General features: G+C 34.9%; 3 protein-coding genes and 1 pseudogene across 3 annotated transcripts; 2 read left to right on the top strand and 2 right to left on the bottom strand.

Annotated features, from left to right (window-relative positions):
• Positions 1-5891: 5891 nt before the first annotated feature.
• Positions 5892-7835, bottom strand: LOC118070742 (uncharacterized). Its single transcript, XM_035089528.1, has 6 exons — positions 7766-7835; positions 7240-7446; positions 6995-7162; positions 6577-6779; positions 6112-6271; positions 5892-6013 (listed from the first exon to the last, which is right to left on the bottom strand). The coding sequence occupies exons 1-6, from the start codon at positions 7833-7835 to the stop codon at positions 5892-5894; spliced, it is 930 nt and encodes a 309-aa protein (XP_034945419.1).
• A 15276-nt stretch (positions 7836-23111) lies between these two features.
• Positions 23112-24223, bottom strand: LOC118070741 (uncharacterized). Its single transcript, XM_035089527.1, has 4 exons — positions 24054-24223; positions 23883-24012; positions 23469-23640; positions 23112-23287 (listed from the first exon to the last, which is right to left on the bottom strand). Exons 1-4 carry the CDS (start codon positions 24221-24223, stop codon positions 23112-23114), a joined length of 648 nt encoding a protein of 215 aa, XP_034945418.1.
• Positions 24224-30442: 6219 nt separating this feature from the next.
• LOC118070740 (uncharacterized) lies at positions 30443-36406 on the top strand. The gene is made up of 3 exons (XM_035089526.1): positions 30443-31797; positions 32227-35660; positions 35706-36406. The coding sequence occupies exons 1-3, from the start codon at positions 30443-30445 to the stop codon at positions 36404-36406; spliced, it is 5490 nt and encodes a 1829-aa protein (XP_034945417.1).
• A 1195-nt stretch (positions 36407-37601) lies between these two features.
• Positions 37602-44612, top strand: LOC118070739 (uncharacterized; annotated as a pseudogene).
• The last annotated feature ends 24226 nt before the right edge of the window (positions 44613-68838 follow it).

The raw sequence follows: 68838 nt of genomic DNA, 5'->3' as shown, positions 1-68838 counted from the left end.
TACATAATTTGGTTATAACAAATGTCCGATACTCCGAGTTATTTTACCTGAAAATATAGTCATACCTTCATCCCATACATCCCTCCCCTTCTTATTCCCTTGGATTCCCATAACCAAGTTTCCCTCCGTACTCCCCCCCCCCATCCTTTTCCTTCTTGTTCTGGCGCGAACATCTTAATTTCCGCCAGAACATTTCAAACTGTACATAATACTAAAATAAAATAGAGAAAATAGAGAGGTATTAGCTGAAATGATTACCTTTTTAATTTAAGTTATCAAACCATTTTAGACCATTGGTCACTTTTTTCGTCTCATAAATTTGTAAAATAATAACCATAGAGTTTTTACATTCCGTGAGTGATTGCAGACAAGTAGTATTCATTGATTTTTAGAGAGTAAATTTTATTAATGATATGTGTGTATGTAATACACATTTACCTACGTTTGATGGAAGTTGCTCTTTTTCATTTAATTCTGATCATTTTGGTTTCTATAAGCTGTTATTCGTGGCATCGGTTCATTGCTGTGCGGATTCAAGTACCCTTGGTAAATTTTCTTCGCCATACTTCAAGAGTCAACTTACTTCTTGTAATTATATGAATAATTAATTTTTTCCCAATAAGCTAAACAAAATGCACAATATTTACGTCTAGCTGAAAATAAGTTCCAAATTCAAGCATAATACATACGCACGAATAAGTTTATTTGTGAAAGGTTAAAGATAATATAAATGTTATAATACAATATAACTACTCTAATAATAATACTACACATTTCTATACACAATTTGTCTCTATTTTTTAAATAAACAATTTTCATATAACAATAAATCATGACACATGACACTTTTTGAATTAGTGAAAATTGACTAAGAATTAGTGACTTTTCACTAATTTACTTTTAGAGAGCTTGAATAGGGTAAAAGACCCAATACTCGACCACTCCGTGTATTTTGTATAGGGAACCCTGTATATAGATATACAAAATACATGAAAGAGCGAGTACTAGTTCATGATCGAGTATTGGGTCTCTTACCTTATAAGATAACAATATGAAAAATTATAATGATGGTAAAATAAATATAATAATTCATTTTTTATTGATTTTTATAATCTGCAGGTATAATTTTGTAAACATTTATCATGATCGGAAAGGTTTACTAGATGCCTTTAACGATAAAATATACTCAGAGGGGAAATTGTTTATAAATATATTGAATTAAAATTTTTTTTAGAATTCGTCTCATGTAAATAGACATTCAATAGTCAATAAATCTTGCTTGTAAAACTAACCAATGTATAACTCGTATACCGCGAAAAATCCTCTTCGTAATTAAAAAAAATCATTCCTCCGTTTGGAACAAATACTTATCATCTTTTTAAATAAGGTATTTATTTATTATTATTAAATTAATTCTGATAGAAATAAATTTTTCTTTCAATATATAATTACCAATGAAGCTGAATAAAATTTGCATGTTTTTCCCATCTGCAGACTTAAATCAAGAAAACATTGCACGTAATTCATAGAAGATTCTATTAACAAGAAGAAAGTAACGAATGTTATCTACTAAAACAATTTGATAAAATCGATTCAAATCCTATTATATTCAATAGAAATTTGAAAAAAAAAGTATTGGACTTATTGGAAACTCTATAGGCTTTTACAGGAAAACATTCAGAACAAATCGGGCCTTATAGGTGACAAAAAAATGCATAAAAACAAAAATTTTTTGACAAGACAAATACCCGAATCGAAAAATGTCGATGGGTTGTACATCGATTACATTGCTTTTTAGAAATACAACCAATGTAAAAATAATTTAAATTAAATTTCATTTTCAATGTTTAAGATTACATTGCTTCAACATTGTATCCTTTGCATAATTCCCTTTTCTGTAGTAGCAATGTCAAAGCAATATAACCAATGTTAATACCAATGTAGTTCTAAATTTTTTTTTCTTTTTCTCAATGCATTATGATTACATTGCTTTTATCATTTTTACATTGCTTCTTTCTTTCCCTTGATAACATTGAATTGAATTGAGAATATGACTCACATTTTTTTATTAAATCATTGGCTACATTATTTAAAGGTTTTATGGAATTATTACCTGTCGATAGAGCAAAATACATAGCATTTACAAAAACAATTGATCAGAAAATTCCCTGCAAAAAAAGGAAATAGTTGTTAAATTACGATTTATTGATTCTTTTCGATTCATGAGCAATAGTATTGAGAAACTTGCATTATTTTTAGATAACAACGCAAAATCAATTATCCAACGTTTCTATCCCGAGCCAGATAAATTTCAATTAGTAACTCGTAAAGGTGTTTTCCCATATGAATATATTGACAGTTGGGAAAAACTTCGTCAACGATTCGGACATTTCCGATGACGTTTACCAACATGCACACCACGTTTGGGATCAATTTCAACTAAACACCCTCGGTGAATATTCAGATTTATATTTAAAAACAGACGTTCTTCTGTTAGCAGACATTTTTCAAAATTTTAGACAAAGTTGTCTCTACACTTATGAGCTTGATCCGTTACATTACGACACTGCACCTGGATTAACTTTTGATGCTATATTGAAATATACAGAAATTGAACTCGAACTCTTGGAAAATGTAGAAATGCTCAATTTCATAAAAAAGGGTATTAGAGGAGGAGTGGCACAGTGTTCAAATAGATATACAAAAGCAAACAATCCGTATATGTGTAATGATTATAACCCCAATGACTATGTATCATATCTCATGGATTTCGATGTAAATAATTCGTATGGCGCAGCAATGAGTAAGTATCTACCGACTGGATCATTTGAATGGGTGGAAGATGACATCAATATTTCTAATATCTATGAAATAATTAAAAATATCTCCAAGGATTCTTCAATTGGTTACATTGTCGAAGTTGATTTAGAGTATCCAAAAATATTGCCAAAATGTACACATTCAAAGTTCAAAATAAAGAAAAAAAGACAAGTATAAAGCAGACGGTGTCAAAACTGCAACAATAAAATCTATAACATTCGATGATTACAAAAAATGGTTACTTAATCATGAAAAATTATGTAAAACGGAATATCATATAGTCAACAAGAAACATGAAGTACATACAACTAGTAGACAAAAGTTAGCATTAAGTTGGGAAGATAATAAAAGAGTTCTCTTAGCACAATCAACTGATACACTTCTTTGGGGTTACGATTCATATTGGATAAGGTTAATAAATTTTTGTAGATATAAGATTTATGTAAAACTTATGAGAAAAAAAAATTTATTTAATAAAAAAAATATTACGAATTATTTACATTAGTTAGTATTTTTGGATTCATCTTTTACAAATAATATGACAAAATCATTGTCATCCTTAATGGTCTTATTAGTTTTAACTTCTTTTAACATTCGTTTATTAATTTTATCAAGATGTTTAATCGTTTCTCTTACCTTATTAATTTTTTGTTGTTCTTCATGAGTTAAAGGTATCCATTTAATATTAGCAGCATTACTGTACATTTTGTCAGCCATTGCTTCTTGCTCTTCAGCTAAAGACGTTTTGTCAGTCATTGCTTCTAATTCATTAGATAGAGACATTATAAATCTTTTGTATCTATCCAGCTATAGTGCGTTTTATCAAATCTTAACCACTTCACAAAAGCTTGATTACCACGCTTTTTCAGAACTTTTTCCACGAAATAAATATCAGGACATTGAATCTTAGTCAATTCTTCTTGATAAAAACCTCCTTCAATCGGTTGATCTCGATAGTCGATAAGCTTGTAGGTTAGTGGATTAGTGTTCAATACTTGGCTTACATTAAATATTTCAGATTTCCAATTAGGAGTGCATCCCTTCTCAAAGACATGTTTATATTTACTTATGCGTACTTTGTCCCCAACCTTAAATTTAGTCTTTTTCATTTTTTGTTGAACTTCAAGTTTATTATTATTGTAGATAGTATGACGTAATTGTTTCTCATTGGCTGAAGTAACATTAATCGGTTGTATTTTGATGGTTCTATGTTTGCTATTGTTATATGATGTCATCAATTTTGGTAAGATGTCTATCCACTGGTAATTACCTTGCAACGTATTTTGTTTCCACATTTTACTTTTTAACATGCGATTAGATCGTTCACATATAGATGCTTTAAGATTACTAAATGTGGAATACATTTTGATATTATATTGTTTCATAAGTGCTTCAAAATCTCTATTGTAGAATTCCTTTGCTCTATCAACATGCAAAAATTTTGGCACTCTTTTTTGTGATAGAATCGATTTCATTGCATAAGCCACATCTTTACCATTTTTAGATTTTGTGGGCACAGCCCAAGCGTATTTTGAAAAAATAACAATAACAGTCAATAAATATTGATGACCTTTATTGTAAGATTTATATGCTGTCATGTCAACTAGATCAGCTTGCTAAGTTTCATCAAGACCACGTATATCAACATGTCGTCATTGATAATTTCTCCTAACCGGTCTATGCAGCTCTTCAGTTATTATTTTTTTCTCCTTGTTCATGATGCTGATCAAGATATTTCCGAATATTTTCTTCCATTTGTTCAATAATTTCAGCTTATTTACGATTTGCCTTCTTCAATAAACGTAATGGATCTGACTCATGTAGTTCAATTGTTTCATTCAATTCTTCTTTCAGACGTTTACGATGTTCTTGTAATAATTCGATATGTTGCCCTACTTGAATATTAATGATTTTGATTTTTTCTCTATTTTCTTCAATGATTTTCCTTGAATTTGCTACAGTTCCGTGTAACAGACGTAATTCTATTTCAATAAAATTTTTCAAAATTATAATCTGTTTTTCAATTACTCCTAATGATGTTGCATCATTCAAATCTACTGGTTCAGCGAGATTACACAATCTCTTATGATCTATGTCAAACTGTTGATCCGCAGTTAATTTGAATCCTTTACCAGGAGGCCCACGGATATCACTTTTCACAATATCTTTTGCTAACTGTCGTCCAAAAACGTCAACACTCATTTTTAAACGTCTCACTTCAAAAGTCCTTCAAAGAATGAGTAGCTGTGTAGAATACATTAGATTAATAAATAATTTTAGCTTCGCGTAATTCCTCTAAAATTGATAGAATTTCATTAGTATGACTGAAATTTCCAGCAGTTTGAGATGCAATAAGTGAATTAAGTCGATCTACAAGTTCATTGGGATCATTCCAATAAATGTAATCGGTAGGATGATTTTGTTTATGTTTAATCATATACTGTGGTAAACTTTCCCCACTTTTTGGTATATATTTACTGATTATGTCGGTGAATTTTTTTAAATTCTTATCTACTCTGATACTTTTGTCGGGAATATAATGCTTCCGATAGCCGTTTATCATACTGATAATTCTGCCATACATGTTTCCATCTTCTTTTGTTATTTTTGATTGATCAGGTAAATTCATAAATAATAATGCCAATAGAAGTAGTGTTGAATTTTTTATCACCAATATGGATAAAATTATTGTCGAACCTGACTTCAGAATCACCCGTCATCAATTGATTACCTTTTAACTCTCGTATGCCATACTTTGTTTCTTATTCTTTGGACAAGAGCTTAGAATCGAACATCTTCAAATACCTTACTACAGGTATGTCTTTAATAGGAGTTACATTCTTATCCTCGAGATTTTAATCTTTATTTTTGTTTATTGTATTATATTAGATGAGTAAGTCATTGCAGATATTTTTTTACTACAAGTAATTGAATGATCTAAATTGAGAGAATGGAAGAGAATTTTTTTTGCTGTAATAACAATACTTCAGCAGAAAATCATAAATACTAAAAATTTTTTGTACTCATTGATCAACTTTTTAATGTTAATAATACTTTTTTGGAATGGAGATTTAAAAAAACCATTTCTTCGTTTCTTCTCGAGTGAATCTCTGATTTCCCAATCGAAACCACTCTTTTCCTTCTCGATCGAAATTATTTTCACGGAATCCAGCCCATTCACTTGATATTTTATCTAACATAACATAAATTAGAGTGGAATTGAAATCATTTTCACTAAAAGAATAATGAAAATGCATTTTTTTAAATCAACTAAATTCTATTACTAATTACCTTTCATAGTTCTGATCATTTTCAACTGAGAATCACAAAATTTATTTTTCCTCCCAGCCCATGTATGGTTTTTGGCGAATTCATTGGTAAAAACTTCGGAGAAAATTTGCCTTACATTTTCTTCAGGGGTATTACCACAAACTCTATCAATATAAATAAGCTGAAAAACAAAAAATAATTGTACGCTTCAAAAATATAGATATATCAAAATGATAAAATGGAATAATAAATATAATCAATTGATTATGAATATAATTAAAATACAAAATATTTATATTTATAGCAGATGCTAGTAAAACGAGACGATGTTCTCTTTTAAAAATGATATTGTAGAAAAAAAACATTGTTTTCAAATATAATAACGTATAATTTCATTTGATTGCTAAAAATAGTTTGAATTGAAATATAAGTTAAAATTTATATAATGTTGCAAGACTTTCTTTAAAGTATTTCATGCATACTTACAAATTCATTCATAATAGTAGTATTTTCTAAATGCTTTTCAAAGTTATCAACTGCTTCTCGGCTACTGAGTGGTAATATTTTTTGTATATTTTTCGTGGTACCTATTAGTTTAGGTAAAGGACCTATTTTATCTACTCTTTGAGCTAAGTCGTCAATTTTTAAATCCAATCTGACAACAATTCTTTGAATTGAAAAAAGTTGATCTGAGTAAGGAAAATTAGGAATAAAATTGCTAATTATAGAGCGTAGAGAAATATTTTCAATTAAATTGAAAATCAAACTTAAAAATCAATTTTCTTGTCTTTTAGAATAAAGTTTCATTGAAACGACTTCGTCGTTTTATAATAAAGTTTCAAAATAATAACTTTATCGTTTATCATAGAATCGAACAAAATAAAATATTGTCTAGTAATTTTACCTTTTAATTCTTGTAAATTTAGCAATCCTTGTTGATAGCTGTTAAGGTCGAGAGATTGGGCTATTTGCACATTTTCTTCATTGAATGAGTCACGAGTTCCTTCAGTAGTAGTTCTTTCAATTGTTGGTGATTCTTCATAAATGATTGGTAACTCATTAATGTTAAGTTCTACACGCAAAATCAAAATGTAACCAACAATAATACGAATAAATTATTGAATTTATGGTATTTCTGTAACTATTTACCAGTATTATCTTCTTGCGGAGAAGTATTTGTCGCCAATGATGGAGGTAAATCTAATGAAGAGAACCGTCCATTATTATTTTCATCATCAGAAGTATCTTGATATCGCGTATTACGGAACTTTGTTCTTCTTCCTCTTCCAGATTGACCGTCGTCCTCTGAAGTATAATTCAAATTTTCAGCAAGATGTCTTGCTTTTTCATATGTTCCTGTGAATAATATTTTTCAATCGAGTTCTGTTAGTGCTTATAAGAAATGATTTAACAAATTAGTTGTGATTATTTTAATAGTAACATTAATTGGTATTATAATGAAAAAAATTGGAAAAGTTAGAAAAAAAATCTCTATTCAAGTGTGGTAAATTTTCTTAATATAAGCAATATATATTTTAAAAATATATACAGCAAAATGTAATTTCAGAAATTTCTTCTTCATCCCAGTGGTCTTTTGGGTCCACATTTCTTTGTATCAAGGTCGAAATATTTTTTGTGCGTTTAGATGGCCACCAGCACCTCTCATTGTCATCACCGATTATCCATTTCACAGGAATTTCCGAAGAAGTGCCGTCTTTGGAAAATTTTACAACAGCAAATTCCATAATAGTAAAATTATCCAAAAAATAAAAAGCTGGGAAAATAGTAAAAGAGTAAATACAGTAGTCAAATAATTACTTGAAACATAGATGAAGATTTTCATATCAACTTTATCTACAAATTATTCATTACAAATTAATGTATCGTAGTATACATTTTTGTAGACAATGAGGTTATGAAGAATACTTGAAACCTAGTCTTGCAAGTATGATATTCATAAATATATAAAGAATGTATTTTAGTGATTCACGTTACTTCTATCATAAAAAAATATCAGTGCTCTGCAGTGGTCTGGGTGCGACCCGAAAGGTCCACACGACCAACTTCCCAGTGGAAAAAATAAAAAAACAATTTGAATAGAACCCGTTTCCATTTTTTATAACAAATGGCATTGTAATAAACGAAATGAGTCTGTTTATATTCATTCGATATGGTTAGTTACTTTATTTCAGTGAAAGAAAAAATTGTGCGTTAGAAGAATTCGAATGTACCTCATAGATCCTTTTTTTCATTATTTACAACGAATTTCATTGTTATACACGAAAAAAGTATGTTCATTTATGGCATACGGTTGGTAACATTTTTTTAGTAAACGAAAAAATTATCCGTTAAAAGTACTCATATATATAGAAAGGGTCCCTATTTTTATTGTTTATAACAATTTAAAACTTATTATTTAAATATTACTATGATCAATAATCACTCGTTAGTAACAATGTTCAATTGTTATGAACACAATTCCATATTATTGACAATTATTATTGACTATTATAGCGTCTTTAATGCTGTTTTCTCAATCCTGACACGCATTTAAAATTCTTTCATTGCTGATATTGTTTTTTAAATTTTTTTTTCCGATGAAATATTGTCATCATATATCCATACAAGTATTCCAATCATTTAATATTCATATTTCTGCAATGATCGTGAAATTTTGTCTAGAAAATGGTATAATTTATAAATTGCAAAATTCAAGTAATTTCCTTTTTTTCCAGTTTTTTGATTCTGCATAAAAAATGACTGGACCGATTTTGCTGAAAATCTAATCAGTTCTAAGTTACGTAATTATGCATCGAATGCAATTGGTCCCACATCGATATCATTTTTTGTTCTCGAGATAATCGAGGCGAAAAATAATTCCGAACGCACGTACGAACATACGCACATACGTACATACACACACACAGACGTCCACGTAAAAACTATCGTATTCAACTCTGGGGACCTTAAAACGTGGAGATATGTCAAAATTAGCGATTCGCAAAATCCCACTGGGAAGTAAAAAAAAAAATCAAATATCAGTCAAAATCTTTTACTTACATATATTTCATCACAAGCAGAAACTAAAAAGAATTACTTTAAAGATGCTGATTTCACAAATATGTTTTTGACCGGTACTGGTATATATAAAAGTGTTGGTACAGTAGTGGAGAATCGGCAAGGTGAAGTATTGCTGACGCATGCGCTTCAGCAACACACATGACTATTGCACATGCGCGGAGCGTAAAAAATTATAGCACACGCGCCAGTACAAATACATATAGCGTATTCAGTTTAATTTGTTCGTGTTAGCATGAAAAGTTTCCCTTTTTCTTCGTAGATTAGTTTACTGAACTAATCTACGGTTTTAGTGAACTACCGCAAGATGTAGGAACGTTGATGAAAACTCCACGGAATGCTATTAATGAAATTAAGTATAGTAATAGCAGTGCATACATGCATTTCGGAGTTGCAAATGGCTTAGAACGTTCAATTTAAAAATATTTTGTTTCTTCTCCAAGTACCATTGGTCTTTAACTTATTGACTTTTATACTCAACCATTTTTAGTGGGCATTTTTCATGGTAATTCGAAGCCTATTGATGCTAATGTTTACCTTACTCCTTTCGTTCTTGACATGTTATGTATAATGAAAGAAGGCTTGATCATTAACAATAAAAAAATGAACATTCGAATAACGGAAATCATTTGTGACGCTCCGGCTAAAGCTTTTATAACATGTACTAAGTATCCAACTAGATATTTTAGCTGCTCAAATTGTATTCAAGAAGGAGAATGAAACGGACGTGTTTTTTCCCGGAAATGACAAGTACTTTGAGAACTGATGAATCTTTTGATAACATGGAGCAAGAAGAGCATCACTCAGGGATATCTGTATTAAAACACTTAAAAATTGGGATGGTTTCAAAAGTTGCTTTGGACTATATGCACTTGGTATGTTTAGGTGTTGTAAAACGTCTTCTACAACTTTGGACTAAAAGTGCTCGAGATGTACGTTTAACAACCGATCAAAAAAATATTATTTCCAAAGCATTACGTGACACACGTACTTGTATACCACTAGAATTTGCAAGACAACCCAGAAGTTTTGATGTACTAGAGAAGTGGAAAGCTACTGAATTTCGACAGTTCTTATTATATACAGGCCCTGTAATATTCAAAAATATTCTTCTATCGAACTATTATGTACATTTTCTTACTTTAAGTGCAGCAATAAGAATTCTGTGTGATTCTTATTTGTGTCTTAAAGAAAATGCTTATGCTAATTCGTTGTGAAAGTGGTTCGTTGAGAAATTCAAAGATTTGTATGGTATTGAATATTTAACGCACAACATTCATATTCTTTTACGTTTATCGAATGAGGTACAATCTTTCGATTGCTTAGATAAATTAAGTTGTTTTAAATTTGAGAACTATATGAGTCAGATCAAAGGAAAAATTAAAAGTGCACCGAAACCATGAGAACAAGTCGTAAATCGAGAGTTTGAACATCACTCTCTTTCAATTAGATATGAATGTCGGTAAGTATATCCAATAGTTAATTATGCTAATAATACTTTTAAAATAAAATCACTTGGATATAATAGATTCACATTGATGAAAGAAAATAACGGAAATGTAGGGTAGAAATGATAATTTCATATTCAGTTAGAGTAATGATAATATGCAGCTAATACATAACATAATATAAACAAATATTATATCTCATTAGAATAACAAAAATATATAACTTATATGCAATATATGAATCACACTGATACATCTAATTAAAGTAACATTGATACATAACGCGGATATAACAAAAAGATAAACAATAATATGTAACATAGAAGTAAATTTTTATGTCTCTATTACATAAAACAAATGTAAACAAATTGATGTAACTCGCGACTTCTGTGTATTGTAGCATTTACGTGATGTGTTCACTGGGATATTTATCATTATTCCAGCACATTGAACATACATTTCGAAAATGAGAATGAGTCATGTCAGTATTTACATGATCATCGTAAATGTGTGTTAGATTCATGTCATCTTGCCTGAAAAGTACAAGGAAGTTTGTATTGTCACGTCTCAAATGTTTTGGGATTCGTGCATAAGTTTGACAAAGGTAGAAGCAGTCAATATCTCTATGTCGTCCCATACAAAAATAGGTTCACATATTATCTTGTTTCTCGCATGCTACGTCATCGAAAATCGTAATTGAATTGGGTTTTGCTTCATCCGGTTTTACCACTTTCTCATGCTCATTAAAAGCATAAAATTTAATACCTTCAATTGGTTCAATTATTTTTTTTAAAAACTGATATTTAGGTTGGTTGAATGATTTTGAATACAAATAAATATTTTTAAATCGTAAGCCATTTGGATGTACAATAAGTGCTAAGAGAGTATTTGTCTTTCCACAATTTGATGGGCCACAAATAACACCACGGACACTATTTGGTAAAAGTTGTCCATGACGTTTGATATTTGTGTCTCGCAATAGGTCAAAGTTAATTACAGGCAACTTAATGTCTTGTTGATTGAACTTGATGTAGAATGATATTCTAGCTATAAATTTACATCTTTTATAGGTGTCGAGTTAGTCGTTCTTGAACAATGATAGTGCAAAGACGTATCAAAAAACGAGGTGCTGGTATTGTTAACACACTTATTAACAAATAGCCATTTGAACTTCATATACCAGGATATCATTATTGTAATCCGGGAACTAAATTGAAGAAAAGATTAGCACGTGGAGATCCAGGAATTAATCCATTGGACACTGCTTGTAAAGAACACGATATTGCATATTGGCAAAATCGAGATATCATTGAAGCTAGAAACGCAGCTGATGGAATATTTGCTAAAAAGTCTTTGAAACGTGTTTTCGCGAGAGACGCAGATATTGCTGAACGAATCGCTGCTTTAGGAATTTCCAACGTCATAAAAGTTAAATCAAAATTGGGAATGGGTTTGAAAAAGAAAAACAAAAAGGACAAGGAAGTTAAACATTTGCGAAAAGTTGTTAATTCAGCAATGCTTATGTTAAACTCTACTTCAGATTCTATGATATCTGCATTAGCTGCTGCACTAAAGACTGTTCGCGATGCCGGTAGAAAGAAAAAAATCAAAGTTCCACGTATTATCCTAATACCGCAAAAAGTGAGAGGTATTCACCTTCTTATACCTCTATTTGCAGGTTTAAGTGCGTTTGGCGTAGCAGGTGGCCGCTGATGGGCATTGCAAACGCAATTAATTACTGCTAAAGACGCCCAAACGTTCAATTCGAAGAAGCTAAACGTCATAACGAGAAACTGGAAGCGATAGCCTTTGGTAAAAGTTTAGTCTTACCACTACACCAAGAGAATATTTAGGATTGTCTTTGAAAACCGACAAATAAAAAATTTTAAAGTTACCTATCGTGCACTGACTGATATTGAACTTCAGCATATGCAAAAATCATGAAATTATTCTTTTTCGTTGTGTTTTTATGCGAAATGATCTTCCACACTCTCATATCCGTGGAAAAATGACTCAGCAATTATTAAATCTCGACGATAAAAATTGACCTGGATTCACAGTTGGGTGGCATGTAAAAAGGTGGTAATAAATTTATATATTATCTGTCTTCTGGCAATTTACTGCCACCACCTGAGCTTATGAAGTATCTAATGTGATACAATATGTACAATCATGAAAAACATCCAAGATTACAGTACCACATAATTGCGGACACTTGTCATTTAACATTTTTTACGTAACGAAAAGTATAAAAGTAATATGCCACTTTCAATAAGTATCATTCATGAATGATTCACTCACGTTAACATTGTCTGGGACATATGTCCATTCTAGACGGTTTTATTTTTCACCGATTGAATTATCATCATCTAAAAAATATCCCCTAGGATTGTGGAATTGTTTACTTCAATTCCATTCGATATTATAACGGTAACAATGAGTTTTATTATACACTCAATTGGTGCAGCTACAAGTATTTAAACTACCCACAGGAAGCATGAAATTAAAGGACACTGAAAATTATATAAAGAAAAGCTGATACTCAATTATCAATTTCCATTAGGCCCAATAATAATGAACTCACCGTGCCGTTTACAGTGACAATGCACACAATAAATTCAAACGCATGATTCTATTGGTCGCTTGGTTGGACTTTAGTCCACCGAGTTATTTCAAAATTGACTCACACATCAGATTTACCAGTGTCTATCTTGAAAATTAATAAATCAAGGATTAAATGTAATATCACTCCAGAAGCATACATGAATAATCAGTTGGTACAACGATTCACGAATTTTTTACCCTCAGTTTCACCAGGATATAAGATCATTGAAGTTCTATCAAACGTCACTTATCTTCCAATCACCGTACAGACAATACATAATTTACAACTGCGCATTGTTAATCAAGACGGTCAATTGGTTAATTTACGTGGTGAAACTGTAACAATACGTTTACATTTGAAATCAGTCACTTGATAGGGATTGTTTATAAACCAATAGTAGGGGAAAGCTATAAAACTAACATATCATGCCTGAATCCCATCAGTCATCAAAGAAAACTCAAACGATTAACTCATCAAAATCGATTTTGTTCTGAACAAAATGAATCCTTGAAATCAGGACCAGTTGATATTCGACTGAAATTTGAATCATCAGAAGCTCTTCCTGCTGACACATCAGCCTATTGTTTGATCTTACATGATCGAATAATAGACTATGAATCTTTTAGTGCGCAAATGAGAAAACTAACATAAAATATTGTAAAAAATATATATATTATATAACTATGATTATATTATTCATGTATTAATCAAATTTTTTTGCTATAAATAAATTGTGTACACGAAAAAGATGTTTTTAACTTCCCAGTGGGAAGTTATAGTAATGGGTCCGATTTTGCGAATCGCTAATTTTGACATATCTCCACGTTTTAAGGTCCCCAGAGTTGAATACGATAGTTTTTACGTGGACGTCTGTGTGTGTGTATGTACGTATGTGCGTATGTTCGTACGTGCGTTCGGAATTATTTTTCGCCTCGATTATCTCGAGAACAAAAAATGATATCGATGTGGGACCAATTGCATTCGATGCATAATTACGTAACTTAGAACTGATTAGATTTTCAGCAAAATCGGTCCAGTCATTTTTTATGCAGAATCAAAAAACTGGAAAAAAAGGAAATTACTTGAATTTTGCAATTTATAAATTATACCATTTTCTAGACAAAATTTCACGATCATTGCAGAAATATGAATATTAAATGATTGGAATACTTGTATGGATATATGATGACAATATTTCATCGGAAAAAAAAATTTAAAAAACAATATCAGCAATGAAAGAATTTTAAATGCGTGTCAGGATTGAGAAAACAGCATTAAAGACGCTATAATAGTCAATAATAATTGTCAATAATATGGAATTGTGTTCATAACAATTGAACATTGTTACTAACGAGTGATTATTGATCATAGTAATATTTAAATAATAAGTTTTAAATTGTTATAAACAATAAAAATAGGGACCCTTTCTATATATATGAGTACTTTTAACGGATAATTTTTTCGTTTACTAAAAAAATGTTACCAACCGTATGCCATAAATGAACATACTTTTTTCGTGAAACAATGAAATTCGTTGTAAATAATGAAAAAAAGGATCTATGAGGTACATTCGAATTCTTCTAACGCACAATTTTTTCTTTCACTGAAATAAAGTAACTAACCATATCGAATGAATATAAACAGACTCATTTCGTTTATTACAATGCCATTTGTTATAAAAAATGGAAACGGGTTCTATTCAAATTGTTTTTTTATTTTTTCCACTGGGAAGTTGGTCGTGTGGACCTTTCGGGTCGCACCCAGACCACTGCAGAGCACTGATATTCATTTATTTATTTCCAGAAAAACCTGATAGTCGGTCGCGCAAATTTGAGAAAATATTAATACATTGACAAAACTTTGGAAATCAGTTATTTTTGCTGATACTCAAATTTTTATCGCGGTTGGTAAAAAATCGTTGTCGATAATTCAAGTTATCACGGTCGGTCATCAATATTATCACTGTCGATAACTTATCACGGTCGGTAAGTCGGGAACTTATCGTCAAAGTTATCGCGGTCGTTAATTAGTGCGGATCAAAACCCACTTTTTGACTCGGCCGGTATTGCAGAGTGATCCAGAACCGGCTTCACATATCTACTTTCTTCAGAGGGTATGGAAGTTTTCTGAAATTAACCCTCTTCAGACTGGGTATATCGGTAAGTAATAAAAATCTAATAGATGATTCTTCCTTGATTCTTTTGGGTGAAGAAGATGTTCATTAGTTTTTCTGGTGCTCAGGATTTCATTCGAGTGTCCATGTTGTTGGAAGACCTCCTGATAAGACCCGTGCGGGTTCGTAGGGCTATGTCCATCTTGGAACTGATTCGGCAGATCTGCGGAGAGGTACCCGAAGACCTGTACGGCATCAGGAATAGATTAGCCTTGGACAGCCGCTTGGATCCAACTGGGTTTCGGCGAATACAGTTTCAGGATAAAACAGCTTATTGGCTCCTTGAGTGTTTCCAGGGGCACATTGAGTGCTACTTAGAGTTTCCAGAATAAGTTATCGAGTTCGTAGAACTGACATACAGTCATGAATGATCATCAGTTTGATTTTTCTTTTCTCATTCATTTATTTCTTCTTTTGTGTTTCAGACGATATGATGGTATCTGAGGAGACGAGCAGGGGAGGCAATGATGGCTTCTAAAGATTGCCCGATAGGATTAAAATTTTTTGTTTAATTATCGATTCTATGTATATTTTTGTAATAGTCTTTATAAATTTAATAAAACGCCTTTTGATCGTAATTTTTTTTTGTTGATTAAAATCAAAAGTAATGATTCGTATTTCCTGAAGTCTCCTCGATCCCTTTTCTTTGTATATACATTTTTCTATTTTTTTGTTTTTTTTGTTAATTTTAGTAGAGGGATTCGAGTTTCATTTAAATTGATCGAGATATCAATAGTTATGGTTCAAACCCTTATGGTAATCATTGTCGGCTTATAACCCCGCTGTAGATAGCGGTTCTTATGATCACGTCATCGTTGATAACGTTATTCGTGCCTCGGAATAGTTGCAGACAATAGAGACGTCTTTTTAGAGAAGTAGGTCATGAAATAAATTAAGTAGTCCTCCCAGGTCCCTTGGTGCTGGTCGAAAGACTCTGAAACATAAGAGAAAAAGAAAAGGGAAGGATTTAAGAAGGTCTTGAGAAAAATAAAGATGGCAGGACTTAGCCACGTTACCTGATGACTCGGAAGGTTCTGCGTAGGACGAAGATTTTAAGAATTTAGAAGAAAGAGGAGAAGAAGAAATTGGTATGACTAAAAGATACGATATGGTCCAGTACGAAGGATGTGTGATGTCAGAGGGCGTACTCTGGATAACTTGTTTTGATTTTAAAAAGCTAAAAGAGTGACAAAACTGCTGGAACTCTTAAATCTACGGAGTACAGCGAGATGTCGATTTTACATGATTTTTAGAGGGGACAGGAATCATCCCCTTTTTGATATCTAAGAGTACGTCAATTTATCTTCACAGAGATCCTTATGCTAAATAAGGACTCGTGAACGATTCAGTGGAGATGAAAGCATGTATGTTTGTAATGTAATGATGGTAAGATTTGAGATTCAATCGAAATGGATTTTGTTTTTCTTTTTTGAAGCAAACCGGGGTGTTATTTTGTAGGAAGATAAGGAGGTTTACGGGGAGGCCGTAAGCGCCTTCGATTGGTCCTAGTAGAACGTAGAGGTCCAGTAGAAGATGTTACTGGATCCTCTTGAGGTTTGGAAGGTTTGAAACTAAGACTGCAAAACCTGGTTCCGAGGTTACCTGTTCCATAAACTCAAGACCATGGATACATCCCAGTACGTATCCTGGAAAGGGATGAGATTGTTTTTATTCGGAATGTTAGTCGATGAGAGAGGCATAAAAACAAGATTTCAACCTTTTGACCATTTATTTCTGTAATTTCTGTAGTATAGAGTCTGTTAGGAATGTCAATTTTGTCAGTATAGTCAACTGCAACTGTCAAGGGAGGAGAGAGAGACTTACGATAGAGTGAGGTCAGAAAAGCCTGAGTTTCATCAAACCGTGCAGAGTCATCTACGTCGTCCGTGATGTTAGTCGTAGTTACAGATGTTATAATTTCATATGACCATGGTACTTTGAGTGGTTGATATAAGTATTCAGGGATATAATCGTGATTTTTAGGCGTTTTTCATTTCTTCGAAGTAGACTCTCCAGAATGACGTTCAAGGTCATATCGATCTTGGCAATAATTATAATCATCACGGTGGTGGTTGTGATAAGGATCACGATCATAATATGAGTTAAGGAGATAATCTTCATGATGACGAGACTCGTGATATCTTAACAATCGGTCCACTTCACGGTAGAGATCTTTTAAGTAAATATGTCGGTCGTCAACTAAGTCAAAAAGTTCGTTTTCGATATATTCAGGGATGTATTCGAGAAGGATCTTCTTTGCAGAACGGGAAACAAACTGATAGAGTCTGCGACCCCCTGAAATAGTACGACTTAACTCGTAAATTCCGAAAAGGAAATCATCCATTCGATAATAGAAGTTTTTGAGACCTTAATCGGGGTAACGATGAATTTTACGTAACAAAGAAACGAAATTATCCAAATGATCTGCTCTCTCGCTAGCCATTGTTATTGTAAGCCAAAAGGTTGTAATTGATATCGGAAAATTTAGGAATCAAATTTTAAATTAAGGATAATGATTGATTATTGATCGTATCCAGTCGATAATTTCAATTTAGGGTTAGTGCAGTGTGAGGGTTAACTCACAAAACCTACAGTATTTGAGCGTAGTGAGAAAATATAGATATAGTTCCTATGCATATGGGTTGATTCATGTTGGGCAACTAGGTGGCGACGGCAAATCCGTTTCGCACACTTTATCCATGGAAATTAATTTATATATTGGAAAATTTGGTGCAGCACGAGACCGTATTTGTCAGTCAAGCCTGTGTGAGCATTTCACCTACTTGACCTGATTTGAGGTGAGTGAGTATTTCACCGCTTTAAGTCAACTCTTTTGGCGTTCTGAAAACGACAACAAAGGGTGTGAGCATTTCACCTCTTCGTCGTCTTACTAGGGTCTGTGTGTGTGCGTGTGTGTGTGTGTGTGTGTGTGTGTGTGTGTGTGTGTGTGTGTGAACGCGACATTTCACCTGTGTGAAAACCGTGTGTGCTGAGCGTACCGTTGATCTGTGATCGCGAGAACCGCGAAGTATTATTATTATTATCTGAGTTAAGTAAGGATATTACCGACTGTTCAAAATCCACAAAATTAGCGGCAATTATAAAAAACCTGTATATACGTTATTGGTGTGTGTGTGTGTTAATTATTATTAATAAACTGTTTTATATTGTTTTCTATACAGATTTGGTCACATTTATCATTTAAAACCTACTACCAAGTTATTTCTGAGGATCTTTTCACATATGTATAGATAATCAGCTTCACTAAGTATCCATTTACAGGACTTATCGTGGGAGAAAGTAAAACTTCCTGGTAAACCTTGGTTAGGCTGAGTCTGAGCGTTATAAAAATACTTCTCTCCCGTCTGGGTATATCTATACTAAATCAATTATTATTATCTTGGGAAATAATAATAAGTAGTCAATTAAACTGAATATCTTTGTCAATAATTAGCACTCTAATTAATAGTTTAACTGACATTTTTCATTTTTTTTAAAATTAATTTCTTCCTTCATCCATATTTGGAATCGAATTAAATGTAAGTAGATCAACAAGTCCAAAAGCGTAAAATAATGAGTTTCCAGAGAGAATCAATATTAGAAAGTCACCCATGATGTTTGCTGTTTAACAATCAATATAAAAGAAAAGAATAGTTTCTCTCCACATCATATTTATAACTGATTATGCAAAAAATTTGAGACATGAATGTCCACAATTATTTGTATTATAATCTTGATATTTTTTATAATTATACAATATATGATCAACATTAAAATAATTCACAACTCTGCTTAAACAATCCTATTGGAAGAAGGAAGTTTAGTCGGAAAATTGCATCTGATATTTCCTATTGAATCCTATTAAAGGTTTTTTTTTCTTCAGAAATCGCATAAATCCTATTCAATAATCCCATTGAGGTACGCTGAATCCTATTATCTTTCCCATTAGGATTTGATAGAATTGAATGGGAATATTGTTGTTCCAGAATTCGCAATTAAATTAAGGGTAAACGTATTGAACGTTTCAATAGGATATTATTACCATAAAAACATCAGTTTAAACAAAAAGAAATTTTAATTTACTGTAGTGGTTTTTTGTTTATACGGATTCGATGATCATGTATAAAGCTAAAATAAAATTTATTAGAAACATTGTCCGAAAAATTATGCTGATGGTGAGATTCAATCCTAGTATCCTCGGGTTTACAGTTCCGTACGTTGCTGACTGCGCTATTCTAAAATATAGATACATGACGCCTAATCTATTTAAATTAAAAATTTGAAACAATTTAAACGTTAATCAAATTTTCTTCTTAGCAAGTAGTTTAAAGCAGAAAGAGAATAATTGCATTTGTAATGCATATGATATATTTCCTATCCAAAAACGATGTTTCCAATTCAAATTCTAAAAAATCTTACAGGATTTATTCTCTTCCAATAGGAATGTTTGAGCAGGGTATCCAGTAACTCTTCCTTTCCCCGTCCGAAAGACCGAAATCGATTTCCTCGTCTAATAGGGCATACCTCTGGGAAATCATTACTCTACTTTTTTCGCGACGGCGTTTTCCGGAATGCGCTTATCTGCGCATTGAAAAAGGCCCGGGGGTACACGTAACTAGCCCAAGGCTTAACAATATACTACAACGAGTCCGACTTTAATTAGTCATTTGTACCTAGTTCTACCTGTCATATTTTGACTTTGCAGCACCATTTTTATCCGCTTTGGTCGGTGGTTGCTAACGTGTCTCACGCTCGGCGTATTCGAAGTCCCTATACTCAGACTACTACATAGAGCAATATGAAATGGGACGCGATGAACCATAATCTGTCAACGCGACATATCCTAGAGAACAGAAACTTGAAAGTTAACAGGGTGGCCTGAGGTGTATATTTAGCAGACAAGATTCCGAAGATGTGGACGAAACCGACAGCATTTGCAGTTAATACAGATGGCCATAAATAACCAGGGCAACATTGAGTTGCTATGTACGTCGTGGAGAGAGTAGAGTTATAATTTCCCGGAGTAATGCCCTAGTAGGCGAGGTACTCAATTTCCATCCTTCGGACGGGGGAAGCAAGAACTGTTTCACGAGCAGTTGCATAAGTTAATTCAATTGCATATCTACACTTATGTCCACAAGGGACGAACGTTGCTCTTAGTTGGTTTATGAAGCATACACAGCAGGCTCTTGTACCTGGAGAACTCGGTAACTCTTGGAACATAACGTCATTAACTACTTCATGATTCCAATTAAAAATATCTACGAAAAAAAGTTATGTTGAAATTCAATGAGAATTATAACAAACAGGTTAGTGTCCTGATTCGTGAAATGAAACTTAATTTTAATCATCACTAAAATTCATCACTGTAAAATTAAAAAAATTGTTCTATTGATCCCGAATCTCATCTATAGTACCTATTAATGACTTGAGAACTTGATAATTGGAGTGACGTATCGAAAGAGAAACTAAAAAACCATTGAGCCAACCTCTACAAGATGCAATACAGGGTAGGTCAATATCTAATAATCATAATTGGAGGGATAGATCGAATGAAAAAAATAAAAAAACCTCTAAGCCAACCACTTAAGATTCAATACATGGTCAGTTAAAGACTAAAAATCAACCAGCTACATCATTATCTACAGACGAAACTGTCGATCTGAAAGAAGTCGAATTAGATTTGATGAAAACGATAAAGAGCTCAGTAGAGAAACATAATAATCGTGAAGCTGAATCGCATTAAATAGTCATGAAAAAAGCGTGACTTGAATTGGAATTAATAGAGAAAAAGAAAAAAGCTTTAGACTAAATATTGAGGCTTTTGTCCTGATTACAGGGAGAAAAGGAAAGACTAGTTTTTATATACTGAAGTGTTTGTTACATAAATATTTATCAAAGATAGTGTTTAACAGTGTAATACTGATATGTTTAACAAACAGTCTATTTTCACAATAAATACTTAACTTTTTGCATTGTTTTGTATTCTACTTAAGTATTGTACTGATTGAAGTTAAAAAAAAGACTGGTTTGTATATTGAAGTATTTGTTACATAAAGATTTATAAAATGATTCGGTATTTCAATAGACTATGCTACGAATATGTTTAAAAAAACAAGGTTAATTTTATCAATAAATACTTAGGTTTTTCTACTGGTTATTAAGAAAAAAAAAACTAGTTGTAGTTTATTTGAGTTTTCATTACATAAATATTTAGAAACAAGATTGTATATGAACAAACTATAATCCTACTTCTACATTTTAACAACAAAATCTGTGTTTGTAACAATTAATAAAATTTTTGTACCAAATACAATAAAAACAACATTGGTTTTAGTTTAATAAGTATTTCCTACATTAATATCAAGATGGTGACATAGGATTTGATTAATTTATAATTTTACTGTTATGTTTTGCAAACAAATTTTATTTTCGCCATAACTGTATAGGATTGTTTGTTTTATTCGAAGCACTAAGAGTACGTTTAAAGTGCACTTCAGCTAGACTATACTATTCTTGTTTAGAAAAAAATGGTTGTTAGACCAAATCAAACATTTTAATGCTTGGATCAAGCCTTAAAGCATTTTTAAAAAGATTTTTAGCAGCACACCAAGCTACTGGTGAATTTCTATCTTCAGAAAAAAATTCTTGAGTCAATGTTGAAACTTGTACCTTAGCATGTAAATGTCATAGAATCGTACTATACATTTCCATCAGATCCATTCGTTGTCATTCCAGTTCTGGCCAGCAAAGAAGCTTATAAGCAACTGTCTTATAATCATTCATTTCAAAATGAGTTTTTGTTAGCATTGATAATACCCAACCAGTGGTATAATATTTCTCTGGTAAAACTGAAAGAATTTCTATTGATAGTAAATAATTAAATTAACTCAAATGTTGATAAGCCATCCTAAGATCTTATAAACGAGACATGAATCCTTAAGTAAATTATTTTTGAACAATTACAGCACAGTGTGTAGCATTGGTTTGATTTAATGCATTAGTTGTTGCTACCATTCATTCAGAAGTTATTGTCTCACTTTTTTTTTTCATTTCAATTTTGTTCATTCAATTCATTAAATATTGTCTTGCTTAAATTAGTCTTTGGTCTAGACGGGCTCTGGTATCGTGTGACGATAACTTGGTGTCACCAATTTCTTTATATTTGGAGATTTATTGTTATCCAAAAAAAAAGGATTTTTAATAAATCATATTATGGAGTATATTTTTCAGATAATGTTTTTCGAGTATACAACCTTATATAACCTTAAGTGAATAACTGTGGCTAAGAAGTCGTGAAGAGCGTTGAAAATTCGTAATTTGAAGAACTGGTGGTGCTAAAGTTGATATTGTTGGAATAACCGTTACAATATTGGCAGGATTGGATTGTTCCAATCTTTTCTACAGACACTAATTGCTGAAAAGAAACACAAGTAAATTACTTTTCTATGTTATTTTTCATTGGATGGTTTTTTCGTTGATAAACTTTTTAACATATTTAATTTAAGAAAGTGAAAAAAATAAAATAGAAAACAAAAAATTTACGGCTACATGAACATAAATGCTTATTTTCTTGGCTGAGCTTTTTTCATCAATCGTTTTTGTAACAGTGACATGTGGATTTATAATATTCTGAATATAATAGAAAATAAAATAGTTTTTTTTCTAAAATTTAAATGTATAGTGAACAATTTAATATGAACATTTTAATATCTAATTACCTTCTATAATAATAATCAGATAAATACTGGCGTTCATCAGCGTGTAGAAGAATATTATTTTCAATTTCAGGAATCACACCATATATTGGATTATTTACAGCAGGTGATGGTTCATTTATTCTGCAGATATTACACAACACTGCTAAAGCTACGATCGCTTCTACTGTTGATTCTGAATGGAAAAATCTTGATCCAATTGTTAAAACTGGGAATATCCGGCATGGTTCTGGTTCGAATGTGAGATTCATTGTATAACAGCTTAACTGGTGTCATAGGGTTTTGCAAGGGTGTCATCAAATATGGTTCCAGAGGATAGCCCGCATCCCCAATCAGAAGAGTATTTCCGAACTCACCAGCCGAAAAACGCGTTTTTATGTTAGAAAAATCCAGAATTGTCGCATCATGACAACTGCCTGGCCAACTTGCTACTATATCCAAAATCTGGGGACGAGAATTGACCATGATTGGTACGTTTATTGAATAGAAACCTTTCCCATTTCGTGAACAGTAAAGCATCATCTTGACCTAAAAAGTCAGACAAATTTCGAAAATTGCATTCATATATGAATAAGTTATAATTTATTTAAATATATACATAGATATGTTGCATTACCATATGATCTCATTCTTGCATGAAAACAATCAAAAGCAGCTACTGCGTGAATAAATCCTACTTTTTGGAAATTTTCTATTTGAGCTTGACGTATTCCTGGAGAACTAGGAAAAACTATGAAATACGGACGTAAAGTCGCGATTACCTAGCATACCCGATGAATGAAAGCATATGCAGCCATTTTACTAACTCCGTGGAAATCTCTCATTGTGATAATGAAGGATCCAGTAGATAAAAATCGAATACCAAGTAATAATTGGATCATTGGTGGGACTGCATTGTTTCTGTAAAGTTTAAAAAAGACATTTATGTTCAATTACCTTACCTTTCAGTGTTGTGCCGTAACATAGATTCAACTATTTTATACACCTCAAAGACGCTTTTCTTCAACAAGCGAAACCGAGCTTTGAAATCAATCTCATCGTATACAAAAAACCCAATTAACCCTTCTTCTAAAAATACGAGGTCGTCTGACGCGTAAATTGGGCGTACCATCGTTATCATCATCGTCATCAGAATCATTCAATAAAAAGTCCAAGAATATTAAATCCATCGTAAATTTCACTTCGCACAAAATATAACGACAAAACACTAAAGCCGGTTAGAAATCAATGAAACTAAAAACAATTGGTTATGTTGTACTTATAATATAGCTTATAAAAAATCTGTAGGATGGCGCTACTATCTACTTCTTTTTTTCTCAAATTCAAAGTTGGTACCACTACTTAGTGCCGAAGTTAGTTGGTAGGAAAGTTAGCACCTTTGTGGTCGAACTAACCAAATGACACTTACATAATTGTCTACTCATAGTCATACTCATATCGTCTTGAACGTCGGTTCTATTTAGAATTCCTCCTAAAAATTCACGCATTGAATACCTATAATAGTTCAAAATTTTATTTTATTGCTGCTGTTTTTGTTAACGATCTCTACCCAGATCTGAATCGACATGTGAACGTCTTTATTTAATATCAGCGTCTCCAATTATTTGCCGTAATCTTGCTAAATGTTTTCACTTCGATGAGCTAGTGGGAAAAGATGAATAGAGATTACATATGGACGGTAATCAGACTTAAGTGGACTGTATTTTTTAAGATATTTGGATGCTAGAACAGTCAGGACTGTTGAACGGGTGTAAATGAATCGGCTGACACTAGTTACCAATAACAAATAGCTATTTATAAACCACTAAAGTAACAGTAACAAGTAAACTAATGATCAGAGAGTCTATCTGATAAGTGCATGAAATGAGTTTACTGAAAACTGAGTCTTTGAATTGTCTGCGTACAGTCTTGAGTTCACTGAAATTTCTGATGATAAGTTCACTGATGAGTTAACTGTTGAGTAGAAGATCACAAGAAAGTTGTAAGTTTTCCTGTGCTGGTCTCTGTACCAGGAGTAGTCTGAATTTTTTGAGTTGACTGTTACAACGAGTTGTCTGTGGGTTGGTATCGTCCGATGATGCCCAAGAGTCGTCCGAGTACGAGCTACGTACAAATACTACCAGTAACTGATGAATACTGAAGACAACGGACCGTTTTTCCAAAAACTCTTTGTTTTCGAAGCTTCTAGATTCTTTGAGAAGGGATATCAACACCTAGGAATTAATGAGAGCAGTCTAATTGACGTAGATAAGTTGGCAGGAGAGACATTGATTCATCTAATTATTTTGTGGAGAAAAAAATATCAGGCCGTCGGTAGAATGCCTTCGACTAAGTCAGAACACTAAACAAATTAGGAAAAATATATTTATATATATTGTGACGTTATTTTTCGATAACGTCCCATTGTCAGCTCTAGAATTGTTTATTAAATATTTAAGGCTGATAATAGCCCATTGAGAGTGTTCTAGTAATGATTTATAGAGAAAATCTATTTGCTTAAAGCCCATTTGAGCAGTACCTTGACTTCGATAGTCAAATTATGCCTATTTTCCATGTGTTAGTCATCATAATTATTTCCTGTACGCCAAAATACTTAATGGCTTAATTATATTATTGTTTCATCTAAGTTTATAAGTTATAAGAGTTATTTTCAATTGATTTTTGTATATTTTTCTTGTTAATCTTATTTGTAGAGAGTAATTATTATTTATCAAGTTATTAATTACTATTTCATGCAAACCAAGGCTAAGGGATTTATTTAGTAATTAAAATTAGGATGTAATCTCAAAAACACAAAAGAAGCAGAGCTCAAACCAACAAGTAAAGTTATCAAGAAATATAGACCGTTGTGAGGAGAGTTGGGAGGCTATAGTGGAGAAGAAGACCAAACGAACGAGTCACCCTACAGTTTTCCCATGCTGGGAGACGTTCCAGCCCTAAGGGTTGTAGTCACGGGGCTGTCGCCAGTGAAATGGGACTCCAAGGTGAAGATGGAAGTGTGGATGTGGTCTTAGGATTAAGTTTGGAGCCTAGGATTAAGTTGTTGAGTCTAGAAGATAAGTTTTTGAGTTTAGAATTAAGTTTTGGGTGCACCTTAGAATTAAGTGACCCCTCCACATGAAAATCTGGGAGAAGTCACGTGAAGATAACCACCAATGAGAAATGTGCCTTGATAATTTGAAAAGAATTAGACCCTGGAAGGAGAAAGAAGAACAAAGGTTAAGAATTTTGAATGGAGATTTTTCGCGAGAGAGTCGAGAGATAGCCAAGCTCCGAGTCAGTCGAGGGCAAGCCACAGAAGAAGGTAGTCAAGATCAAGCCAAGACTGGAGTTAGAGGAGATGGAGATCCAGTGAAGGTGCAGTCAGCAAACTAGAACACAGGAGAAGTACTGCTCCTGTGAAAGGAGGTCCAGAACAACTAGGACCAGGTTCAGTAAAACTAGTAACATCTAGAGCTCTGCTGAAACTGTAAGTTATTGAGAAGAGATTTGTAATGGGTTTATAGGTAAATTTGTAGCTAGTAAAAATTATTTTGTTGAATTAAAGAAAATCCGTGAGGCTTGGTTTGCTCTCGTACTCGTTAGTTTAAGCTTAATTGCAGATTTTAATAAAGAAGATATGATTTAGTTTAATTGATTCGATTTATTGTGGAGAATTAAAATATTGCGTTTGTGAGTTTAGAATTTTGAATTACGATTTATTGAGAAATATTTTGTTAAGAACTAGTCTTTAGTTAGTAAGTAAGGTTTATTTGAGCTCCAGAATTGTAACAAGTCGGAGTTCTAGTTGATTTATTTTGAAGATCGTGATAGCGTAACTGTTTATTTGATATAGAAATTTGTGATGATGTTTTGAGTTCTAGTAATGGTTGAGAAAACCTAATTGAGAAAATTATTATAATAAATTTGAGAGTTAAAAGAACATGTTGAACTTGTTAGTTTATTTCTGGTAGTTTGGGAACCTTCAACCCAGTACATTAGTTAGTTTATTTCGTTTGGTCTCTTATTTCGATTATTTCGGTTGTGTAGTTTTATTTTGTTGGCCGGATACGACCCCTCTCCACAACCTACACAACTGAGGGCCAGGACATGCCCTGTTCAGGAGGATCCTGATTTTTGTAGAACCATCTTAGTTAAGTTAGATATAAGTTTGAGACTTAGTTTTAAGTATTGAGACTTTGCTATAAGTTTGAGATTTAGTTTTAAGTATTGGGGACTTTGAGAGATTGTGTAGATTTTGAGTTAGTTAGTAAGTTGAGATCTGGAGTTTAGATTTAAGTTTGAATTAGTTGTAAGTTATACCAGTTTAGTTGTTCTGGTGAATAAAAATAACTTGGCGCCCTAGGTAAAGTAGTCTTAGTCTCCCAGGGATGGTTCTACTCAGGATTCTCACCTGAAGGAAGGTGCGTTATAGAATATACCCCCTTTTTTTTGAGGGGGGGGGGTAGAAAAATAACGTTACAATATATATACATATTCTTAATAATTTCCATAAAAAGTTATAGAGGTATAAAATTGAACTATGATCCATACACAAAACACGGAACAAAGGTGGATGTTCCCAACCAACTCTCGAGAGAAGAATACGATTGGATACTTCAGCGATATTGCTGATACGCCATGGAGAATTATGAACAGATACTATTCCAGCTAAGGGTTGCCAATACCTTTCTAAATATCTTCGAAAAATATATAACCTATCACTTGATAGTTCATGAATTTGGATAATCCGAGTTATTATTCTAATTGCCTCTGGAAATCGGTGAACTGGTAACAATAGAATACCCCATATTAGTTGCAGAATGACATTTAATTCACCGTGCCGCGAGAGTCGCAATTTCTTCCATTTTCTTGGCACAGCCTATGAAATGGAACTTAATTAGATACTAACTACACAATCATTTCATTACGTGCTCTTGCAAAGTGAAATCAATAACCCCGTCAGCGAATCCATGGCATTGTGTTGCGAAGAGATCTTAAAAGTGCAGCTTCGTAATCCACTACAACTGCACGGAGATTTTGGCATATGTCAGAAACTCGATTTATGATCCACTGCCAAACTGCTGTGTTTATAAAGGACGAATAGTGTAGAAATCCCCTACAACAAACATTTCAATAAAATGTCTTTAAAATTCCTTAAAAAAAACCAATTGACTTATTATAGGTACTCGCCACGTTCATACACCTAAGGTATATGATTAATAATTGTACTCCGCATGAAAGTTGTGGTATGCTCTAAGAAAAATATGAATTTTATATAAATTATAAGAGAACAAATAGTTCTTTTTTAAAAGATATGAAAACAATTATGCCTAAAAGGTTTCATCAACGTAAAGCTCTTCAGTACTCCTCATGTGTTCCAGCATATTGCTATTTTCGAACATGTATCCAATCGATCCATCAACTCCAGTGATTTGACCTTGATATATCTCGCGGACACCTTCGTACATTTGTAGCATAGGTTGGAAACTTTTCATCATACATAGTATGTTATTTTCTACTCCAATCAACATACATACTATGTTGTTTTCTATTTAAATAACGCGGGAAGCTGGAATACTTACATTCAGTTTCAATTGTGTAAATTGTAACTTAAATACTTTTTTTTTCTTAATTTCATAAAGATATACTAAATATACTCTAAGTATAATATAACGAAAAAAAAGCCTTTATTTTTCTAAATTACGTTTATTTCGAGACATTTCGTAATTTTTGACCGTATAATTATAGAAACAAAAGTTAATGCAATAAACCAATATCTTCACAGAATTATTATTGAATATAAATAATTTCAATGTGAGTTAAGTTATAAAATACCATTGAAAAGGATATAAATATCAAGAAATAATTAATATTTTATTTCATCATCATAATATTGTGATCTCGCTTCGTCATTTAAAAAGAATTTTAAAAAGACAGAATTTAAAAACGTCATAAAATTATTGAATCTCTGTTCTGACTTGGAGGGGCCCAAGTCAGTTAGTCAGAAATATTCAAAAATTGTTAATGCCGGACTTGTCCACCGGCGCGTCAGTCAACTCACTGGACCAATCATCGGGAAGTATTTCCCTCATGGCCCAGAAGGCAACTCTACGGCCCTAGTGACGCCAACAAGCACGCGGTCGAGCACTTGTGGCGTCAGTTAGCTCCAGGCAAATCAAGCGGTCAACTCTGTAGAAAATTACAAAGTCAGTTAGCTCCAGGCAAATCACGCGGTCAGCTCTGTATAAGTTTTCGCAGTCAAATCGTAGTTTTTGCAGTCAGCTCACTCGTTGTACAACAACGTACGGTCAAATAGACTCAGACAGCTCTCACGAAGAAACGTGAATCATCAAATTACTCTCATCAGTGCAAGTGGTCCAATATAGTCAGTTTGTAGTGTCTTTGGGCGCGAAGCTGAACTGGCGTCGACGCCATAGTGCCTCACGGACATTCACCTATACATCGCTCCCCCGAATAACTCTGGTGTATACTGTGAATGTTGCTATTCACTGTTTTTTGAGACTCTGTTATTTGATGACAAAATAACCATCAGACAACTCAGAAGTGTATGAACAATTAATGTACAGTCAATTCACCTAACCGTAGTGATTAAGAATTTCAATTGTTTAAGTTAAGTGTTATTGTTGAATAAAAAACTATAAAACTCAAGCAGTCTGTGTTAATACACTATATTTTTGAACCTTCTAGCATCCAACCTTTTTTCTTATTCTGCTCTTAATTCATACAGTCCACTAGTTTTGTGCCGGCCGACTCGAAGTCAGAACATTTGGTCCTTCGAGCCGGATAAGAACGGCTTGGATGCATATCGAATAACTCTAGAAGGTTCTAGTAGTGAATATTTTTCGGGAATAGTTAGTGAAATATTCATTCGCGAGTGTTTGTGATAAGACAACTCTTAGTATTCGATTGTAAACAACCTTACAGACAAAAGGTGTTTACGCATTCCAGTGCCCAGTGACACTCATCTGTATTATTGTGAGACAGTGGTGCTCATCTCACAACTTAAACAATTTGTTGAGACGCTTGGCGCGCAGTTTGGTTGTGTGAGAGCCAAGATACCCTCGATGCAGTCAACTCACGTGTATATAAACATAGTTATTAATTAGTGTAGTGTCCTTAGAGTAAGTTTAGTCACCTAAAATTATTATTCAGAGCTCGTAGACTCAGGTAATTAATTTTTTTGTGATTCTTTTGGTGTTGAGACTTTCTTGAAAGCCCACCATTGGCATCAAGGTGACAACAGACAACTCTAGCAACATTTTTTGTGTGAATTTTCTTAGTGATAAGTGGAGCGTTAGTGACATTAGACAACTCACTCAACTGAACAATGGCAGACAAACGGTTAATTTCGCCGGCAAACTCGGACTACGTTGATGTAGCCGAAGACAATGAGTCAGTTGAAGGTATTAGTGAGATATTAGAGCAAGTGAGTGTAAGCCAAGCACCATCACCAGTTCCAGTCGACTCTCAGGCAGAAGGTACCAGTGGAACAACACTTAAGGTTCCCGAAAAGGCAACAACATCACGTGACAGGTCCAAGTCACCACCTGCTCTGGCAAACACCACGTTATTTAAATTGACGTCTCAAATGTCCAGGTATGAGCAGCTTCAATTTATGCAGCAAGACGTGGCTGATCTTGTGCGACAGCCTGCTCTCGTCACAATGCCCATAATCGAGGCGAAGCTATCACAACTCAACGACCTCTGGACATACTTCGTGGTGGAGCATGAGGCATTAGGAGTAGGGTGTCGGTTGACACTATTCAAACACCAGTATATGACCGACAGAGTGTATGAAAGTGCGTTACGGCTGCATTATCATATAGAGTCAACTCTCCATCGTGTAAAATCAGAGCTACACGAGAAAGACATCCAGAAGGCCATCGATGAGTACAAAGCCTCTACAAAGCAGTCAACTCCAATCATCTACCGACAGGCAACTCTCCCAGAGATCCCTCTCCCAACATTCGCAGGCGACTCATCAACGTGGACGCAATTTCGGGACATGTTTACGTCCCTCGTCCACGATCGGGAAGATCTCAGACCAGTAGCAAAACTACACTACCTGAAGGCCAACGTATCAGGTCCCCCACTTCAACTGATCCGTCATGCTGTGATGAATGATGATGGGTATGAGCCAGCATGGAATCAGCTCAAGGCCAGGTACGATGACCCAGAACAACTCATCTTTGCCCACATCAAGGACCTGTTCAGTGTGACCACACCATCATCAAAGTCAGCTGAACAACTCGAAAACCTTGTGGGAGTAGTACGGCAAAACTTAGATGCCTTGAAGGCACTCAATGTCCCAGTCGACTCAGCAAACTACTTCTTGGTATACCTGGTGGCCAGTAAACTCGAGCAGCCGCTACGTGAGTCATGGGAACTCGAGCGAAGTAGGTCTCGCTCACCGACAACTCTAGACAGTCTACTCAACTTCATCTCTACCAGGGCACGTGCAATGGAGTCAGCGCAGGAAGCGGCTCGGCACGCAAAACGGTGGCCTACCCCAGTGGTCACCAGAAAATCAAGAGCGCAACAGTCTACTCACCCACAGACAACTCGAGCCTCCAGGCATGGGGCTCAAAAACGACAAGCAGATTACCCGTGTGATCAATGCAGCAGCTTGGATCACTACTTGGTTGACTGCAAAGCGTTCGCAGGACTGTCACAACACGAAAGGTACAAGCTGGTCCTCGCAGCACGGCTGTGCTTCAATTGCTTCGGCCACCACTCCATCCAGGTGTGCCAGTCAGAGAAACGATGCAGCACGTGCAATTTAAAGCACCACTCAATGATCCATACGCCCAGGACAGAATCGCTAAGAAAAAGAGGATATGGACCAGGCCAAGAACCGCAGCCTACTCACAGCAGCCAACACCCATCAACCTCCCAGTGAGATGACGATGTGCCATTTCCACAGCCGACTCCAGATCACACCCATTCATCTAAGCAGACTTCTCATCAGGTAACTCATCATCATAGTCAACTCTCTGCAGTCAACTCTAATCATGTTTCAGTCAATTCTCCAAGTGGTGGTGTGATCACTCAACATGCAGACAACTCAACGATTAATGGTGATGAATCATGTCAATCTATATGTGCTGACAGGAGTAAAGAATGCTTCTCTGATGACTCGACGGAAAGGATGACCTTAGCACATGAGGTTTCGGCCTCAGGAGGGTTGAGGGTCCTGGAAGAAGAGTCAGAAGGTCTCGTTCGATCTCCTACAGCTGAAGAACAGAGTCAAACTCACACTAGTCAACTCTCAGACGACTCACATGATTCAACAATCACCAAGAACAATACAGACAACTCAGAGATTCATGGACGATTCTCTTCAGCACTCAGGGCAGCAGAAGATCCATGCACGAATGAGTCTCCAGTTCAAGCAGACAGCTCAGCAGTCTTACTCGCCACAGCCAATGCAGTATTACTCTCAGACTACTCTCAGCTTCCAGTAAGACTCCTGATAGACTCAGGGTCTGAGCTGACGTTCATCTCATCAAGTGTGGTAAAGACTTGTCATCTCCAACGTCGTCCATCAGTAATATCAGTGCTGGGAATTGGTAACGAACCAGCTGTACAAACTAGAGGAGTGACAACAGTGACACTTAGATCAACTCACACACAGGAGCAAGTTACAATTAATGCTCATATCCTCAAATGTGTCACTGGTACTGTACCAACCAGACAACTCAAGGAACTCAACTGGTCAGCTCTCAACTCTCTGCAACTTGCTGATCCAGACTACTCAACTCCAAGACCCATTGACATTTTAATAGGAGCAGATTGTTATGGACTAATTGTGAAGGCAGGCATAAAACAATTTCCTGAGTCATCGCTAATAGCCCAAGATTCAATCTTTGGATGGATGCTCATTGGAATGCCACAACAGACAAGATGCTCAAGTCAGATAACTCATCACGCAGCAAGGGTCAACTCATACCAGCAAGTATCTGATCTCTTGACAAAATTCTGGGTTCAAGAAGAAGTTCCAGAGACCTTAGCCAGCCAACTCAGCCCAGATGATCAATCTTGTGAAGATCATTATGTTACGACTCATTCAAGAGATCAAGATGGGAGATATATTGTGAGAATACCACTCAAAGCATCACCATCTCTTCTAGGCAACTCATCAGCGAGAGCTCATCAGTGTTTACTACACATGATCAGACGACTCACCAAGAATGACTCATATGCACAACTCTATCACAACTTTATGCAAGAATACGAGTCACTGAACCACATGACACGAGCCAAGGCAAGTCCAGTCAACTCTCCAGTGTATTATTTGCCTCATCATGGTGTCTTAAGAGAAGACAGTGTTACTACAAAGCTTAGGGTAGTATTTAATGGCTCTAGTCCATCTTCTAGTGGTCTATCAGTGAACGATATTCAACATACTGGTGCCAAAGTCCAGAAAGACATTGCAGACGTACTCATTTGGATCAGGCAGCATAAATTTGTGTTCACATCAGACATCACCAAGATGTACAGACAAATCAAAGTCCACCAAGATGATTGGGATCTCCAGAGAATCCTGTGGGTGGACGAGCACTCCAAGATCATCCCATATCAACTCACAACAGTCACGTATGGTACCAGATCAGCTCCATTTCTGGCTGTTCGCACAATGATCCAGCTAGTGAAGGATGAGGGTCATAAGTTCCCTCTAGCTGTTGATCCACTACTAAAAGGAAGATATGTGGACGATATTTTTGGAGGTGCTGACACCGTGAGTCAATTGATAGACATCTCAACCCAAGTCAGACAACTCTGCATGGCAGGTGGCTTCCCGTTAGCGAAATGGCACAGCAACTCACTTCAATTCCTTCAATCACTTACAGACAACTCATCAGAAGAGCAGATCCACTCCTTTGAGAGCAGCAAAACGAAATTACTTGGGCTCTCGTGGATTCCAGCGAACGACTCATTTAAGTTCAACTCAAAACCTCCTCGTGAGAAGTCCAAGCTCACAAAGAGAATAATTTTATCAGAAACAGCACAACTCTACGATCCACTTGGATTTCTAGCACCCTTCATTGTCAGAGCAAAGATGTTGCTACAAGAAATCTGGCTAGATAAACTTTCCTGGGATGACCAAGCCCCAGATCACATCATCACCAAGTGGAACAGCTTCAGATCAGAACTCTCACATGTTTCAGACCTCTCAATTCCACGATGGTTACGGATTACTCAGAAATCGACCGTGGAACTTCATGGTTTTTCAGACGCCTCACAAGCAGCTATGGCAGCTGTTGTTTACATACGGACTACTCATCCAGATCATGGAACTTGTTCAACTATAGTCTGCTCAAAGTCTAAGGTTGCTCCATTGAAGAAGATGTCTATTCCTAGACTAGAACTCACCGCAGCATTGCTGCTTGCCAGACTAATCACTTATGTAAGGAACAACTTAGACATTCAGCCCACTCAACTCGTATGTTGGACAGACTCCTCAGTGACTTTGACCTGGATTCAGTCTCACTCATCCCGTTGGAAGGAGTTTGTAAGAAACAGAGTGTCAGCAATTCAAGATCTCACTCCAATCAGCGTTTGGAGGTTTGTACCTGGCAAACAAAATCCAGCGGATTGTGCTTCTCGAGGTATCAGCATATCCCAGCTTCGGAAGCACCCCCTGTGGTGGACAGGACCACAGTGGTTAACAGCAGACGAATCATTATGGCCAACTCAATCATCAGTGTACGATTCAACAGCTCAGCAGGAAGAGCGGCCCGGGCTCACTTTAGTTACTCAGACAATTCAACATGATTATCATTGGGATATGATATACAGACATTCTCGGCTGATCAAATTGCTCAGAGTGACTGCAATTTGCTTCAGATTCAGCCAACTCCTCAGACGAGTACCGCAGTCATCTCTCACCTTCCCTCTCACGCCACAAGAATTAGAGAGAGCAAGGATTTTTTGGATAAAGGCAACTCAAGAATCGTACTTCTCACAAGAAATCAAGCAGATCAACTCAAATTCACTGCCCGTCTCACACCCCCTCGCACGATTGACAGCATTTATTGACACTCAGGGAGTCATACGTGTTGGAGGGAGGTTAGCAAATGCTAGCTTGGACCAAGAAGCAAAGCATCCTGCAATCCTACCACAGAAAACTCATCTTTCCAGACTAATCATTGCAGATGCTCATGAAAGAACATTGCACGGTGGGACGCAGGCAACTCTGAACCTCATACGATCATCGTACTGGATCATTGGCGGACGACTCCCAGTACGATCCTATATTTATCATTGTATGAAATGTGCTCGTTTACGTGGCGAACGAGCGAAGCAGTTAATGGGTCAATTGCCGCTATCAAGAATCACTCCAGCCCGACCATTTGCCGTCTGTGGTGTGGATTACGCTGGTCCCATCACGCTAAAGACTTGGAAAGGCAGAGGCGCCAAAACATCTAAGGGTTGGATGTGCATTTTTGTGTGCTTCGTTACTTCTGCACTTCACTTAGAGATTGTAACAGATTATTCAGCAGACTCATTTATTGCAGCGTTCAGAAGGTTCACTGGACGTCGAGGTGTCTGCTGAACTCTCCACAGTGATTGTGGCACCACATTTCAAGGCGCAGACACGCTTATCAGACAACTCTTCAAGCAGGGGACTCAACAGTTCAGTCAACTCGCAGCTGTATTTGCAAAGGATGGAACTGACTGGAAGTTTAATCCACCAGCTGCACCACATATGGGAGGAAAATGGGAAGCTGCAGTCAAATCAGTAAAGTTCCATCTTAACAGAACGATAGGCGACTCACTCTTTACATATGAAGAGCTTTCCACACTGCTTGTCCAGATAGAAGCAGTCCTGAACTCCAGACCACTCGAGCCTCTCTCAGCCGACTCTACAGACATCTCAGCGTTGACTCCAGCACACTTCTTGGTTGGTGAACCTCTAGTAACATTACCAGAGCCTTCACTGGAAGATGTGCCAATGCCACGCTTGTCCAGGTGGCAATTTATTCAGCAGCGACTCCAATCGTTTTGGTCAACGTGGTCAAAACAATACCTTCAGCAGCAACTCGCCATTTCCAAGTGGAAACACCCCGCTCACAACATCACAGTCGGCTCACTTGTACTACTCACTGACGAGCGGTTCCCACCAACGAAGTGGCCTCTCGCCAGAGTGATTGAGGTGTTCCCAGGATCAGACGGACTCATCAGAACAGTCAAACTCAGGACAGCAACAGCAGAACTCGTCAGACCACTCACAAAACTAGTCATCTTACCATACACTCCACCAGCAGAAGATCAGCAAAGGCGTTGCTGATGGTGGGACAATGTTCTGACTTGGAGGGGCCCAAGTCAGTTAGTCAGAAATATTCAAAAATTGTTAATGCCGGACTTGTCCACCGGCGCGTCAGTCAACTCACTGGACCAATCATCGGGAAGTATTTCCCTCATGGCCCAGAAGGCAACTCTACGGCCCTAGTGACGCCAACAAGCACGCGGTCGAGCACTTGTGGCGTCAGTTAGCTCCAGGCAAATCAAGCGGTCAACTCTGTAGAAAATTACAAAGTCAGTTAGCTCCAGGCAAATCACGCGGTCAGCTCTGTATAAGTTTTCGCAGTCAAATCGTAGTTTTTGCAGTCAGCTCACTCGTTGTACAACAACGTACGGTCAAATAGACTCAGACAGCTCTCACGAAGAAACGTGAATCATCAAATTACTCTCATCAGTGCAAGTGGTCCAATATAGTCAGTTTGTAGTGTCTTTGGGCGCGAAGCTGAACTGGCGTCGACGCCATAGTGCCTCACGGACATTCACCTATACATCGCTCCCCCGAATAACTCTGGTGTATACTGTGAATGTTGCTATTCACTGTTTTTTGAGACTCTGTTATTTGATGACAAAATAACCATCAGACAACTCAGAAGTGTATGAACAATTAATGTACAGTCAATTCACCTAACCGTAGTGATTAAGAATTTCAATTGTTTAAGTTAAGTGTTATTGTTGAATAAAAAACTATAAAACTCAAGCAGTCTGTGTTAATACACTATATTTTTGAACCTTCTAGCATCCAACCTTTTTTCTTATTCTGCTCTTAATTCATACAGTCCACTAGTTTTTGTGCCGGCCGACTCGAAGTCAGAACATTTGGTCCTTCGAGCCGGATAAGAACGGCTTGGATGCATATCGAATAACTCTAGAAGGTTCTAGTAGTGAATATTTTTCGGGAATAGTTAGTGAAATATTCATTCGCGAGTGTTTGTGATAAGACAACTCTTAGTATTCGATTGTAAACAACCTTACAGACAAAAGGTGTTTACGCATTCCAGTGCCCAGTGACACTCATCTGTATTATTGTGAGACAGTGGTGCTCATCTCACAACTTAAACAATTTGTTGAGACGCTTGGCGCGCAGTTTGGTTGTGTGAGAGCCAAGATACCCTCGATGCAGTCAACTCAGTTTGCTCGTCCGGCCGACTCGAAGTCAGAACAATCTCCTTAAAAAAACATTGTATGGCTTGTCTGTGAAGCGACGAACTGTTCGGAAAATTTTAAAAATTGCTGATCCAGAAGAAATAGAATGTAAAGCAAGGCATCGTTTCCGACGAAGGAAATACAAAGTCCCTGGACCAAATTTTTTGTGGCATGTCGATGGTTACAATAAATTAAGACCGTTTGGCTTTGCAATTCATGGTTGCATCGATGGATTTTCGCAGAAATTATTGTGGCTGAAAGTAGCTAGCTCCAATAACAAACCCACTTTATTACATACTGATATAGGTACTGAAAATGTTTCAATTGAATCCTTATAAATAAGTTTGAGGATGAATCATAATTCTAAATTATCAGGATATAGAAGTTATATTAAAGGAAGAAGTACTTCTAATCAAAGAATTAAGTCTTATTGGTCTCAACTACGAGAATCATGTATTGATTTTTGGATTTTATTGTTTAAAGACGTAAAAGATATAAATAATTATAACGATTCAAATCCAATACACGGAGAATGCCTAAGATAGTGTTTTGGAGCATTAATAAAAAATGATTTAGAAATTGCTAAAAAAGAGTGGAATCGACACGTAATTCGTAAACAAAAAAATGCTGAATTGCTTAATGGGCGGCCGAATTATTTATTTTACTGTCCTGCAAAATTTAATTCAAAAAATTATGGAAAAAGAGTAAATGATCAGAGTATAAATAGTTGTTTAAACAATTTGTCTTTAAAATCTCATATTTGAAATCTTCTATTCTCGAATTACGTTCATTGTTATTAACTGATGCAACTCATCCCACAACTGTTAAAAAGGCTATTCGTTTGTATGTAAATTTGATATATTGTATCTGTTGAGAAAATCTCAACTTGTGAATTAACCTAACCGTTTAAGGATAGGGATGATTGTGCCGGAACAGAGCAAACGGAAGTTAGGTTTTATAAAAAATAAAGTATCTTTATTTTCAGCACTAACAGGTACACTAAATACACTGACAAACTTTTTGTTATTAACTAGGAAAACTGAATGTCGCTCAAAATCACTGAATGTCTATTTTAATTATTCAATCTTAATTGAATGTCCAAAAAAATACTCAACTTTGTGTGTTCGGTATTATTGACCTCCCACACGAGCTCAGCACGCTTCTCAAGTTGAGCAAGAATGTGATTGTGCACGTGGCGTTAGCCTATCAATGCAATGCAAAATAATTCTTGATGAAATGTCTTGAATTACAATGAAATGTCTTGCACTATTAGTTGATTCTGATTTTAGAATGAAGCTTGAATGTTCCTGATGATTTACAATAGCACTAGTACTGATGATTGACTCAAAACTTTCAGATTTGTTGAGTAAGAATGTGAATGGTACACGTGGACGAGAACAGTGAAAGAATGGCGACAGGAACTTCATTAGTCAAAAGGGACACTGAAAATTAGTCAAATGATTGACTAAATTAAGAATTATTGATTATTTGGTCGATTGGTTATCGACCCAGTTCCGAGATGGCCGCCGAAGTTCCTGTCAGCTTGCAAATTTAAACTGAGAATTGATTAATTCTCAACAGTATCAATAAATTTAATAGTCACAATTGGGATTATAAAACAATGAAACAATATATTCAAATATTTATTACTGCACAGACTACAATATAAATATGAATATATATAATTCATATTAACGAAAAAAGTAAGGACGCTTATGATTTTTAAATACAAATTTAAAAAGTTCATGGAATACTAGAAAATAATATAAATATTGTAAAATAAATCCAGATAATAACTTCCGAAAATTAATTAAATAAAGTAAACGTTTATTAAAGAATGACAGCTATTAATTAATTAAATGGAAGACGTCCAGTCATCTCAAGTCTCAGTCAAAAACTGGAGATAAACAAACATTCCCCTCGTTGCTATAAACATTCTAACCCTGCTTAAACAATCTTATTGGGAGAGAGAGTTCAATAGCAAAATTGCATCGGAAATTCCCTATTGAATCCTATTGAACGTTTTTGTTTTTTATACAGAAATCGCTTAATTTCTATTCAGATGTCCTATTAAAATACGCTGAATCCTATTCAACTTCCCAAAAGGATTGGATACTATTCAATGGGAATATTGTTGACTCAGAATTTCTTATAGAATAATGCAGAATTTTATTTGATTCTTCAATAGGATTTTAGTGAATTTAATAGGACTTGTGAGATAACAATTTCCCCTGTCAAAAGAGGCTTTAATAGGATTTGATATAATTAAATGGAAATATTGTTGTCTCAGAATTTCCTCTAAAATTAAAGATAAACCTATTGAACGTTTCAATAGGATCTTATTGCCACAAAAAAAATTTTTTTTAAACGAAAGGAAAATGTTAATTTGCTCTAGAAGGCATCCTCGGGTCCACAATCCAGTACGCTGTCGACTGCGCTATTCTAAAACGTGGAAACATGACTTTCACCTAATCTATTTGGGTTAAAAATTTGATATAATTTGGACGTTAATTAGGTTTGCATCCTAGCAAGTATTTTAAAGCAGAACAAGACATAATTGTCATTTGTGAAGATATGACAGGTAGAATGCAACTCAAAATTATATATTTATTCCAATGGCCCATGAAGGAATTTTACATTTTTTAAAAGGAGAACATTAAAACAATTTCTATAGAAAATCAATGGGTTCAAAAGTGAAACAAGATTTAGAAATTTTCTAAATTATCCATTAAACCTCAATAGGATTCTGCATCATTCAATAAGTTTGACATCTCTACCTCAATAGGAGATGAATAGATCGTGATAGGGAAATACGACTTAGAATTTTTTTAAATTATACATTAAACCTCAATAAGATATGGAAGAAGTCAAACTCGTTGAATAATGCAGAATCCTATTGAGGTTTAATATATAATTTAAAAATTTTCAAGTCGTATTTCCCTATTGAGATCTATTCATCTCCTTTTGGATGTTAGAGATGTCAAACCTATTAAATAATGCAGGATCCTATTGAGGTTCGATAGACAATAAAAAAAAAATTCCAATTACTTGGTTTCCTATTTAAATATCTTATATTATTTCCTCTAGAAACTCTCTGTTTCCTACAGAACTGTTAACTACACTTTAGAATCATCATAATCCTATTCAGTTGTGTGAATAGGAAAGTTCGTAATCCCATAGGTTTTAGGATCACTATTTTTATACCTATTCAGATTTGTATAATCCTATTAGACTTTTTGCGAGTGTCAACAATTTCTTAACTTTCCCATTCAAATATGATGTTTCCTATTAAAATTCTGAAAAAGCCTATAGGATTTAGTCTTTTTCAATAGGAATGTTTGAGCAGGGAATCGTCAAGCAACGTCAACAACTTATAAAATTGTCGTTAGTCTAAGAGTCATTAGAAGACGACATACAAATATTTTACACTTCTTCTGATCTTTTAAAAATTGCTACCTGGCAATTCCTATGAGTTAAGTAAAGTATTGAATGAGGCTGAAATTAAATAGAGTTTAAAATAAAACCTCAAACCAAATGAATTGAAATTTTGATTCAATATAATTTCTAAAATAACTAAAACGAAAAAGTCAGCCTAGTTTCAAATACTGCCCCCTCTTAATTCTGTCTGCTTTAAAATGAATGAAATGAATAATGAGGGGGGAAAAATCCTGCGGTGGGTTAAAACCTCCAAACCGATCAAAATGATCTGAATTAAACCAATAACGTGATTCTGTTGTAACGAATAAAATTTCCTTGAGGCGAATCCTCGAAATTAAAAATTATCGAATTTTATGGCCCAGGATTCTATGACGGATATGTTACAAAGTAAGTTCTTCGAACACAAATTAAAATCCAATTCCAACTTTATTATATAAGCAATTTACAACATATTTTTATTCTATTCGAGATTTCCAATTGTCCAGCTTTACAAATAAACTTTATCTTGAAATACTTTTATATGAATAAAATGCCTCTACTATACTCAAGAAAGAGTTGATATCATGAAAACCTACCCAAAACGTGTACCTCCAAATCTATCAACTACGCGGATGAGCTGCAACTCAACCTAGGGTACTCTAAGATTTTACAACTCCCAGAGGGAAGGCTACAACCTTGCCTAGGAAATCGAAGAGCTCCAACTCGTCGACGAAAAGCTACAACTCTTCTAGGGTACGGGTGTGAGCTACAACTCTCGTTGGTCTCGTCAGTGTAATACTTCGGAGACAAGTGTGACGACTAAAGAAAAATCGGCCCTGTTCATACAGCTTGACTCCGCCCATTTTGCTATTATGACCCTCTCTCTCTAATACATGGTTTTAATAGGCTCTGCCGATAATTTAAATTTCGCGCTATTTTTCATAGGTCGATAAATCAATTTTTCTGATTGTCGCTCCATTAGACAAATTAATTTTCTATAGTATCGGCTTAAAAACGTAACTTCGTTACACTATACAATAAAAGATTTCTTGAAAACTAATCGTTCGTCAGTCAAATTAAAAATTTAAATTTTCATCTCCAATTCCCTTTCCTTCTTTCTTTTTCATCAGGAGAAACCACTAGGGAGAACTATGAAAACCCAAAGAGTAAGAAATGCCAAGAACTGGAAGGTCATGGAACTAAACAAAATAAAGGTTCCTTACAGAATTAAAGTTTTTTAAAAATTTGATTATTTTATCGTAATTTATTGTCTGATTAATAATTAGGTTGAATGTTCACACTTCATAGAGTCAATTCTCCAAATAAATTTCGACTTCGCATCCTTTTTAAATAAAATCCGACTCTTAAATAAATGATACAATATCATAAAAACAACAAATTCAATCCCACCTTGCGCAAGAAATTCGCAAGAATGAGTTCCATAGCTTTTGCTCACTGCACAAACTAAATTTTTGAAAAATTGGGCTCACAGTTACGCATACTATCCGAACAAAAATAATAGGATACCATGGGCATCTAGTACCTCACTTTGCTTCACTTTGGCCAATAAATAAAGAAAAGGAGTCCGGTACAATGACTCCAACCGTGTATATCTTCAATAGAGTCACAATACCTAATCATCTTCATAAAGAGCGAGTCTATTCACATAAACAACTTTCAAACGACCATTCGGAATTCTATGAACTCGAAATACAACTTCATTCAGCTCGTTTTTGATCACATACGGATTTTCCCACTCACATTGAAGTTTTGGACATTTTCTTTTAACTCTTTTAGGAAAAAATAACCAAACCTTTTTTTTGACCGACATTAAAAGAAAGAACATTAGATTTCAAATCATACATACACTTAAGCTTTTCTGATTAATTTGCAACTTATCACGTACATTATGATGAGCAATTTTTGATTGTTCACGGAGATTAAAAACAAAATTAGTTGTAAAATTATCCTCAGAAGAATTATCGATAGGCCAATTGAAATAAAGAAATCCACTTATTCTAATCTTTTTGATTCTTACTAACATATTTGGACAAATATTGGAGAATATTCCTATGCAACCTTTTGACTCAAAAATTAGATTGAGGATGAAGAGGTGTGGTTCTTGTCTTGTGAATACCAAAAAGACTTATCACTTCTTTGAAGATTTCAGATTCAAATTCTCTACCCTGATTAGAATGAATTTCAATAGGAACACCGTATCTACAAAATATTTGAGTTACTAAAGCCCCAGCAATAGTAGAAGCCTGATAATTAGGCAGAGGAATTGCCTCAGGCCATCCATTTTCAAAAAGAAAACCAACATTATAAATTTGAATTTGACCACACGATTTTTTATGAGGACCCTTTTGAGCGAAACAAACTTTGCGTTTTCTACACCAAATCTCAACAGCTTGTTTAAAGATGCCCAGAAAAATCGTTGACGAATTTTTGATTCTAAAGAATTCCAATAAAGTAAATAAATTTCAAAAGTAGAATCCAAATGTGAAACATCATTAAATTCGGAAACTTTATTTTCCTTTTTTAATGTAATAATTGAATTCAAAATGTTATCGTCATTTGTTATAAATAATAAAAAAACGTCAATAATTGTTGGATTTGAGTTTTTCCGGCGGAATATCTTTAATATCGACTAGATGAGGTCTCTGATGACTCTATATCTACTCTCGTGAATTTTATTTGTTTATAACAGCCTGTAATTGTTATAAATAATAAAAAAACGTCTATAATCGTTGGATTTGAGATTTTACATAGATACCTTTCAAGTATTAAGTTTACTTACAAAAATTAAAAATTTTTATTATCTTACTTTACTATCATTCAATAAAGAAATTTTCTCTGTGTACGACCATCTATATAAATGAAGGAGATTAGTTTTTTTTTAAGTTTACTTGAATTCTAACAATATTGCTATTACTGTTTTCTCCATGTAGCTTCAAATATCAATAGTTTTTGTTTTGCTCATAATCATTTTCAGATATCCGTTTATTTACTTCGTACTTACATAAAAGTATTAGATTATATTTATAGTTGTAGTTCAATTGTAATGGGCGTTATAAAAATTTCAATACATACGTGACGCATAGAAAAACGTGAATGCAAGTAAAACACTCGTCAGCAAAAGGATATATGTATGTAAATTTATATATCAATGACAAATGAGGACAATTATGAATAGAATTTCTTTGTCAGTATAGCGGTAAAAGAAAACTTGGTGATAGTAATATAGTTGGTATAATTTCTCATTAACTATGAATACAGATGGCTGCAAAATGTCGAAATTTTCAAATACGAGTGCTTGGCCTATTTATGCGATGATTAATGAACTTCCACCTCGTCTACGAGAGAAGCATATGCTACTTGCAGCAATTTATGTTGATAAGGAGCATCCAGTAATGGATTGTTTATTACGTCCTTTTGTAGATGAACTACAAAAACTACATAGAGAAGAAATCACATGGACATCTTCTGAAGGCACAAAAGTATCAAAATTTGTAGTTACTATATGCAGTGTAGATTCTCCAGCTCGAGCAGCCGTTACGTGTACAACTCAATTCAATGGTGAATACGGATGTCTACATTGCTATGCTAGAGGCAACAGTTTGGGTCCCTGAAAACGAGTATACCCTTTTAATATGTGCTATGGCCGATTACGAAACAACGATGAATTATTAGCTAACATGGAGCATGTTTTAGATCATAATGAAAGAAGAAATGGAGTTCACCATTAATGGCCATACCGTCATTCAAAATGTGTGAAGGTGTCATTAAACGTTATTGAAAACATATGTGCAGGACTTCGAACGATGATTTGGTCACGGGAATATGAGTTTCAATGTACATCTTTTAAATCATTTATCAAACATGGTGAAAGATTGGGGACCTATTTGGTGTCACTCAGCTTTTGTATTCGAAGCCTGTAATAAAAAAATAATTGAATTTGTTACCAGTTCTAATGGACGTGAAAATCAAATACTAACACGTTTTCTCATGGAAAAATTCATAATATTTCCAAATTATGATCCATCAGTATCACTACAGGCAAAAAATTTTATTTCGGAAATTATGAACGTTAAACTTAATTTAAATAATTCGAATACAACAAATAAAATTCTAGGAATTGAAAAATCGAATGTACGACCACCAACACAACAAGAACGTAGAGCATTAAGAGAATTAGACAATCCAAATCTGCAATTCAAATGTTTTGAAAAATGTACATTGAATGGATCAGAGTTTCGGTGTCATGAATCGCGGAATTTAAAATTTTGTAATTCTATCATTTGCATTGAAACGACGTATTCGGAAAAATACGAAACATAGTTAAATTTAATCATAATAATAACTTAATTGGTGGTTTTTTCATTGAAAAATTCAGAAATAATGGATATGAATTTAATACTCAATACATACATCTAGTATCCAAAACTAATGAATTAAGTTTTATACCGGAGAGTTCTTTCATAAAGCCAGCATTTTTAATATCATCTGAACGGCTTATATATGCGATAAAACTTCCAAATTGCTAGGAAGCTGATTGAAATGGAATCATTTCATTTGTTCATCATATCCATAAGTCTCCGAAACACTTGTGAAGCATATAATTAGAATTTACAAATAGATTATAAATAAATAAATAGTAAATGATAACTTGAACCAATGAACAATATTTTGTTGAATGTAAATAGATAGTATTCACAAATATAGTTAGTATAGAAACATATACGTGTATTTATTTAAATATATTTTGAAAAACAACCTCATTTTTGAAAAACCCATAACAACTCCTAAAAGATTAATCAATGTGAGAACGTAAATGCACTCCTCAAATCTTTCTACAAAAATAGTTTTCATTCTTGAGACTTTTCACAGCGACTGAAGAAAAAACATAAAATTTTGATGAATTAAACAAAAAAATGTTCTTCCGATAGAAAATAGTCAATATATAATAGAGAACTGTTAATGGTGATTAGATTAAAAAGAAAAAAATTTCAAATCTACAAAACGCTAATTTTTTTCCGATTCTAACCAACATACACTTATTTTCAAAAAAAAAGAATAAACTCTGTGTTGAAAAATAGATAGACAGCTTCTAAAAATGCAGCAATCAAGTAAATGAAGAAAAAACTCATATAACTGGAAAAATCTCAAATCCAACGATTATAGACGTTTTTTTATTATTTATAACAATTACAGGCTGTTATAAACAAATAAAATTCACGAGAGTAGATATAGAGTCATCAGAGACCTCATCTAGTCGATATTAAAGATATTCCGCCGGAAAAACTCAAATCCAACAATTATTGACGTTTTTTTTATTATTTATGACAATTACAGGCTGTAATCAACAAATTGTAGTGGCGAGAGTAGGTAGAAAATCAATTGTTTATTAAAAAAATTTTCTTTTTCAGCTGATATCCATTTTGTTTTCACAAATATTTTTTTGCAGTTAAATACGCGAGATCTATTTTTATTATTCAACCAATATTTAACCGGTTTTTAACCAATATTCAACCGTTATATACGTTGGGATATATAAAAATATTGTAGTTATTTAACCAGTTCTCAACTAGTTTTTAACTCATATTCAACTTGTTTTATTCAGTTAAATACCTCATATTTAACCGGGATTTCACCGAGATTTAACCGTGAATATCCAGTTGAATACGCGAGTTATTTAACTGCTTTGAACCGTTTTTTAACCGCGAAAAAACGGTTGAATTTCGGTTCGATTATTTAACCTGTGTTTAACAATTTTTTACCAGAAAATAACTGGAATTTAACTAGGATTTTACCGATTTTTCAACCGTAGAATTTTAGTTCCTAGAAACCGTGAGGGAAAGTAACCAATAACTTTTTCTTCATAAACAGTATCAACATTTCTATTAACTGGAATATTTTGAGATATCACGGCATCAATGCCAACATTCGAAGCATCAGTATCAAGAATAAAAGGATAATTTGAATCAGGATAACCCAAAATTGGAGTAGTAGTTAAAATTTGTTTCAATTTTTAAAACGTTTGAAAAGCTAAATCATCCCAAATAAAATCTGTCGTTTCCTGACTAATAAGATATAAAGGTTTTGCAATAGTAGCAATATCTTTGATGAATTTCCTACAATAAGAACAAAGACCTAGAAAACTTCTAAGTTTGAATTCATTTTTAGGAACAGGCCAATTAATATTGGTAGAAATTTTATCTGAAGAACATTCCAATCCTTTACCGGAAACTACATGTCCGAGGAAAATAACTTCTTTTTGAAAACATGTACATTTCTTAGAATTTATTTTAAGAGAAGCTTGTAAAATCTTTCAAAAACATTTTGAAGATGAATAAGATGTTCATTTAGACTTTTACTGAAGATAATTATATCATCCAAATAAACTAAACAAATTTTGCCGAGACAACCTTCTAAAACGATGTTCATAGGTTTAACGAAGGTGGTGGGAGCATTACATAAACCAAAAGGAAGAACTTTAAATTGCCAAAGTTCACTTCCGATACAAAAAGCTGTTTTCTCACGATCTTCCGGAGCAACTTCAACTTGCCAATATCCACTTTTCAAAGTCAACGGTATAAAACCATTGAGCACCAAGAACTGTATTTAATATGTCTTCTTGATGTGGAATTGGTGTTGAATCCTTAACTGTGACATCATTTAATTTACGATAGTCAACACAAAATCTAATTTATCACCTTTTTTGGAACAAGAACAACAGGAGAAGCCCAAGGACCATTACAAAGTTCTATTGCATTCTCTTGTTTTATTTTCTCTATAATTGAATCAACTTTATTCCTATAATGTAAAGGAATATGACAAGGAGCCTGTTGAATAAGGAGTCCAACATTTATTTTATGTTGTAAAATTTTGCACTCTCTTAAATCAAAAGAATTTTTCGCACAAATATCTATCTTCTTCAATGATAGTCCTTTGAAACGAAATTTATCATTGTCATCTAAAATTTTTGAAGATCCTTCAAACAAATCTAAAACAAATTTTTGAAGTTTATTCAGAGAAGGACTAATTCCATTAATTGAAACAACTTTATTACCTTCTAAGAATTTTTTATTAAGATCTTGGGATTCAGTTAATATGCCAGGTTTGATTAGGAACCTAATAATAAAATACAATCTTCTTCAATTTCAGCAAAACCAACCTCTAAGATAACCTCTATATTGGAAATCTTCATTTCTACAGTCTCGATAAAATCAAAATCGAATTTATCACCTGAAACTGTAATAATAGAATAAGAGACAAAAGAATTATTCGAAACAGTTACCTTTCCGTCAAATAAAGGAGAATCAATAACCAGGATATCAGCAGCAGTATCAACTGTTATCATACATTTTTTACCATTAATTTCTCCTCTAATCAAAAGTTTCGGTTCAGAAAAACTAGAAGAATAAGAAAAATCAAGTGAATTAATTTTTAGTTTTAACGGAATTTTTTTTCGGATGCACCTTCACCAGTAGACTCATTAGAATTATGAATATTTGATAAACTAGCTTGAACAGCTCAAAGAACCTGACAATTCTTTTTAGAATGTCCTTTTTTACCACCAGTCCAACATTGAATAGTTTGTGAAGAGTTTTGATGATTGATTATTATCATCTTGCGATTCGTCAAAGGTGTCTGGCCAGGAATCCCAGGGCTCCGACCCACCTGGGGCCTGACCAGATGGAATTATCTTGCAGACACCCGACTCCCTCAGGTTGGAGGGTGAGCCAGAGCGGCGCCGGTTCAGTCGAAATTTTTCACAAACGTCTCAGGATACGGAGAGAACCAAGGATGACCGCTTTCTGCATACGAGCCGCAAGAATCTCAGCCTGACGACAGCAGGCTGGTATTGTTCGAAGCTCTATCAGAAAGCGGTCTCTCATCTCTCCGAGGGCGCCAATCACCAGGACTATCACGTGCGCTGTGTATTCGTGATGACCTCCATGAGCTCTCTGTGGCGTTCCTGTTTACTCTCTTTTGTTGTACGTATATCCGGTTTATTGTGTTCAATACGTTGAGGCGTAGAGAGCGGGTAATTCCAAAGGATTCTTGCTCTCCCGTTCTCAACGACTGACTCAATTTCACCGGGCACATGGGTCAGCACTGGTGTCTCGTCTATTCCATAAGAGTGCCGAAGGTGGTAAGACAGCACTCTTAGGGCGGCGTTATGCCGGTAAATGTAGGCTGAGCGCGCTAATATCGGACGAGCCGATTATACATAAAATAGCGTCTCATCTACATCACCGTGGCAAACTCGGCATCTTGTGTCCTCGAGTTGCTCGTGCATAACATCACGCCGATAGGCGAAGGTGGAAAATACACTATCTTGGCAGGCCACAATGAATCCTTCGATCTCAGAGAAAAAGCCAGCTGACTTAAGGTGTTGGGAAGTCATCTGGTATGACAAGTCATGTGTTTCGAAATTGACGTCTTTAAGCGATGGCTTATGAGACCGCTTATTTATGTGGCTATTAGATTTATGGGCAGAATTATTGCTAATAAAATCAACAAAGTCCTGATTGAAACCAGGATTGGCATCTTACCTCTGAGCATAAGTATGAAATTGCTCTAATCGGCGAAAACCAAGCCATCAGCCATTTCGTATCTTAATGGATCAAGACCCGATACAATTTTAGTATATATTTTACTTCAAATAGCTATAGAATTTTCGAACACATGATAATTATAACTCCGAGTCACATACGCTGTATAGATTTCTGTCGGTAATTTGTACATATCGGCATTAGATTCAAATTTATCGGCAATTTTTTAATTCAACGTCTCCCAGCAGTGAAAAATATGGTGATGACCTACTATCCGTTCATAGACGTAACGTCTAAACTGATTTCATGACTAGCAAATATTGACTATCTAGTCCTGTTAACTGCATGCGTCTTTCGACGTCTCTAATGAAGGCAATAGAATTTTTGTCTGGTAACTTCCCTGTAAATTCAAGATTCCAATGATTTATAAAGTTTTAAATGTGATAAGTTTAATCCAAGACAGAATAATTACTTCAATAGTTTTGTACACTATATGGCATGGAGAAAGCTGAGGGGGGGCTATGATCCACTACTTCTGCTATAGTATATGGAGCATCTCATTTCTGTGGCCTAGAAGATACAGCCTGATCACCTGTAGGCAGCGATGAAGTAAAGGTAAAAGGGTTTTGCACCACATGTTGAAGCAATAGCTGTACACTTGCTTCCGATTTACTTATTTGCTACGTGATATATCGACTTTAGCACGATAGTTTGCATTTAAGATCGAATTTTGACCTGAAGAGCCGGGAGTATGTTCTACGTTTACTCTATTTACAGGAAATGGATCTTAATTCTTAGTGTGTACCATCTCAATAGACTCTGGATCGGACCAAACATTGGGCAGGGCAGTAGATATATAAGGAGAGTTCTAGATCCACCTGCAATACCGGCCGAGGTGAAAAGTGGGTTCTGATTCGCACTTATTACCAGCTAAATTATCGGCAGCGATTTGTACAGATCCTGATTGGCGATAAATTATCTTCAGCGGTAATACCAATCTCGATTGGTGGTAAATTATCTTTAGCGATAATACCGATCTCAATTGGCGATAAATTATCTTCGGCCATAATATCGATTTTTACCGTCTTCGATTAGCGATGAGCGATATCGTCAGCTATAATACCGATCCTTGATTGGCTATCATTCTTCTTAATTCGTGCAACTGATTTTTTCAGGAAATTAATGAAAACGATGATTTCTTATTTTTGTGTACACAATTTATTTGTAGTGAAAACAAAATTAACTTTGATTAATATATATCATAATAATGATATAATATATATAATATAAATTTTTCCAATATATTATGTTAGTTTTCTCATTCGCGCACTCAAGGGTTTATATTCTATTATTCGATCATGTAAGATCAAGCAACAGGCTGATGTGTTAGCAGGAAAAGCTTTTGATGATTCGAAGTCCAGTCGAACATCAACTGGTCCTGATTTTAAGGATTCTTTTTGTTTAGAACAATCAATTACAACGAGTGGTGCTATATCAATAAATTTTCTTTTCGTGAGCAGAGGTTCTGCTTCTTTATGGTAATATGTTGTTTGAAAATCTTTATACATATTATATAATAAGGAAATTGATTGTGACTTATGTCACGATTTATGTTACCATATGAATAGCATTGTGAATTGAGGAAAAGTTTTACATCCCTTAAATCACAATGTCGAAATGACTTGCATCTTTTGTAGCATCATTTTTGCGTGCAGTTTAAGATCCTAATATAACATAGCGGGGCTTTTTCAGTTGAGTTGATGTTTTTACGACCCATACGTGTTTAGTTGTGTTCGGCAGCATTGGATATTCATATAATTCCCATGATCTGGAACTCACTGGAATCGGTGGGTTTTTTGCAATGTAACTTAACAATTCTACTTTTTTTATGTCTGCAACAGTGACATAAGGAATTATCCATTCAATTTTTATAAGCGTGATCGTCTCTTCAGGTTCCGCTGCAGCTTGAACAATTGACAATTATGTGATGATAATCTTCAGCAAATCCCAATAGCATATGTAACGGTATCGAAACATCAAAGTATCCATTATCATTAAATAATCTTTCATTTTCAGTTACCCAACCTGCATTATCTAAATAATTTTTTTTGACCTAGATGAAGAGATGGATATCCCTTTATGAGACTTGTAGGACCAACATTTTTATTCCGATCAATCTCAACACCATCCAATTCATATCGTATTTCTTCAAATACATAGCATACGGCCATATTAACGAATCTTGATGTTGCTGCTACTGCATTTCCGTTAGATTTTGTAAATTTTCCCGTAATATAAAGGGAACTTTTGGTTGGCAACAGACATAAATCTTGATGTTGAACTGAGATATGTATCTCATCATTATTATTATATGTTGTAGATGCATATGGTTGATGAGCATGATCCTCAATGTGTGCAATAGACTCATCGAATATGACACCTTTGCTTATTGCTAATTTTTCTTCTTCTATGGTAAAAGACATGCAAGACAGCACACTTTTTCTTCAATTCTGTTGCACCTTTGCGTATTTTTAGTCTCAGACTTTGTAGAAATAATCGATTTTGATAAGTAAATCGTTTGAGTTTTCTTCAATGACTGATGGGAGTCAGGCATGATATGTTAGTTTTATAGCGTCCTCCTACTATTGGTTCATAAACAATCCTCATCAAGTGAGTGATTTCAAATGTAAACGTATTGTTACAGTTTCACCACGTAAATTTACCAATTAACCGGAAAATAAAACGCTTCTAGAATGGACATTTGTCCAGACAATGTTAACGTGAGTGAATCATTCATGACTGATACTTATTGGAAAGTGCATATTACTTTTATACTTTTCTACGTAAAAATTTTAAATACAAGTGTCCGCAATTATGTGTACTGTAATCTTGATGTTTTTCATGATTGTACAGTATTTTATCGACATTAAGATACTTCATAAGCTCATGTGGTGGCAGTAAATTGCCAAAACTATTATAATATATAAATTTATTACCACCTTTTTTACATGCCACCCAATGTGATCCAGGTCCAGTTTTATCGTCGAGATTAATAATTGCTGATTCATTTTTCCACGATATAGATTTTGGAAGATCATTTCGCATAAAAACATCACGAAAAAAGAATAATTTCATGATTTTTGCATATTTCTGAAGTTCAATATCAGTCAGTGCACGATAGGGTAACTTTAAAAGTTTTTTTTTGCCGGTTTCAAATACAATCCTAATCTTCTCTTGTGTGGTTTTAGACGTAAACTTTTACCCAAAGCTATCGCTTCCATTTTCTCGTTATGACGTTTAGCTTCTTCTAATTGACGTTTGGCGTCTTTAGCATTATTAATTGCTTTTGCAATGCCAGCAGCGCCACCTGCTACAGCACAAACTGCACTTAAACCTGCAAATAGAGGTATAAGAGGTAGAATACCTCTCACTTTTTGCGGTATTAGGATAATACGTGGAACTTTGATTTTTTTCTTTCTACCGGCATCGCGAACAGTCTTTAGTGCAGCAGCTAATGCAGATATCATAGAATCTGAAGTAGAGTTTAACATAAGCATTGCTGAATTAACAACTTTTCGCAAATGTTTAACTTCCTTGTCCTTTTTGTTTTTCTTTTTCAAACCCATTCCCAATTTTGATTTAACTTTTATGACGTTGGAAATTCCTAAAGCAGCGATTCGTTCAGCAATATCTGCGTCTCTCGCGAAAACACGTTTCAAAGACTTTTTAGCAAATATTCCATCAGCTGCGTTTCTAGCTTCAATGATATCTCGATTTTGCCAATATGCAATATCGTGTTCTTTACAAGCAGTGTCCAATGGATTAATTCCTGGATCTCCACGTGCTAATCTTTTCTTCAATTTAGTTCCCGGATTACAATAATGATATCCTGGTATATGAAGTTCAAATGGCTATTTGTTAATAAGTGTGTTAACAATACCAGCACCTCGTTTTTTGATACGTCTTTGCACTATCATTGTTCAAGAACGACTAACTCGACACCTATAAAAGATGTAAATTTATAGCTAGAATATCATTCTACATCAAGTTCAATCAACAAGACATTAAGTTGCCTGTAATTAACTTTGACCTATTGCGAGACACAAATATCAAACGTCATGGACAACTTTTACCAAATAGTGTCCGTGGTGTTATTTGTGGCCCATCAAATTGTGAAAAGACAAATACTCTCTTAGCACTTATTGTACATCCAAATGGCTTACGATTTAAAAATATTTATTTGTATTCAAAATCATTCAACCAACCTAAATATCAGTTTTTAAAAAAAGTAATTGAACCAATTGAAGGTATTAAATTTTATGCTTTAAATGAGCATGAGGAAGTGGTAAAACCGGATGAAGCAAAACACAATTCAATTATGATTTTTGATGACGTAGCATGCGAGAAACAAGATAATATGTGAACCTATTTTTGTATGGGACGACATAGAGATATTGACTGCTTCTATCTTTGTCAAACTTATGCACGAATCCCAAAACATTCGAGACGTGACAATACAAGCTTTCTTGTACTTTTTCGGCAAGATGACAAGCTGCAACAAGAAAAAAAAATAGCGCATCAAATAGCGAAAGCTAGTGATGCAATACGCCAAAAGCATAAGTTGATTGAACTTAGAAGAGATATGACTCAACAAATCATGAGTGACACTGGTGGAGGTGCGGGACCTGGACGGAGTGACGACGAAGGAGGAGGTAGTACAATCGGCCAGAGCTGTCATCAGCGAAGACGCAAGCGTGGAGCTACTGAGCCTAAGATCGAGCTTTAGTGGCACGCAATCGGCGCTGCTTCGAGTGGCTACGGCAGACGTAAACAAGCTGCTGGCGACCGGAAGGCTGAAGATTGGGTGGGTCAACTGCCGTGTGAGGATCAAGGAGGAGGTGGTGCGCTGCTACAGATGTTTCGGCACGGGACACATGGCAGCAAATTGCAAGGGCTTAGATAGGTCAAAGTGCTGCAGGAAGTGTGGTGAAACTGGGCACAAGTTCAGAGACTGCCCGAACTTGCCATATTGCACGGTGTGCAAGGATGCTAAAGGCAGCCAGTGATAAAGCAATGCCCAGGAAGGAGGAAGGTGGAGAGGCTCGTAAAACGATGTACTGGTGGTCTAAGGATATAGCCAGCATGAGGAGGGCGTGCTTCAAACTGAAACGGCGCTGCCAGCGTAAGAAAAAGAAGACACCAGAATTGGGACACGATAGGAAAGCTGCTGGAGCGCCTGATTCTGCAAAGACTGCAGGCATTCTATGAGGAAGCGGGGGACCTGCCAGACAGGCAGTATGGCTTTAGAAGAGAGAGGTCCACTATAGACGCGTGTGTTGAATGAAGTAGCACCTAAAGTGGAGGGCAAGAGAAGAATATTGGGAGCTAACGCCATAGTGACTCTCGATGTCAAGAACGCATTCAATACCGCCAGCTGGAAGAGGATATTGGAGGCATTGGAGGAGAAAGGAGTTTCGGATTATCTGCGAAGGATGGTGGACAGCTACCTCTCTGACAGAGTCCTAGTTTATAATACGGAGAAGGGAGAAGAGGAGTACGTGGTTACGGCGGGAGTCCCACAAGGCTCGGTATTGGGCCCGTTCCTATGGAACGTAATGAATGATGGGCTGCTGAAAATCGAGCTTCCTGGGCAGACGACACTCTTTTGCTTTGCCGATGACGTCATCTTGGTGTCGAACTGTCACTCAGCCCGTGACCTAGGATGGAGGCTCCAAAGAGGATTGGATGCGGTGGGGGAATGGATGGCAGTAAATGGACTGAGGTTGGCGTGCCACAAAACGGAGGCGATGTTCTTTACGAACCTGCAGCAGAGGGAGCCACCAATTATAACAGTGGGAGGACACCAGGTAGAGTGGACGGATGCTGTGAAGTATGTAGGGGTGATCTTCGGTAGAAGGCTGAGTTTCATCACCCATGCGGCAAGAGCCGCTGACAAAGCGTGGAAGACAGCTGCAGCAATATCGCGCCTAATGCCGAATGTTGGAGGAGGACACCATCTTAAGAGGAGGATTATATATACAGCTGTCCAATCACAACTGTTGTATGGAGTGGAAGTGTGAGGCTCGCTCTTTCAGCTGAAGACGCATAAGGAGAAACTGTTAGCGGTACAGCGTCAAGTGGCGTTACGAGTCATTTCGGCATACCGCACAGTACCAGGGGCGGCAGCGCTGGTGATTCCTGGAATCCCCCCGCTTGATCTGCTAGGTGAAGAGAGAATGGAGTCGTACCCGAAACTAAAGGGAGTAAAACACCTTGACAGGAAGAAAGCGAGAGGGCCGGCAGCAAAAGATGCGCACCATGATATGATGGCGAAGTGGCAGGCAAGATGGGAAGTGGAGAGTACGGGAAGATGAACTTGGAGGCTTATACCGAGCATAGATCGATGAGCAAGCCGGTTACACGGTGAGGTAGATTATTACCTGACTCAAGTGTTAACAGGACATGGCGCCTTTAATGAATACCTCGCGAGGATGAAACTGAGAGAAGACTCGAGCTGCTGTTTTTGTGGACATGAGGTGGACAATGTCGAGCAAGCAGTATTTGAGTGCCCGGAGGCGGAGAAATACAGGATGGAGTTCTCCTCCTGGAGAGGAGCAGGTTGGAGTCAAGAATTATGTGGACGTCATGCTGAGGTCGCAAAGGTGTTGGGCGGCGGGAACCGCATTTGCTTATAAAGTAATGAAGCATCGGGAGGTGGAAGAACGAAGACGGAGAGAGGAGGTACCTGGAAGCGTGAGTCGTGGCACGCTGAGGAGAAGGTCGCAGAGATCTAATCGGAGTTGATCTGAGGATAAAGGAATGGTAGCAGTTCCTGAACCCCTAATCTCTTGTAAAAGAGGATGGGGGACGTAGGGAAATGACTGCAACACAAACGCTGGAGGCCATGGTAGCGTGGAAGGTGGGCGCTACCCTGAAGTAATGTCCGAGGGTAGTCCCGGGGTTGTAGCCTGTGTCAGCGGGGTCACTTGTAGAAGGCTTGCTTTCTCTACACCCCTTAAAAAAAACGAAACAAATCATGAGTGAGATATTTAAACCTATGGTGACTCCTCTTTACCAATTAGCTGATATAACACTTATTAAATAGGAACCTCAAGAAATAAAAATAAAAAAAGAAGAACCTAAAGAAGAAGTTGAAAGCAAACAAGAAAGCCTTACACCTGATTATGGAATAACTGATGATGAATCTTATACAACAGCAACAATTACCCATCAAAGTACTCCTATTAAAGACATACCTGTAGTAAGATATTTGAAGATGTTCGATTCTAAGCTCTTGTCCAAAGAATAAGAAACAAAGTATGGCATACGAGAGTTAAAAGGTAATCAATTGATGACGGGTGATTCTGAAGTCAGGTTCGACAATAATTTTATCCATATTGGTGATAAAAAATTCAACACTACTTCTATTGGCATTATTATTTATGAATTCACCTGATCAATCAAAAATAACAAAAGAAGATGGAAACATGTATGGCAGAATTATCAGTATGACAAACGGCTATCGGAAGCATTATATTCCCGACAAAAGTATCAGAGTAGATAAGAATTTAAAAAAATTCACCGACATAATCAGTAAATATATACCAAAAAGTGGGGAAAGTTTACCACAGTATATGATTAAACATAAACAAAATCATCCTACCGATTACATTTATTGGAATGATCCCAATGAACTTGTAGATCGACTTAATTCACTTATTGCATCTCAAACTGCTGGAAATTTCAGTCATACTAATGAAATTCTATCAATTTTAGAGGAATTACGCGAAGCTAAAATTATTTATTAATCTAATGTATTCTACACAGCTACTCATTCTTTGAAGGACTTTTGAAGTGAGACGTTTAAAAATGAGTGTTGACGTTTTTGGACGACAGTTAGCAAAAGATATTGTGAAAAGTGATATCCGTGGGCCTCCTGGTAAAGGATTCAAATTAACTGCGGATCAACAGTTTGACATAGATCATAAGAGATTGTGTAATCTCGCTGAACCAGTAGATTTGAATGATGCAACATCATTAGGAGTAATTGAAAAACAGATTATAATTTTGAAAAATTTTATTGAAATAGAATTACGTCTGTTACACGGAACTGTAGCAAATTCAAGGAAAATCATTGAAGAAAATAGAGAAAAAATCAAAATCATTAATATTCAAGTAGGGCAACATATCGAATTATTACAAGAACATCGTAAACGTCTGAAAGAAGAATTGAATGAAACAATTGAACTACATGAGTCAGATCCATTACGTTTATTGAAGAAGGCAAATCGTAAATAAGCTGAAATTATTGAACAAATGGAAGAAAATATTCGGAAATATCTTGATCAGCATCATGAACAAGGAGAAAAAAATAATAACTGAAGAGCTGCATAGACCGGTTAGGAGAAATTATCAATGACGACATGTTGATATACGTGGTCTTGATGAAACTTAGCAAGCTGATCTAGTTGACATGACAGCATATAAATCTTACAATAAAGGTCATCAATATTTATTGACTGTTATTGTTATTTTTTCAAAATACGCTTGGGCTGTGCCCACAAAATCTAAAAATGGTAAAGATGTGGCTTATGCAATGAAATCGATTCTATCACAAAAAAGAGTGCCAAAATTTTTGCATGTTGATAGAGCAAAGGAATTCTACAATAGAGATTTTGAAGCACTTATGAAACAATATAATATCAAAATGTATTCCACATTTAGTAATCTTAAAGCATCTATATGTGAACGATCTAATCGCATGTTAAAAAGTAAAATGTGGAAACAAAATACGTTGCAAGATAATTACCAGTGGATAGACATCTTACCAAAATTGATGACATCATATAACAATAGCAAACATAGAACCATCAAAATACAACCGATTAATGTTACTTCAGCCAATGAGAAACAATTACGTCATACTATCTACAATAATAATAAACTTGAAGTTCAACAAAAAATGAAAAAGACTAAATTTAAGGTTGGGGACAAAGTACGCATAAGTCAATATAAACATGTCTTTGAGAAGGGATGCACTCCTAATTGGAAATCTGAAATATTTAATGTAAGCCAAGTATTGAACACTAATCCACTAACCTACAAGCTTATCGACTATCGAGATCAACCGATTGAAGGAGGTTTTTATCAAGAAGAATTGACTAAGATTCAATGTCCTGATATTTATTTCGTGGAAAAAGTTCTGAAAAAGCGTGGTAATCAAGCTTTTGTGAAGTGGTTAAGATTTGATAAAACGCACTATAGCTGGATAGATACAAAAGATTTATAATGTCTCTATCTAATGAATTAGAAGCAATGACTGACAAAACGTCTTTAGCTGAAGAGCAAGAAGCAATGGCTGACAAAATGTACAGTAATGCTGCTAATATTAAATGGATACCTTTAACTCATGAAGAACAACAAAAAATTAATAAGGTAAGAGAAACGATTAAACATCTTGATAAAATTAATAAACGAATGTTAAAAGAAGTTAAAACTAATAAGACCATTAAGGATGACAATGATTTTGTCATATTATTTGTAAAAGATGAATCCAAAAATACTAACTAATGTAAATAATTCGTAATATTTTTTTTATTAAATAAATTTTTTTTTCTCATAAGTTTTACATAAATCTTATATCTACAAAAATTTATTAACCTTATCCAATATGAATCGTAACCCCAAAGAAGTGTATCAGTTGATTGTGCTAAGAGAACTCTTTTATTATCTTCCCAACTTAATGCTAACTTTTGTCTACTAGTTGTATGTACTTCATGTTTCTTGTTGACTATATGATATTCCGTTTTACATAATTTTTCATGATTAAATAAGCATTTTTTGTAATCATCAAATGTTATAGATTTTATTGTTGCAGTTTTGACACCCTCTGCTTTATTATATTTGTCTTTTTTATTTTGAACTCTAAATGTGTACATTTTTGCTTTTAGACCAATGAATTCCGTCAGTATTTCACCTTTATTTTCATCTTTCATAAGACCTACAATTTTTTTATTAACTAATAGAATATTAAAACGGTTATTAGGTGGATAGTCTGAGGTGTCAAATTTATGTATATTATCTTTGATGCAATCATAAATATCAGCATTGAGAAATTGATAAATTAAACTATCTATATGTGTGTATAATAATTTTACCTGATTGTCTGTAAATTGACTTTCAATAAAATTGTAATCGAAATCATAAATAAACATTTTTTAAAGATCTAAAACTATAAATCCTACGTATATCAGCTTATTGAAATATATATTCTTTCGCTCCATTTCTATTATTATCATGTCATTGTCGAAAATTATACTATGGTGGAATTTTGGAGAGGCAATCAGATTTTTTGCACCTTACCGACCTTCCCACTGGGTAACTAACTTTACATCTTTATACTTCCGAAGATTTTCCATTTTTTTTCGTTAACTGCATTATTCATTAATTTATAGTAATTTTATTCAAAATCATTTTTAGATTTTTTTTGTAAATCTGTATTTAGATCCACATACTTCTTTATCCATGGTGATTGATTAAATTTAAGGATCCTATGGATTTTGGTTACAATCATTCCTAAATCGAGACATTGTTGTAAATTTCTGTAGTGAATTACATATTCAAGTTTATGTAATAATGTCGTCGTAAGTTTGCTACTATTGCTGTTTGGAGGTTTGTGGTGTTCAGGACACAATAGCAAGTCTTTATGATGCTCGTGTAAGATTATTGGATACTCTAAATCAACTTCGACAATGTAACCAATTGGAGAATCCTTGGAGATATTTTTAATTATTTCATAGATATTAGAAATATTGATGTCATCTTCCACCCATTCAAATGATCCAGTCGGTTGATACTCACTCATTGCTGCACCATACAACTTATTTACATCATAATACATGAGATATGATACATTGTCATTGGGGTTATAATCATTACACATATACGGGTTCTTGGCTTTTGCATATCTATTTGAACACTGTGCCACTCCTCCTCTGATACCTTTTTCTATGAAATTGAGCATTTCTACATTTTCCAAGAGTTCGAGTTCAATTTCTGTATATTTCAATATAGCATCAAAAGTTAATCCAGGTGCAGTGTAGTAATGTAACGGATCAAGCTCATAAGTGTAGAGACAACTTTTTCTAAAATTTTGAAAAATGTCTGCTAACAGCAGAACGTCTATTTTTAAATATGAATCTGAATATGAACCGAGGGTGTTTAGTTGAAATTGATCCCAAACGTGGTGTGCATGTTGGTAAACGTCATCGGAAATGTCCGAATCGTTGACGAAGTTTTTCCCAACTGTCAATATATTCATATGGGAAAACACCTTTACGAGTTACTAACTGAAATTTATCTGGCTCGGGATAGAAACTTTTTCCGTGGGAAATTTTCTGATCAACTGTTGTAAATGCTATGTATTTTTCTTTATTGACAGGTAACAATTCCATATAACGTTTCAATGATGTAGCTAATGATTTAATAAAAAAATGTGAGCCATATCCTGAGAGGTTATGAAAAATGACTAGAATTATGCATGAATTTTGATGATTTGAATTACAATTAACATGAGCAGCGCCTGGATAATTGCCTGTAAAATGACAGTGATCATGTACTTTCGTTTCATCATGTACAAATGGTTTATTACAAATGTGACAGATTTGTGCATTACAAAAATCGTTTAACTGTTTGGATGTTAATGGTTTCATTGGTACTACGTTTTCTAGGTAAGTTTTGACAGTTTCAACTCTTTTTTTCACCGCAGTCATGAACCAGTTTATACAATTAACGTTACGTTTAAGATTAAATCGACATCTTGGATTGTCATATGTACGGTGCATAAAATAGGCTACACTACATGGAATATACTTTCGATTACCTTTATTGTCAGGTTCAAGAATGCTCTCAAGATCGGCATAGATAGCAAATGATAGATAAATTACCGGAACATTTACAACTCGATAGAGATATCTTATTGCATCGTAAATGTTACAAACATCACATGCCATTAGATCGTACGAGAATGTCGAGAATTAATTGTATATATTGTAAAAAAGAAAAAAAACATTCATTCAAATACATAAAATAAAATGTATAACTTTATTTCTTGAATAAAAATTCTTCCTCAAGATAAAAAATCTTATTATTATTGTTAAAGAAGTCATTTAAACGTAAAGAATTACAAATCGTAGTTCAAAAAATATAAAATAAATAAAGATGATAATTTTTCGTTTCAATAATTTTTTTACATTTAAAATACGTTTAGTTATGATTACTCATACAGTAAATAAAATATTTCAATTGATTATTCATAATATGTATTCTGTCTTACTTCAATAAGTAACAGAGAATGAGAGTATAAACAAAGTGAAAAAGAGATAAAGGTGAGGAAAATATTATGCAGTCGACCGACTGAGTCAAACGTTAACATTTTTAAATAAAATAAAATAAGTCGATTATTTCTCGACACATGGCCCTCCTGACTCTTGCATGAATCACAGCTCTTTAGCGGAGAATAAAAGTATAGACAAAGTGCGGAAGCGGTGGCAGAGCGAGGAAAGAATTAGATAGTAGAGGCATAAGCGACAGAGAAAACACGTTTAATAAAAAATCCAATCGAAAAAATGTGTGTCTTCAAAATTATTTATGTATGGTAAAGATCGCTTACAAACTATTTTAATGATTAAAAAAGAAAAAAATGTCATTTATAAATTTTTTTTTTTTTAGTGAGAATTTTTCTTGTTGTCAAATTCTTTTCTCTATCTGTAATTTAATCCTGAGTGATGTGATCAAGGCCTCTCTATATAGATTTAAATCAATATCGTTTAATGATTTTTTACCATCGGCCTATTTGAAAAACAAAGACATTTAGCCGTGGTGTATGATGCATAGGACAAAATATTTAGTTTATTTCCGACAGTGAAACCGATCAAACTATACTAAGTAAGTAGTGACGTTTTCTTTATTCAAGTATAAAAAGTGTGTTTTTTTTTTTTTTAATTTTTATACACTAATATGATTATTTATCGAGTGTAATCGTGAATTTCATGAATTGTTAAATGATAATTCATCCAGTGTAGAAATTTTTTTTTTTTTTAAGTTTAAAAAGAATCTATTATAATCGTTATTACTTTTCAGAAAAAGATGTGCACTTTTATTCTCCCAGAGGCTTGGTTCGACCTATCGATCACCCTCCTAGAAATTATTTTTCTAATGGCACTTGAAGATCATTGGGTAGAAACGGGAGGGATAGAAGGCGCTACCCTCACACTTTGTAGCGTGACGGCTACCTGCCTAACGTCCCCAGTAACGTCATATAGTTCCGAATAGAAGAAGATATCTCCGTTGTGCCACCACCTCCAAGCCAGGAAATCATCACTGTCGAAGACAGTGATAGTGAGGTAGAAGTTCTACCTCCTTCTCCAGCGACTCTGTCATCGGAGGATAGTGAGGTAGAATTTCTACCTCCTTCACCTCCAACAATTGATGACGACGATAATTATGATGATGATTCCACTGACTATGATGATGGTTATGATACTGTAAGTCTTGTTTTATAACTACTTTTTCTAGGTTTACTTATATAAAAAAAGTCATTAAAGAAAATAATTTCGAATCTTACAGGTAGATTAATGCTACTTGGGAACCATCACTTAAGGGTTTATTATTTTTTGTTAATAGAAAAAAGAAGAATATATCATAATTTTTTTTTTTAATTAAAAAAAATTGACTTGAAATAGAAATTATTTTTACTTTAAAACCTCTTTCATTATCTGACACCCTTGAGACACATCACTGTCATTTTTTTGGTACAGTTATTTTTTTTGCTGATAATTAAATTATAAACAAAGTCGGTAAAAAAATCGGTATTATAGCTGATAATAACTTATCGACAATCGGAGTCAGTAAAAATTGCTGTCGGTAATTTATCGCCAATTGCGATCAGTAAAAAAAAATTATCATTATGATCGCTGCCGATAATTTTTTACTGTCGATAACTTGCCGCTAAAAGTTACCGCGGTCAGTAATTAGTGCGAATCAGAACCCACTTCTCACCTCGGCCGGTATTGCAGGTGGATCTACCACTCTCCTTATATATCTACTCAGGGCTGACGGTTTTCCAAAATTTTCTTCATTTAACGCTTCTTTACCACCGAAAAAACTTTTTTAACGATTGTTCGACGCAGCCTGAGAGCAATGGCAGATAAAGACGAACGACTAACTTTTTCTTCGGATGGTTGATCCAGGGTGTCTTCCCCAGAATTATCAGTAGACTTACTCATCAAAGCAACAAGTTTACGCGAAGGTCAATATATTTCCGAAGTAATAAGACGTTAATATATTGTAAAGTATATGTGTTGAGAAAATCTCAACTTGTGAATTTAACCTAATCGTTTAAGGATAGGGATGATTGTGCCGGAACAGAGCAAACGGAAGTTAGGTTTTATAAAAAATAAAGTATCTTTATTTTCAGCACTAACAGGTACACTAAATACACTGACAAACTTTTTGTTATTAACTAGGAAAACTGAATGTCGCTCAAAATCACTGAATGTCTATTTTAATTATTCAATCTGAATTGAATGTCCAAAAAAATACTCAACTTTGTGTGTTCGGTATTATTGACCTCCCACACGAGCTCAGCACGCTTCTCAAGTTGAGCAAGAATGTGATTGTGCACGTGGCGTTAGCCTATCAATGCAATGCAAAATAATTCTTGATGAAATGTCTTGAATTACAATGAAATGTCTTGCACTATTAGTTGATTCTGATTTTAGAATGAAGCTTGAATGTTCCTGATGATTTACAATAGCACTAGTACTGATGATTGACTCAAAACTTTCAGATTTGTTAAGAATGAATGTGAATGGCGTGTATACATGAACGAGAACACTGAAAGAATGGCGACAAGAACTTCATTAGTCAAAAGAGACACTGAAAATTAGTCAAATGATTGACTAAATTAAGAATTATTGATTATTTGGTCGATTGGTTATCGACCCAGTCCCAAGATGGCCGCCGAAGTTCCTGTCACCTGGCAAATTCAAACTGAGAATTAATTAATTCTCAACAATATGAATGTCTCCATCTATGGATTGATTGACTAACGACAGTTTGTTAGTAAACAACGATTGCTTGACAATTAGATAGTTTATAGAAACGAGAGAAGAGTTTGTTTATCTCCAGTTTAGATCTAAGACTAGCTAACATAATGACGTCTTGTCTTTGATTCTGTATATGAATCTGTCACATCTATTAAAGGAACTTTTAATATTAGTCGTTCTCATTCTTTTATTTTACATTTAGTGTCAGAAATGATTCATCTCACGTGTCAAAATATTTTATTGGTGTGTTGTGATATTTTTAGAGTTTTGAAAAATGCCAAGAATACCAAACCGTCGTCAAACGAGGAGGAAAACAAGGCGAACTCGTCTCGAAAATTGTCTTGAAGAAGATAATTCTTTAGATGGTGAATTATTGGCTTTGGAAATGCAGATAAACAGATTGGAGGAACAATAATCGCAAAGCAAATTGGCAATGAATGGCTTATCCCGAAATTTCATAAGAGAGATAAGATCTTTATTCATTATTAATAATTTTAATTCTAATAATAATAATAATCTATGTGTCTGGCCGAGGGGTGCTCCTCTCGCTACGGTAATGGAATAAGTCCATACAGCCAGTTTTTCCTCCTCACAGGTGATGGCCTTATGGACCGAAACTATCCATCTTGGTTTCGTTAAACATCACCACCTTTGCAGTAGGCTAACCACCCCTACAAAGGACTTTAACAGGTTCCTGAAAATGTACGTGCAACGGCCCCCCACAACCGGCCTTCTTCGGATGAGGGCTAAGGAACAGTTGTGAGGGGCCTTACGATACGTTCCACATTAAACGACCATGGACCACTCCTACAGCGTCTCAGGTGGACAGAGGAGCTGAGACGGGATTTAATGCAGTGTTGGGAAAGATGCGAGCCACAGACCTTAGGCTATGTCAGGCGCCTGCATACTCTGTAATGCGAAATACACCCAGAGCTATAACAACTAACACAGTCGGCGCTCGCATCACAGGTGCGGTATACTCAGTTTTGACAGCGGATAGAAAGAGTCAGACTCTGACTCTTCAATACCAGACGCTTCAGAGACTGAGGACGAAGTCTCACTGACACTCGAGACAGCCGCACCGAGGTGGAGCATACTCCCGTTCCGCCTTTCTCTCACTGCAGAACCCCTATCTCCTACCCCTGAGGGTGCCAATCAATAGGACTTCACCAGCAGAGAGAGTAATTTTCTCCGGAAAATTACGCTCTATGCAGAACATCTAGCTAGTGCCAACGAAGATCTCGACCATCTGGTACCAGATGGTGTAGACCTTTTTGCACTGTATAATGCAGTCTATAATGTGGCTCGAGGGTTTACTCAGGGCAGACGAACACCTGTCAATCCTAAGTTAAGCCTGAAAAGACGCATCGAACAGATTGCAATTAAGATCAAAAAGGCTCGACAGGGTGCATCTCGTTTTAACAAGTTAGCATTGATGTGATCAGGAATGCTCTAAGGGGCACAAAGAACTGGGCTGCCCCTGGGCCTGATGCAATCCCCACCTTCTGGTGGAAGAAACTGACATCATCTCACTAGTATCTGGCTCGTATCTTCTCAGAATATCTAGGAGGAGATACGCCCATTCCTTGATAGCTTGTTGAAGGGCGCACTGTGCTGATTCCCAAAAGTGGTGATCTGCCTAACCCCAAAAACTACAGGCCTATTGCATGTCTGAATACTCTCTACAAATTGTTTACGAAGATCTTGAACGAGAGGATTTTGACTGTAATAGAACCTGTATGGAGACAGATAAACGAACAACGTGGCAACTAGCAACTTGTCAATGGTCTAGGTGGATTACAGAAAGGCATTTGATACAACATCGTGATGTTATGCACGAGCAACTCGAGGACACAAGATGCCGAGTTTGCCACGGTGATGTAGATGAGACGCTATTTTATGTATAATCGGCTTGTCCGATATTAGCGCGCTCAGCCTACATTCACCGGCATAACGCCGCCCTAAGAGTGCTATATTACCACCTTCGGCACTCTTATGGAATAGACGAAACACCAGTGCTGACCCATGTGCCCGGTGAAATTAAGTCAGTCGTTGAGAACGGGAGAGCAAAAATTCTTTGGAATTACTCGCTCTCTACGCCTCAAAGTATTGAACACAATAAGCCGGATATACGTGCAACAGAAGAGAGTAAACAGGAACGCTACAGAGAGCTCATAGAGGTCATGAGAAATGTCTATAGATAATCCCATCTGGTCAGGCCCCAGGTGGGTTGGAGCCCTGGGATCCCCGGCCAGACAACTCTGGAAAAAAGAATATAAGTGCTCTGTAGTGGTCTGGGTGCGACCCGAAAGGTCAACACGACCAACTTCCCAGTGGAAAAAATAAAAAAAGAATTACGCGTTAGAAGAATCCAAATACATTGCATAGATCCATATTTTCATTGTTTATAACAGATTTAATTGTTATAAACAAAAAGAATGAGTTTCCATTCATGTCGTACGGTTGGTAACTTTTTTTTAGCAAAAGAAAAAATTACGCGTTAAAAGAATCCAAATATATTCCATAGATCTCTATTTTTATTGTTTATAACAATTAAAAAATTTTTTATTCTAATATTATTATGATCGATAATCATTTGTTATTAACAATGTTCAATCGTTATGAACACAATTTCTTATTATTAACAATAATCATTGACTATTTTATTATCCTCAACGCTGTTTTTTCTATCCCAACACAAGTTTAAAATTTCTTTATTGCTGATTCCGTTTTTGAAAAATTTTTTTTCTATGAAATACTGTCATCATATTTCTGTACAATTATTCTAAACATTTGATATTCATATTTTTCAAAAGATCTCGAAATTCCGTCTAAAAAATGGTATAATTTATAAATTGCAGAATTTAGGTAGTTCACTATTTTTTCAGTTTTTTGATTCTGCATAAAAAGTGGCTGAACCGATTTCGCTGAAAATCTAATCAGTTCTAAGTTAAGTAATTACGCGTCGAATGCAGTTGGTCCTACGTCGATATCATTTTTTGTTCTCGAGATAATCAAGGCGAAAAATAATTCCGAACGCACGTACGAACATACGCACATACGTACATACACACACACAGACGTCCACGTAAAAACTATCGTATTCAACTCTGGGGGCCTTAAAACGTGGAGATATTTCAAAATTAGCGATTCGCAAAATCGGACCCATTACTATAACTTCCCACTGGGAAGTTAAAAATCTAAATTTAAAGAATGACAGTCGATGAATGATAATGATTCGATGAATGTTAAAACAATTCCAAATAATTCTTCAGGAATTGTTAATCCTAATTATTCTTTAAATTTAATTAAGTCGGTCTCATCGTCTTCCGTCGGGAATTCGTTATCTGTCGCGGAACCGGCAAAATATGATGGTTCTCAGACGTAGGAATCTTATTTACGTCAATTCGAGACTATCACTCGATTACATAATGGGTCGAATGAAGTTGAAGGTTCAATTTTAATGTCCTGTTTGAAGGACAAAGCTTAAGAAATTTTAGGAAACTTGAGCATCGATTTAAGGAATGTTAATGTGTGGAAATATTTTTTCTGATATATTCTGAAATATTCGGAAAAAATGAAAGATTCTGAAATGTTCAATATTTGTTCTGAAGAACTCGGAAAAGTACTCTGAAACGTTGTCGTAGTTGGAACATACTTTTTCAGAAAGATTCAGAGTCAATCAGAATGAAAAATTTCGAAATATGGAGTTTTCAGAGTGATTCTGAATAAATAAGCGGTAATCAGGAAAATAAAAAATGAAATTTTCGAGATTTTCAAAGAGTTTCAGAGTGAATTAAAATCAAATATAGAATTTAAATTTTTACATTTCAGAATATTTCAGAGACAATCAATATAAAATATGGACTTTGAATTCTTACATTTCAGAATATTTCCGAAACAATCAAAAATGTGAAGTAATCTTTGGAATAAGTTGAAAAAAAAATTGAAATTAATCTGAAATAGTTGCATTCATCCGAGAAACATATTTATTGCCAAATGATGAAATTATAAAGTATCTTATAAATATATTACAATCGAGTTACAATAAAAATTAAATAATAAAACTCAAATCTCATATACTTCATAAATAAATTAAATTAATGATCTTCGATAATTCAAATAGCCAAAATATCCTAGATTCCAACTTTTTCATCATAGTCCTGTCATCATAAAGAATTTACATTTCT

The sequence above is a fragment of the Chelonus insularis genome, unplaced genomic scaffold, assembly GCF_013357705.1.
Source record: "Chelonus insularis isolate UGA/USDA-ARS -01 unplaced genomic scaffold, ASM1335770v1 contig_67_pilon, whole genome shotgun sequence".
Classification (NCBI taxonomy): domain Eukaryota; kingdom Metazoa; phylum Arthropoda; class Insecta; order Hymenoptera; family Braconidae; genus Chelonus; species Chelonus insularis.
The sequence above is the reverse complement of the archived record's forward strand: the minus strand, read 5'-3'. Positions and strand labels throughout refer to the sequence as shown.

Bases quoted from the DNA above. Each gene is read 5' to 3' on its own strand.
- LOC118070742 (XM_035089528.1), bottom strand. From the start codon at position 7,835: ATGGAATTTGCTGTTGTAAAATTTTCCAAAGACGGCACTTCTTCGGAA. The intron at 7,447-7,765 runs GTGATGACAATG...TATTATTCACAG, and splicing joins TCCTGTGAAATGGATAATCG to GAACATATGAAAAAGCAAGA. The intron at 7,163-7,239 runs GTAAATAGTTAC...TTTTGCGTGTAG, and splicing joins TCCGCAAGAAGATAATACTG to AACTTAACATTAATGAGTTA.
- LOC118070741 (XM_035089527.1), bottom strand. From the start codon at position 24,223: ATGGTACGCCCAATTTACGCGTCAGACGACCTCGTATTTTTAGAAGAA. The intron at 24,013-24,053 runs GTAAGGTAATTG...TAAACTTTACAG, and splicing joins TTACGGCACAACACTGAAAG to AAACAATGCAGTCCCACCAA. The intron at 23,288-23,468 runs GTGAGTTCGGAA...TTTTCCATTCAG, and splicing joins AAAAACGCGTTTTTCGGCTG to AATCAACAGTAGAAGCGATC.
- LOC118070740 (XM_035089526.1), top strand. From the start codon at position 30,443: ATGGCAGACAAACGGTTAATTTCGCCGGCAAACTCGGACTACGTTGAT. The intron at 31,798-32,226 runs GTACAAGCTGGT...ATGTGCTGACAG, and splicing joins GGACTGTCACAACACGAAAG to GAGTAAAGAATGCTTCTCTG. The intron at 35,661-35,705 runs GTGTCTGCTGAA...CCACATTTCAAG, and splicing joins AAGGTTCACTGGACGTCGAG to GCGCAGACACGCTTATCAGA.